Raw genomic sequence first — 53,711 nt, forward strand, 5'->3', positions numbered from 1 at the left:
TAAGCACAATTTTCTTCCACTTACTGACAGTATGAGAAGAACCATGCATAACCCAGTTCATAATGTGTATCAAACATTTAGTCAAGAAAGACAATTGAAAAATTGTAGGTTTCATCCATGTGAATCTCTTTTTTTTAATATTACTTGTTTTATTTTAATATGGACTGATACTGAACTAATTATGCAAAATGTATCTGTTTTAGTCATAAAAAATAACCTTCTCTTCTTCACATACAAGCTCTAGACCTTGCTTGTGATGGGAACAAAACTTGATACTGTGGTTTCATTATTTTCTTGGGTACTAGTTTTCGTAGATTGAGGAAAATATGTATTTTTGAGGTTATTTGATTTCATGGATTTGCCGAAGTCTGTGCAGGTGACATCCTGTTTGTCCGACAACCATTATTCCGACATTCCATTATTCCGACAGTCCATTACTCCGACATCCCATTACTCCGACATCCCATTATTCCGACAGCTCATTATTTCGACACTGCATCTGTCATAAGTGTACGGGTAAATTTTCTCCAAAAGACCAAATCCGTTCTCGATAATATTTGTGGTTGTCCGTTTAGATTCCAATTATTCTTCTCATGCGGGATATTTGTCTCCGTGCCTTGGAGTTGATAATCATGCTTATTGCAACTGCTGAGTCATTATCCTCGTTTCCCCCTTTCCGTTTTACGGGTCCGGGTATTTTATTTGTCTTTATATTTCGACGTTTGTGTGTCCATTGTCCTCTTGACTCTCGGTTTCCCCCTTTCGTATCAAGGGAGTGAAGTTTCACCACTATTAACTACATAAATAAATATATTAGAGTTGGATAACTCTACCATCCCTCTTCGGTCGTAACACTTGCAACTCCGTGTATCACTCAACTAAGTTTTATTTAAATTTGTTGCAGAAAATTGCGACAAATGAAGCGTCAGTTAAAAATAAGGAAAATCACGAGACAAATACAAACCCAGGACCCAGAAGAAGTAGATGACAAATAGGACGAACTAAGTGTTCCTAAAAGATGAGCTACAACTGCTCCTACCAGACACCCACTGTGCGTTTGATGAATGTCATGCTCAGGAACATGAATCCACGAAATACATAGACAGTACACGGCATTTCCCATAACGGTCGTTCAGACATAGAGATGACACTCAATATATATGTAGGGGTATATCCCGAGCTTATCTTAAAATCAAAAGCTAGAAAAAAAACATTCCACTTTAATAATGCAGTTGGGGTGGGGAGGAAGCTGGGGAGTTGTCGAATGACAAAAAAGATACAAGCGAACAATTGCATGTACAACAGGGATAGCAATAGTCCCTTGATGGCGAGGGTCCTGATGAAGTGAGTTTAAAATAAGATATTTAAGCCAAAAATGTGCATGGAAAATAACAATACAAACACAAGAAAAACATACGAGTTCGATATGTTCTGTATAATTTTTTATAGGCCCTTCACCATCTTTGTGAACGTTTCAAACAATATTCATGACTCGAATGTAGTTTCTACTTCCTCTGGAAATTTCAGGGCTGTAGATCTATTATAAAGATCCCGCAGAGCCCCTTTGTTTTTCCTAAAATAGATTGTATGCAGTGATCGACTGATTATGCAAATTTTATGGCAATGACCAATTGATGGAAATCTTAGAAATGTTCTTTAATTGGTGGACTACGTGTGATTTCTAAAAAAAAGCAGTCAATGGTACGTTGTACATGCAGCATCTTAACCGAGATCACCCAATCAGCTGAAATCATGATAATCGTGCGAAATTCGTAAATATTGAAGTCACCGACCATTTATCTTTTGTGAGGGGAGGGGGGGGGGGCATTTTTTTTTTTAATTGTTTGATTTGATATTTTATTCATAAATAAAGCCCCATAAAGTTTTAATTTGAACAAATATATTCTAAACAAATATTACTTTCTTGAAATAATTTGCTTCTGCTAACTACTAGTATTTAAAACCTTTTTTTGGAAAAAAATATAGACTCTAGAAAAAAAAACTATGCAACCCCAACCCCCCCCCCCCCCCCACCCCCCCCCTCCCCCAAACAATAGATGAATGGTCGATACCTTGGTATTCCCGTTTTCTGCTGCAGAAGGAACCAATCATGCCCCCAAACAGTTATATCCAAAGATTTCCGACAAAATCAATATAGATGTATGCAGAAATTGTCCTGGGATCCGTAACAAAATGTTATATTTTTCATGAACGACAAGAAAATAGAGACAGGGTAATTTGTCGTAACCCCATCGTATATTCTTTTATTAAAAACATGTAAACGGAGCCTCCACCACCACTTTGGTCAATATTCTTAATGCATGGCTGTATGTATCACAATGGATTCTTTTTCAGTTTTATATTTTGGTGAAAAACAATCATAACAAAACAAAATCCAATGGAGGTCAACAGACTACCATTCATTGGTTCAGTCAAGAAAATTGTTGAGGCAATCTGACTGTGCATAACACTAATGTATAGATTTTTGTTGTAATTTTGGAGTAAACTGGTTTCAATGTCTCTCAAAAAAGCGTGTGATGCCGAAGGTCAATTTCAAAATGCGAATATTGAAGAAAACAGATACTACTATTTTTGACAATATCTTGTAAAATTTACACTGACGTTAATGCATCACAATACGGGGCCCAGTAGAATGAATCCCTTAGGTCGCGTTAAAAAAATGCATCCATCAGTTTGCCTCACTTTTCAGCAAATTTAAGATTTTTTCTCGCCGCGATATAGTCTTTTTGTGCTGATGCTGCGTAAAGCAATCATGCACCAATCAACCAATCAATCAATTTTTTTAAAAAAGTCATAGGTTTTTTTTAAATGAGACGCGGAGACGCCCACCTAATGCCTAAGGCGGCGGGTCAGATTTAGCCATATTGAAGCCACACAATATCCAATATACAGAATAGATTCTATATTTTATAATGCAAATCATATTCTGACCCCGCCTAATTTGTTGAAAATAGTTTGATGAGAATTTGTATAAAAAATTCCCTGTATAACGTAATTTGAATTATGCACATATAAACGTAATTAAAATTCTGTATAGTCTGTATTTGCGTATGAAAAGAATTGTTACATCACAATTCCGTAAATACGGAATTCGAAGTCTATCCATGCAGAAATAGTTCTGTAAATCCGTTTTTTTTAATTCTGTAAATACATAAACGATTTCTGTATATACGAAAAGGCGCGAAAATACATAATTGAATAATATACCTCTATACACAAATTCTAATAACGTATATACAGATTTCGAATTAAGTAAATAAAAAAGTATTCGAACTATACCTAACATATACTACATATACGGAATTATTTCTGTACATATGTAATAACATATACGTTATAATACAGACAGACATTTTTTGTTTTACCCTGATACCGCGCAATAATTATTTCTAAGAGTCGGACTAATGGGTTGTCGGATTATTGGACTGTCGGAGCAATGGGTTGTCGGATTATTGGGTTGTCGGACTAATGGGTTGTCGGACTAATGGGCTGTCGGAAAATGGGCCGTCGGACTAATGGGCTGTCGGACTAATGGGCTGTCGGAATGATGGCGTGTAACACTCTGCATACTAGCCAATAGAAAATTGTTTACTTTGTTGGTGTTTCTATACCCAGGAAATCCACGAAAAGTGATATCCCACCAAAAGAAATCAATCCACAGTATGCCAGTGTGCAGAAAATCGTTAAAAATGCAGAAAAGAGGTTTCCTAATGAAAGCTCTAGGACATTGCATGGGATTAGAGCCAAACTTCAATATATGAGGAGGGAGATCCTTATTGATTTTTAGCTCTAAACGTTCAAGTGAAGATTTCATTCTTGTAACCAGGGTAGGGCTTTCATTTTTTGGTAGGACAAAATAATTGTATTAAATTAAAACAGGAAAGAATCATACCTTAAAGTAAACAGAAAAAAAAGACTATGCCAGTAGGTCACTGTAAGCTCTTTTCCTTATACCGGGGTATTATTTCTTCCAATTAAGATAGGATACCAGATTTTATTTTTGATAAGGAGAAAGAGAAAGGCATGGTGTATGCAAGCTTGCTCACTTAAGGTTCTTTAATTCTATTGTTGTTATAACCTTTGATCATTGTTTTGTTTTAGTGTGTTTAATATTGACACTAAAATCTTTGGCACCAAATATATGATTACAGCCAAAATATATCAATTGATAGAATACTTAAATGAGTGTATAACCATGTAAGAATAGGACACATTTAGTAAATGTTTAAAGTCTGTAATCTGCTGAGTCTGACTTTAAATATCAGTAAGGTCATCTTTATGTTCCATAGAAACATTATGACAAATGTCATCTTTATCTTCCATAGAAACATGACGACAAAGGTATTTATCTTCCATAGAAACATGACGACAAAGGTATTTATCTTCCATAGAAACATGATGACAAAGGTCATCTTTATCTTCCATAGAAACTTCCATAGAAACATGATGACAAAGGTCATCTTTATCTTCCATAGAAACATCACGACAAAGGTATTTATCTTCCATAGAAACATGATGACAAAGGTCATCTTTATCTTCCATAGAAACATGATGACAAAGGTCATCTTTATCTTCCATAGAAACATGACGACAAAGGTATTTATCTTCCATAGAAACATGATGACAAAGGTCATCTTTATCTTCCGTAGAAACATGATGACAAAGGTCATCTTTATCTTCCATAGAAACATGATGACAAAGGTCATCTTTATCTTCCATAGAAACATGACAAAGGTCATCTTTATCTTCCATAGAAACATGATGACAAAGGTCATCCTTATCTTCCATAGAAACATGACGACAAAGGTCATCTTTATCTTCCATAGAAACATGACGACAAAGGTCACCTTTATCTTCCATAGAAACATGACGACAAAGGTCACCTTTATCTTCCATAGAAACATGACGACACATGACGACAAAGGTCACCTTTATCTTCCATAGAAACATGACGACAAAGGTCACATTTATCTTCCATAGAAACATGACGACAAAGGTCACCTTTATCTTCCATAGAAACATGACGACAAAGGTCATCTTTATCTTCCATAGAAACATGACGACAAGGTCACCTTTATCTTCCATAGAAACATGACGACAAAGGTCATCTTTATCTTCCATAGAAACATGATGACAAAGGTCACCTTTATCTTCCATAGAAACATGGACAGATACTTTATTTTCCATTAGTACACCCAATGACATATTGTATCATGTTAATTCCAACTGACTATTTTGTTTAACCCATGTTGTGTTTATAAGTTGTTCATTATTGATGAAGAGGTTTCCAACTAAGACCTTGGGGCTCTTTTCACAAAAAATCTTATGACTAAAATTCTAAAATTGATCATAAGTCATAGGCGGATCCAGGGGGGGGCCCGGGCCCCCCTTTTCGTGGGAAAAATTTGGTTGATAATATAGGGAATCACTGAAGCATGACTGGAGCGGGGCCCCCCCTTAGGTCAGTCAGCGGGCCCCACCTTATGAAAAGTTCTGGATCCGCCACTGTAAGTTATATTGAAATGTTCATGATTTTTTGTTAAGTCGCTGTATTATAAATATACCAATGAATAAGGTAAAGTAATATCTGCAGCATACTATTTTTACTCTCATTTTTTGTGTTAAATTCAAATTAAATTTGTGAAAATTAATTTTCACAGTTTTATGAGTTTATGCTTTATCTTATTGATTTTTCTTTTGTGTGTTGGTGTACTAATTCATGATTTATTTTCATGTTATTTATTTAACCCCAAAAGTTATAGGCATCACAAAACAATTTTAAGATTCTAAATAATTTCTTTCAAAAGCTTTTATTTATGAACATTTTTGTTCTTGCCATAGCATTAACTTCTAAGTAAAATTTTCAGTGACCAATTTTTTTCCATCTTTGAAAATAGAATTTTAAACTCCCTTCATTATAAAAGATTTGTTTGAAATCCATCTTCACTAGTGAGTAATTAAAAAGGCTGTTAGTTTTCCTGTTTGAATTGTTTCACAATTTGTCATTCCAGAGCCTTTTATGGCTTACAACACAATTGCTTATTGTTAAATGCTGTACATTGACTCACCTTCATATGATGAAGACATAATCTTTCAATCAGTTTAATTGAGGTCTGGAGCTGGCATGTCAGTAACTGCTAGTAGTCCTTTGTTCATTTATGTATCATTGTCATTTTGCTTAGTTTCTTTTGTTACCTTTTCTGACATCGGACTCGGACTTCTTTTAAACTGATTTTTACTGTGCGTATTGCTATGTGTTTCTTTATTCTACATTGGCTAGAGGTATAGGGGGAGGGTTGAGATCTCACAAAACATGTTCAACCCGGCCACATTTTTGCACCTGTCCCAAGTCAGGAGCCTCTGGCTTTGTTAGTCTTGTATAATTTTTAATTTTAGTTCATTTATATGTTTTGGAGTTTAGTATGACGTTCATTTTCACTGAACTAGTAAACAATTTTATTTAGGGGCCAGCTGAGGACCACCCCTGGGTGCGGGATTTTCTAGCTGCGTTAAAGACCCATTGGTGGCCTTCTGCTGTTGTCTACTCTTTGGTCGGGTTGTTGTCTCTTTGACATATTCCCCATTTCCATTCTCAATTTTATCACCTATAACTGCTTACATCCATGTCCTTATGTCTGTGATGTATAGTTGTCTCATTGCCAATATTACCACATCTTCTTTATTTTCATATTGCAGCTATCATTTAATAAAACTTAAAACAAAAAAAGTTGCTTTTATTTCAACTGTAGTAAACTAATTTCTGATTAAAAATATAAGATATAATAAAAAGGCAAAGATTGTTCACTTGCTTACAAAATCTAGTACAATCCAATATCAAATGTAGAATAAATCACTATCACAGCTTGCACATTTTCCCAAAACATTTCTGAATTTATGACAGATTATTTCTTTTTCTCTTAATACTAACACAAATAAATCCTGAATATACCTGAAAACTCGTCATCTAATATAAATCTTTGTCAAACATAAAAAAATAATATTTAATTTTATTTATTCCTTCAATCAAAATGTAAAATAAAACACCAAATAAGTTGGAATATTCTAATTATAGAAAAAATAAGATAGAAAATTAATTAATGAATAGTACAAAAATTATTGGCCTTTGGTATGTCTATGCTATTCCAAAAAAAAACTATTGCAGAAAAAAAACATCTATTCTCCACTTCTACACACATCAAAAAATGGAAAACATGTATCAAATATAACAATTAACTCTTGTATATTAAACTTCTATTTCTAATTTTCTCCATATCTTATTTACAAGGTCATGTTCATCTCCTTTAACCATCTAAGTCCTTCAACAGTGTCCCCTAAAACATATCAAATTCAGAAATATAAAATAATGTCTATTATATAAATAACACATAGATGAGAGGGTGATAGAGCAGATTGTTACACCAAGAAAACATTGTCAACAGAGGCAAAGTTCTATCATCCTCTCAGATATGTATTATTTAATTTATTGTACTAAATGTTCTGTTGTTATTGTATATTAAATTTCAAATTCAAAGTAATATACTATGACGTCTTGTACATACTATCCTTATTTAATAAAGCACACACTTGATTAAACGTCTCTGTGAAGGGTAATAAGAGTATTTGCCATGGGATAGAGTAAATTATTTCCCTCTTATCAACAAATCAGAATCTGGCATTTTGACATGAAGTATAATAAAATATAATAACTCATAAAAGGATAACAGGAATTACAAACTATATTGGGCAGTACAACAGAGCAGGAAATGCTGCTAAACACATACCATATACCATTTTTTTCTTTTTCTTATTTAGATAATCATTACAAGAAAGGAAAAACAGTGGTAAGCAATAATGCAATAAAGATGAGACACATAGAATAAACAATGTTGAGATAGAGGTCAACATGACAACAATCCAACAGCAAAAGCTACCAGTAAATGACTAGATGTAAACATACAGTTTTAAACAATTGACAGGTGTTTAATACAACATGTCAAGTTATAAATCAATCCAATCTGAAGAAATTTAACTATCTAAGATTTGCAAAAAAATAAAAAATAAATTTTATGATGAGATTTCTTGCCTGTCGTAGGAGTGTATTTTCCTTTTTTTTTCTTAGACAATAGTGTTCAACCAAAAGATGTAGTAACCTAAGCTAGCATCCTGTAGTGGCCAGCACATTTTGACGTTTTTCAAATTATGTGCTGTCAAATATTTCCTTGCTAAAGTTAGATGTTATCCTGTTGTTAAATACTGTGAAAATTTGTTATTGTGTATAACTTTACAACACATGGTTTAGATAGGCTGTAATAATGATATATTTGCTTACATTCGCTTCATTTGAACATTGATGGATAGTTGTCTCATTGGCACATACCACATCTTCTTATTTTTATAAAGGGGATATTTGGGTCACATAAGACTTGTTTAAACCTCCCCACATTTTTGTGCCTTTATAAATGAGTACTATACTATACTATAGGCTTCTGTTAGGCAAAATAAAATATAGTTGTATTTCCTGTCTCCCTACCTACCCTAAATTTTCATGCCTAGCCAAACACATATTACAAACATTTTTGGTTAAGAAAGTCCAGACTTTTTTGGTAAACATAGTAAAACTCTATTAGAGCCAGAACATTTCTCTATATAGTCTGTCTATGTAAAATATTGAGGAAAATAAAATAACTTTACCTACCTACCTTTTTTTTTCTACCATGAGACAGGAAACAAGTATATACTTTTGTTGGCCTAATGATGGTTGCTGATGCTATTCTTCTTGTTTTAAAAATTGAAAGTTTACCTTTTGGCATGTATTCCAAACCAACATAACCATCATATCCATGGTCTTCTAACAGTTTGAATACATAGGAATAATCCACTTCTCCTTGAAATCCTGGTTCAGTTCGATCTGGTGCTTGTGCTACTTGTATATGACCTAAAAATAGTGTTACAAAATTACAATAATGTATAAGGTACAATATAAATTCTCTTTGCTAAGACCATTGATTCAGCATCAAATTACAAGTCAGCATATATTGTAAAAGATTGTGATTTAAATACCCGGTGGTTTAAGTTTGTTCTGGAAAAAAGACAGCACCAGTCTGATGTCATATATTTAGCCCAGAATTCCAAGACTATTGTCCAGCTTAATACCTGATTATACCCCAAAAAATTGTTTTCTGACTTCTGGCCTACAATTTAGGGAAGGTAGATAGGTAAAATGCTTATGCTTAAAAAATTTTAGAGAGAAATGTTCTGGATTTTGGTGCTTAACCAAAAATGTCCATAAAATGTGTTAAGTTAGGTATAGAGGCAGGAAACAATTATATTTTTTGAGCCTCACTATAAGAGCTGCCAGACTAAAGTAATATGAAAAACATTGGGTAGTGATCTGTATTTTCAGAGATGATTACGATAATTTCTATTTGTCATTTATTTGGATTTCATAGATTTATTTATTTTCATTTATATTATTGCATTTAGAGGGGATGAATATTTTTCATTCAAACACATGTTTTATTGATGAAAAACCATTTTGCTTACTTTTCAAAAGTTATTACAGTATATTATTTTCAAAATCTTGATAAGTAATTTATGGAAAATCAATTTTAGCTGGTCTTATAAGACTCTCAGTTGCCTTGGTTATTAGAAACTATTGGTTTTCCGTTACAATGTGATTTATGGTTTCATTTAATTGAATCATTATTTTACTTTTTCAGCTGTAAGTAATTTTGTTTCACACAAATCTTTTTGTAGTATGACTTGACCTTAGACCAAATGACTTTAAAATAAACTAGATATCATTGAGATGGGAGCCATCTCTGTGGGCCCCGCTGTGAATAATGTGTGGTAAAAAATTTGTATCTTTATCATTGGACATGGGGTTGTCAACTGAAACCGAAGTTTATGACCTTGACCTTTGACCTAGGAAGTTGTACATAAATTATGACACACCCTCTAGTGTTGGTTTATATACATGTCAAGTATAAACTTTGTAATCATAACGGTTCTCAAGATATGGAGCGGACACGATCTTTACCATAGGACATGTGGTTGTCAACTAAAACCAAAGTTTTTGACCTTGACCTTTGACCTAGGAAGTTGTACATACATTATGACTCACCCTCTAGTGGTTAATATACATGTCAAGTATAAACTTTGAAATCATAACGGTTCTCTAGATATAGAGCGGACACAATTTGTTACGGACGGACTGATCACTATAGGGCATCCGCCATTCGGCGGGGCCCTAATAAGGATCTTCTTCATCTTATAAAAATATGATCACATATCCAAGTAAGGTTGCAACCCCTTTTAATACATCCTGAAACCACTTTTCTGCACAAATTTCTGTCCCTCCTCCCCCACTTCTTCATAGCAGGGTATAAATACTCATCAAAGTTACGAAGCATAAACCATTGAATGCCAGACACGCAATTCGTCTATATAAGGGACTGACATCAAAAGTCTAGGGAAAAATCAAATCAATTCTTTAAATTGAATAGTAATGAAACAATAAAAATAAGATAGTTGTTCCAAATCTGGCTAAGGACTTAAGACAGAAATTAATTTAAATATACAATAAACCTTCATTTTAGTTATTCGTGTTTAATAATAATTTAATTTTGGATGTAACACCTCTTCTGATTGGCTGAAAGTTTTTTGTCTATCAGCTCATAGACATAATTTTGTCATGTGACCATGATGTCAACTTTTCTTCATGATTTACTCCTTAAAAATGGAATTAAGAATTAAATTCTAAGGACTGACTGTAATAATTTTCTGTCTATTCCAAGTAACCTCAAAAATGTGCTGCACATTTTAAATAACCCGCTCAGTGGGTTATTCAATATTACAGTCATTCATTAAGTAACTTCTCATTGTATAAATTGGTAAAAACTGTGATAGCATTTTTTCCTTGCCTGCTGAAGAATTAAAATGTAATTACTGGTATATCAATAATAATAAATTTGTATGACCTACAGTAATTGTCACACTATCATAACATACCTATATATGGATAATATTTCTTAAAATTCTCTGTAAAATTTCCATGTAACAACTGCATATGAAAGAAATCCTGCAACATACATGTATAATAGTATGGTAAGAATTATTCAAAGATAAATTATTTAGACAGATCTTAAAGATAAACTTTTATAGTTTTATTCAACGTTGAACACATTTGAAAATAAGAAATTCTGAATTTATAACTCAATAAATAGTTGTCGATTATCTTGCCTTTATTTAACATACTAGTATGCATTTAGAAACTGACATTTACAAATGCCAATATTGTAAAATTTAAAAGTTGTCAAAATTCCATTGCAACATTGCAATGTACAATACCAGTTATCTAATGTTAGTTCATGAGAAGTCTCTCATGGATTACTACATGACCTTCTTTCATTTAAGGGGTCCCTGTACTTTAGGTTTAGGGTTCAGTGTACATTAAGGATTAAGTTAGGGTTTTTTTTTAGGTTTGGGTTAACTCATAGGGTAAGGTTTTAGGGTTAGGGCTAATGTTAATGTATTGAGAAGGTTATTCTAGTATATCCCTATGTAAGTTTGGAGCCCTAAAGTAAATGAAGGCTCATTCTAGACATAAAAATTGTTGTTGTTCACAAAATATGTATATAGTCATACCATTTTCAAGGCTGCTTTCAACCTTGCTTTTCTTTTGTCAAATTTTCTATGGAGATCTTGCTTATGTCATGTGATTGTCTGTTTGTTTGTAAATATCAAAATGAAAAAGTCCTTTCTTTGGCAGTTAAAGATAGCCTTTGTAGGAAGACTTCATTACTTTTATATACATTTCATGATAACTCCCACACATGTTCCTTCAAAAAGAAATTTGTCATTGAAAATAAATGAGTACATGTACTGCTTAACTTAAAGTACATGTACATGTGCCACTAAAGACAACTCTAGATGTGCTCTTGACTTTGCTGTAAGGTGTAAATTCAGAAACTGTCAAGTTAAAGAACAACAATAAACTTGCTTTTCATTTGTCTTTCAACTAGAACTGTGAATGATCTTTCAAAAGGATACACCCTGCCCAACAATATAATTAGTGATCTGTAGTAAGTAAATTCAATTATCTCCCCTTTTCATATTGGACCAGGATTATATTCCTTTAAGCACATCCTCAGGTATTATTCTACAACTGTATTAAATTTCATCAGTATCTATCTGTCTGTTTTGGAGGAGTTGTACTTACAAGGCATAAGGAAAAATGGATGGACTTGGGCAGTTCCTCCACTCCAACCCCCCCCCCCCCCCCCCCCCCAAAAAAAAAAAAAAGGCAACCAACAAACAGATGAAAGGAAAACCTGTGATTATTGACACTCATAAACTTACAAACTGTAACTTCACATTTGGTCTGTTAAGTTTCTTTATTATTTCTACAGCTGAAAGGAAATAATATATTTCATTTATCAAACTTGCTGAACTTACTACATACAACTTTCAAGTAATTTGATTTGATAATTTTTATATTCCAGTGTTTACCTAGACCATTATCTAGTTGGATCATGTTTAACTTATCATACAAAAAATCTGGGAATTTTAACAACAAATAAAACTACTGATGACGGTATTCCAGTTCTAAAATTGAATGAGCAAGGTTTTTAAATTTTGATGGGATTTGTGTTGCTCAATCTTTAGTTTTCTGTGGTATGATTTGTTATTGTTATTTGTCTTTTCGTTGTTTTGCTTATGACCATGATGTTATCAGTTTTTATTGGAATTATGTTTATTTGATTGCTCCCCTCTGTCATCTCCCTTTTTTACATGATTTAAAATAAAAAGAAAAAAAAAAGGTTCCAAATTTCAAGAAACCTCTTCATAAACTGTCAATGGGATATATACAACAAGGTCAGCAATAGCTCAAAGTGTGTCTATTCTTGTATTATGGTGTTGTTGGGTTGCTGAATCATTAGCATATACTTAAACATATCTACACATTAGCAACATATCATTATATACAACACAGTTCAGTTTGCCACTGAAGAACATAAAAAAAATTATATTTAATAACTGTCCATCCTCTAAAGGACTGAGTTGTAAGTTGGGTTCCAATTGGGCTGTGGTATCAGATAAGATTTGTAAAAAGGTAACAGAGGCCAAGTTATATAAATGGCTCAGTTGATTGATTGATTGTTGGTTGCCTAACGTCTGGCTCAGTTGAAGTATCTAATAACAAATGAATAATCTATTCAAGTTTGTGGTTTATTCTTAGCATTAAAATACATTGAAAGAGATATTAAAACAACAATAAGTTTTAAAAAATATTAGTTCAACTGTTTCATATGAACTTGGTATGAATTGATTCCATTTACCTTTATGAACATCGGTTAAATAATATCCTGGAATAGTCACACTGTCATTAATTGGCTCAAGCATACATGTCAGTCCTTCCTGTGAAAGTAAAGAAAGAAAATTTTTGTTGTAAGTTGAGAACATTTATTTCTTTATCATACCCTATTTATGCAAATACATGCAGAGACTTGCATTTTGTTTTACAACCAAAACCAAACATGTATTTACCAATTTTGGGCGAGATTCTGCTGAAAATTAAGTATCTGAATTAAAAGTACTGGGTGATTCTAGAGCAGGCAGACAGTTAGTTGCTGAGAGTACCATTTACCCAGTAATAGGTGCATTCAGATGAGAGTATCATTTACCAAGTAATAGGTGCATTCAGATGAGAGTATCATTTACCCAGTAAAAGGTGCATTCAGATGAGAGTATCATTTACCCAGTAATAGGTGCATTCAGATAAGAGTATCATTTACCCAGTAATAGGTGCATTCAGATGAGAGTATCATTTACCCAGTAGTAGGTGCATTCAGATGAGAGTATCATTTACCCAGTAATAGGTGCATTCAGATGAGAGTATCATTTACCAAGTAATAGGTGCATTCAGATGAGAGTATCATTTACCCAGTAGTAGGTGCATTCAGATGAGAGTATCATTTACATGGTAAAAGGTGCATTCAGATGAGAGTATCATTTACCCGGTAATATGTGCATTCAGATGAGAGTATCATTTACCCAGTAATAGGTGCATTCAGATGAGAGTATCATTTACCCAGTAATAGGTGCATTCAGATGAGAGTATCATTTACCCAGTAGTAGGTGCATTCAGATGAGAGTATCATTTACCCAGTAGTAGGTGCATTCAGATGAGAGTATCATTTACCCAGTAATAGGTGCATTCAGATTGATAAAGGTTTATAACATACATTTTGTCAGAATAATTTTCTGTTTTCATATGTTGTAATTTTTATAAAAAAAAAAATGTTTTCAACTCTTCAGGTTATAATGAATTTAAAAAGTGTCATGTGAATAAAAAATTTGGCCAAATTCTTTCCCATTTAGGAAAACTTAATGTTAAATATAAAATTGAGAATGGAAACAAGAATGTGTCAATTAATGTGCATGTATTTTATATAAATTGCTTATTTTCGAGCTTCCCATCCCATATCTCCCATGAACATGTAATCGATTCTATTTCTATAAATCAAAGTTTTCTACTCTTACTTTTGCAAATTTATCAGCAATCAAGGCAATATTCTCTAAATAAGTCTCATCACATAGCTTCTGGTCCAAACCTTTTGTCACACCTGCCATTACATGGATTCTGAAATAAAAGTTCAAATGTTAATAATCCTTTACCAAACAATCAAGGTCATATTCCTTAATGAAAAAGGTTTAAATCAGTTATTGTTCTTCGCACTGTTTCTCAATTTCGTTTAAAGCTTACCAGTACTACATGCTATACTATTTTGCTCATTGTTAAAGTCAGTACTTTATGATATAGTTCTGACATATCTTTGGATAAAAGTAATTGAATTAATTACATTGGCAATGTAATTAATTACATTTGAAAATCAATGTAAAAAGTCTTTACTATTCATTACTTAATGAAAAAGGTTTAAATCAGTTATTTTTTCTTTGCACTATTTCTCAATTTCATTTCAAACTTACCAGTACTACTATTTTGCTCATTGTTAAAGTCAGTACTGTTTACATCCTTGTCTTTTGGTCTTTGCTGGATAGTTGTCTCGTACCACATCTCCATATTTTGTTATTTCGAATAAACTCTGTTTGTACTGATTTCAGGTAACTCTCATTTTAAAATTTAGGTCACAAGAAAAACTGTACACATTATATCTTGCTTTCAGTAACAAAATAAAAATTAAAACAACAGTTATTACATATCTTTACAATCTTTTTCATGTAAATACATTATTACCTTAACTACTTTAATTTATTATATTACATGCATAATAAGTCTTACAAGAATGTATCACTTTACCTTTTGCAATCCAAAGCTTTGGCATACTGTATATTAATGTCAACATTATCTTGGAATTCTTTTTTTCTGTCAGGTAATGCTGCAATGCCTCTATCACCATTTCTAACGTCACCTTTAATTAGCAAAACACAAAATTATTGTAAGTAAAAAAAAAACACAATATTAATGAACAAAAATAATAGAAAACTCATGAAATATAGTTCTGTGACCATGTCTAAGTGCTATGCTGTTGAAGTTAGATCCTCTTCAGGTAGATTATGTACTATAAACATGCAGTCAGGGGTATGACTTGTGCAAATCAGTTTTACTAGCTAGTTCAGCACTTAAACTAATTTTTGAGGTCGAGCTATCTCCCTTAGTCAACCAGATTTATTTTTTTTGAGAACTTTTAAAGTTAGCACTTAGAAATTAATATTTTCTATTCTTCTTCAATTTCTCTTCATTACATCATGTACATTGTTCTAATAGAGTGTTTTAATGACCATCGTTAAAAGTTGTCTTTACTATTCATAAAAGTACAATTCCATGGGCAATGAAAATATCATATGTCAATAATTGTCAAAAAAATGCATATTTGAAAGTCTCAGTAGAAGGAAATATTGGTTTTAATCACATTGAATATACATCATAATTTTTTATATATCGATCAACAGCAAGAATAATTCTTGAACTTCTTAATGATATCCCATCAAATACACTATTTGAAAAGGTTTCTTGTCTCAGATTAACAGATTGTTTAATCTACCATAAGGCCTTATTTATATATACATAGATGTTCATAATTATGGATCTCTAGAAGAATATCTGTGAAACAAAATCTTCTATATAACAAATAGTAAAGGAATGCAACTTATTATAAGATCATGCAATTACAACTTTACTGAATATATCAAAGGCAAGAACAAACACATTTAAAAGGTCTTTAGCATTCCCCGAGTGGTCCAACTATATGGAATAAAATAAGCTTCCAGAAGCACTGTTACACATGTCAAATAAAAATACTTTTAAATCAAATTGGTTTAGATTTTTACTGCATAATCCAGGATTTATTAAATGATGTATTTTAAATATCAATAATTTCTTCTGTATAACTTATAAGGACTGTTTTAGCATGTTTAGATTTAAACGGATGGGGGAAGGGACGCACGTTTTTAGACCCCCAACCATGTTAAATTTTATCTTGTCTTGTTATTTTTTAAAAAGTGGAAAGAAAATGCAGTCACCCACAATTTATTAATTTGCGTGCCCTTGAGGTTAAATTCAACAATAACTATTAAAGATATGCAGTAATAATATATGTCATGTTCAATATAGAATTTTACAAAATTTCAGAGTTGTACTCTTTGTCTTTTTGTAGTTTTAAAAATATAGACAGAAGTAAGTGGTATATCACATCATAGATATAATAGCCATAGATAAAGTACTGGACCCACATCAAAAGCAGATGATATTTGCCGAAATTTTATCACCCTCTTATTATATACATGTCACGCTTGGTGTCAATTGCCGTCGATCCATATCTAATAAATTGTGAATCGGGAGACTTTTAAACACACGAATGTGCTACGTAATGAATTTTAACCATAATAAAAAAAACGACTTTTTTTTTAACTCTGCCAGGTCCAAAGCTCGGATAAAATAGGAGGGAAGTCATGAGAAGTAAATACATGTATTGTAAAAGCGCAAATGTCCTATATGAAAAATGCAAATGTCCATTTAAAAAAGCACAAACGTCCCGTCGCAGCGGCTGGAAGGGATATATAGCTGAATTTATAGTACGAATCACACCTCTAACACAATTGTAAGAAGGAAGACGAAAAAACCATGAATGACAAAGGACAAAACTCCTATATTTTCATTTTATCATAGCCATTATAACGCTTAATCTATATATTGTTTACTTCAAAAATGAAATAGACAATCAGATTATACCACCATCTATTTAATAGCAAAACAAGCACAAAAATGTTAAGCGGAAAGGTATATAGAAGAAACAAATTCAGAGACATGATTGTGCTATTTCCCAATTATTTAATGTATTCAGTGTGTCCACTACATACGTTTTCTTCACCAAACGGCGTTTAATAAGTTTATAATGTACTCCTTTTTTTCTCTTTATTTTCTAAAACTTCGTGTTACGACAGAAAGTTTCAACACTTGTAAAAATCTTTTTTCTTTTCTAAAAAATAATCATTTCTTCTTTCTGGCATAAAATATGATTACACTATTTTGAATCTCGATAAAAAAGAAATTTCTTTAACTTGCCATAGAAAAATTCGACCAGGTTCGACCTCTTAACCATGTATACCATCAGTAAACGATATGTCTCCTCTTGTCAATGATACAGGTCTTATTTTCCGAGTGCAACCGATGCAAGTGCTATGACAATTTAATTTTACATGCCTATTAAGTCCATTTTCCATGATTTCTCTATTTTATTATTTCAACAACAGCATCACCTTTTCATTTGTTGGCCGATTTTCTCCAAATAAATTACAATCCGAACAACTTTTACAACCAGATGCTTTATATTGCTTCTGTGTCACAGTATATTATTACTTGAGACAGGTAACGCATATTAATTAACGGTTGATAAGACGAGTGCCCGATAATTTAAATATAATTATGATAAGTAATTAGTCTATTGAGAGGATGTCGGCAAATATCATCTACATCATAGGCCACTACACGCAGTATACGCATTGCCCTGCTTTTGATATTTCAAAGGAAACAACATGGGGCTCAGTGTGACAAATTCTGAGTACTTTATCTATGGCTATTATATCTATGATCACATGTACTAGATTTTGACCTTAGAGGAACCTTAACAGTTACAGAGGATAAAAAGAAAATTTAGTGACTGAAATATGACATGCCTGGATAGCCATTAAATAAAACATGCTCTAGTCCTAATTTCTTATTGACATTTTGTAGCTGTTCCTTTGGTTCTGCAAATGGAAAAGCGCATTCAACATAATGGAAACCCGCTTTCTTCGCTTTTTCGTAGCGCTCTGATATGGATTTGGCTTCAGGAAAGAGCGTAGTTAAATTAGCTGCTAGTTTAAGAGGCATTACATCTGTTTGTATGTTTCTAACAAACGTAACACCTAATTTATGCAGAACTGTCAAAGTTGCAGACGATTTCACAGGTAACATGTGCTGTTAAGTTGGACCGGATGTTTACATTATAAAAGCTGGATCTTTTGGAAGTTTTCTTACACGTAATTTATCCTTTCAAAATAAAGCCTAAAGCTTACATTGAATGACTTTTGTGAAGTAATTTCTCATTCGACAATATTTTTGATTTTATCCAATTACAATGCGGGTATTGCCAGGGTTTAGGTAAAACTACAAAAATGGATGAATCATAGATATTTTGCTCCCTGAATCTTGAAATCGAAAAGTGCCTGAGTAAACATAACCAGAAATTTATGTAAAAAAGGTGAGAGCTGTTTTTGTAAGTGGCTAGACATCAACATTGTCAAATTTATAAAAACTTTATGACATTTCCATAGATGGACTAAGTCTAAATATCCTTCTTACTTTTATACTTATAATTTACATGGAAAGGTTTTTCTGGTTTGACTGCACAATGAATCCATAACAAAAAGCCTGTAAAATTCTTTTGGGAAAATTTTTAATCAACCACCACACCTACAATTCTGGCCGTTAATTTTGTTTGTCTGAATAATCGTTCATTTATCATAATTTATGTTTACAAACTCATCACATCAAAACTATTATAGGTTAATATTAAGCTACACATGTAATACAAGGAAAACTGGTATCTTCATCTACAGAATACCTCTTTGACTTTAATATGTTGAAGATTACAAGAAGTCACATTCATGGTATATCAATTCAGCTTTCAAGACGTTTTGGCCACACTACCAGTTCAAAATGTTGAAGATTACAAGAAGTCACATTCATTGTGTATCAATTCAGCTTTCAAGACATTTTGGCCACACTACCAGTTCGACAACAGGTCGTTTCGGCCACACTATAAGATTGGCTACAGTTGTTTCAGCCTGAGTTGATTCAGTAATACTTTTTCATATTGTTCTTAACATGCATATATAACTTATGCATTAATTGTTTTGACAGAAATTTGTTTTGAAAAGAAATATTACTTAAACAAAAGTGATTCTGCCATAAAGTGCATCTGCTCTGAAACAAGAGGACACACGACTTTCTTATGTCACACATGATTAAGACATTAATAATGTTTCCATTTGACTTTGGTTTGATTAATTTATTTTTTATAGCAAACTGAGACATTTGTTCCATTACAAAAACTTGTATGAGAAACATGGTCACCAATGGTATTCATACTTCTGGTGTGCTGATTCCATTTTTAACAGAAATATGTTTGATAATGTGCCATCCTCTTATTGAGTTGTTTCATCTGCATTCAAAATCTCCTTATTTCTATATGGTTTGTTGATGTGTCAACATGGAGTAAAAACCTCAATTCTAATTACTGTAAACATATTTTATTTAAGAAATCGATATAATATATAGCTACAAGGGTAAAGACAAATACGAAATATACAAGAGATTCAATAATTGGGATTAGGAAACAAGAGCAATTGAAGATGACAAATAGTACCAGTCACTTTTCCTCTGCTGAAGGGAAAGCTCAAACGAGAGCAGCAGTTAAAATATACATACAAAGGTTCCAATTTTCTTTACATGATGTCACAATTTCTCTGGTGAAGGGAAGGTTTAAACAAGAGCAGAGGTGAAAATATACATGCATGCAAAGATAAAAATAAGAAGATGTGGTATGATTGCCAATGAGACGACTCTCCACCAGAGACCAAATGACATAGAAGTAATCAACTATACATGTAGGTCACTGTCAGTGTTCCCGCCTGCCCTAAATAGAAGGGCGGCCCGCCCTTGGTGCCCTTACCCCCGCCCTTCTGCCCTCCAAAGCAAAAGAATGCACCCCTCTGCCTTTTCAAAAAATTAAAATTTCCAAATTTCATGCCTATCGGCGTTTCCGGTAAAATTGTTACCTGATTGTGTAACACTAATTAACTGACAATGGGATTAAGTTAAATACCTAATGCCTTTAACAGTTTTATCACCTTTGTTAATGATTGTTTACTGCTAATTAGTGGATTTAAGATAATTGAAGAAATACTAGATATTTAATACAGAATGAAATGTCCACATGTTATCCATTTGTAATGTTTATGTACAGCATGTACACCTGAAAAAATGTATTTCAGTAGGCATAATATCAAAAATAAAATCTAAAACAATTTTAAAGGCACACATAGTATTGACTTAGTTAGTAAAAAAATGTTTTGTTTCATAACCATGAGTATGAAATTTAAAGAAGAATCAAAGAAATTTGTACTTTGAACATAACAAGTTTGCACCACTTCCTGTTTTACTTCTTGTATTTTATAATCCTCCTTTCATAGGAGCACTCAACAAATGCTTTTATTTTTAACAATGATGGAGAAAAAAGTAACTGTTTATACCTTCTGCAATATATGCAATATATTATTGTATCAATATAATATGATCATCTCCTGTCTCACCTGTTATATTTATAAAACTCCTTACTTAGGAGCACTTTGGTGTGCACTTAAAAATATTTTTTTGTAACAATTGAAATGATAATAAATCACTTTAATAACAATATACTATATGTTTGTTCAAGCAATTTAAATGTAGATAATTTAATTAGATTAAACATTCAATTTTGCATATATAACTCCATCTTTCAAAACATACTTGTTTATTTTTGTAGACTGGTATAAGTTATAAAACATTGAAATTTCTGATAATTATTTTCCTTATCAAATGTACAAGTTTGTCTAGATTAACATCAAAATGATATGCTTTGCTTCATGGTATGATAATTTGATAAAAAAAATTCTTACTGGAACCAACATCAAGAACAGATTAATTTCTGAATATGGTTTAAATACAACTAATGTTCTCCAGTTGAGCCTAGCAGTATTCAAGGTAATTATTTATACACTGTCCAACAGTGCCCTTACAATCTAGGTTATTACGCTAAAGTGCCCTTTCAGACAACTAGCACCCTTCTGCCCTGAGATTCAAGCTGGAACACTGACTGTACAGCCTTCAACAATGAGCAAAACCCATACCACATGTAAAGGTTCCAATTCTATTTGTATGATGTCATAATTCAGCTGATGAAGGGAAGGTTCAAACGAGAGTAGCAGTAATGATATACATGTAAAGGTCCGGTTCTTTTTGTATGATGTCGTAATTCCTCAGTTAAAGGAAGGGTTCAAACATGAGAGATTATAGATTTTCAATAAATTTAATCTTCAGCTCACATTCATTTTTACTTTCAGAACAATAGTTAACATGGAACAGAAAGAGACTGATATCTGTAACAAGCAAAAAGATCCAGATAACATCACAGACAGTGTAGAAGGAAAGACACTTTACTCAGACTTTGACAGAAATCTCAACCACCAATTTCCTGCATCAGACTATGACGACCAAGGAGGAAATTATGACCCAATTTCTGAATTATCACAACTTTCAATCGACTCCTTAACTTTAGACAAATTACCTCTTGAACTATTGATACATATATGCAATTTCCTGGAAGCAGGTTTTGTTATTCACACTTTCAGCAAAGTGTGTCAGTTGTTCAAAGACTTATTTGAAGGTGATTCATATTGGATAACCAGAATAAGGAAAAGGTGGCCCAAACCATATCCACCTGTTTCAGGTACATTGTATGATAATTATATATAAATAATACTTTTATATCATGATTGTATGTATCAAAGAGTATCAGTTTGAATAAAGGGTGATCAGGGTAAACATGGTAAATATTATTGAGATATATATATAAATATATAAATAAGCAATAATAAATCCCATATATACATCTTATTTCTTGCAAGATGGAGTTTGTCCTTTTTAATTTGCAATTCTTGCAACTGAAAATTATTAAGGAAAAGTCAATTTAAGATGATTATTGGCTATATATAGGCATTTTTAGTTTAATTCAATATATTTATTCAACCACAGGCCATACCTTTCCTACCTTTAAACATTTATATTCTATCATTTCTTTCAGATGAAGATTTTAATTGGCAAGAAGCTTGTATAGAAAGAGAGAAGTGTTGTCGAGTATGGTCAGATACAAAGAATCAGACAGAATCAATCGTGTATAAAGATACTATATTTGCTCCAGTGGATTCTGTTCATTTGATGGAAGTAAGAGGAAACATTTAAAACTTTGGTATAAATGAAAGAGGGTCTAGATGGGTTTACAGAATAGATAATGAAAAGCCAAAAAATAAAGGATTTAGGAAAGTGGACCCAAAAAATAAAGACTTGAGTAAAATGGTGTGCTCACAGTTATGGTTAGAAAAAAATGAAAAATAGAGAAAAATGACCTATAAAATTATAGAATGCAGAAATTAAGAACTCCCAATCCAGACCCTCATGAGAGGAGATGTTAGGTAAATTTAAATGAGATAGCAACAATAAATGAAAAACAATTATTGCAGACAACAACCAAAGACAACCACTGGACTTCAGATTATAAAATGAGTTCCCCAGTAAGTCCAGAGATCTGACGTCAATTTGCAATCATACAGTACCATTCAAAAGGATCAGCTCTCCCACACCCTACACCAAGGAAAATTTCGGAGTCACTCCGAGAATCTCCAATATTCCTCCCAAAATGTTGGGAGGAATTTAGGAGTAATCTCTCCCAAAATCGCGTAAATGTTAATTGTGATAGCGAGCTCACTCCAAACACCGAGGAATTAATTGCCCTAATCCTACTTTAATCTATGCCGGCACACGACTGATAGGGTAATTGGATAACCTGATGTCATAAACAATTATATTTCCGGTCTACTGTACCAGTTTACATGTAAGTGTCAAACAAGTGTATAATTTTAAATGTCTTTTTATAGTGGTTAAGTTTAATTTTTGTGTTAAAAATAAGTTAAAATATTTTCGTATTTCTTGCTTGCTAATCTAAAAATATCTTTACCTAAATGGACTTGCTTGTATAAAAAAAAACAAACATTTCCGAAAAAGGTTTATAAAATTTTGTGGAAAATGTGGAAAAAAACGCGAAATTCTATTTCAAAGCTGAATAAATGTGAGCAGTTTAAAGAAAATAACGTGTCTCAAAGTTTTGTATACAAGTAAAAAAGAAAATATTATTCACCATTCGTTATGCTTAATAAGTCTACAGCATTTTCTTTTTACGATTATCTAATTGCTTGAAACAAATAAAAGATTTAAAAGCAAAATGTTGTTGTTAGTTCTTTCAATTGCATTAAAGTTTTATAAAAAAACACTTACGAAAAGGGACATACTTGTGTAAAAATAAACGGAAACTACCGCTGATTAAATGTGAACAGTTTAAAGAAAATTACGTGTCTCAAAGTTTTGTATATACAAGTAAAAAAGAAAATATTATTCAACATTCGTTATGCTTAATAAGTCTACGGCATTATCTTTTTACGATTTGTTGGCATTGCTTTAGGATAATAATACATTTCGGCTACAACAGGAATACTTCCACAGCTGCACAATGACTCGTCTTTGCATAATATTTATTTACGCACAATGAATGTAAACTTGTGTGTTGTATTTTGGACAGCACTTGATCTTAAAAGAAATTAATTTGCTGTGGGAAGACAATTCCACGATACACATCTCAGTGTGACTTCGCTCACAATAGTAAATGCTTAAAATAGCTGACATTAATTTTATCCACAGCACGAGATCTTTATATGGCGGGAAATAATATCACGTACCAGTAAACTCAGGTGACCTCTCTGAACATCCGTGGGAAAATTCATTCAGGTTTTTAAAGTAGCTTTGTATTAATGATTGACATTTTTGTACGTTAGTATTGAGGCTCTAGAAGGTCCTTTTACAATTGATTAACCGGAATCTAAAATATAATCCTTTTCCGAATAAACGAACACACGTCTTCTTTAACTATTTTATTTTTTATGTTTTATCAGTCAAAACCTACCTGAACATTAGTTATACGTCCATAGTCAACAATATAAATTTATTGTAGATGAAAACACGATGCATGTCGTTAAGTTGGGCGTTGGTAGAGATCCTCTGTGAAAATATGTAGATCGTTAAAATCCTGTCCACTTATATTTTCTTGTAGCATCTGGGTACGCGATATAATTTCATTTTAATATTTTTTGTATATATATTTGATTTTTTTCTATAGTAATTGTTGCAATAGTTCATTTTATTTCATTTCGCCAAGGACTTTTAACGAGCAGTAAAATACGGATTGCGCTCATCCAATTTTTTTTTTAAATAATCAAAGATCAATAACAGAGATAAACGATGATTTTTTTCCATATAATTAATTAAGTTGTGAATGTTGTGTTGTGTCTGGGCGGGAAATTTCTCTCAGTGTTTTGTTTTCATGAATAAAGGGCATGCATACAAAACTTATTCCCTTTGTTTTCAACCATAGATGTGTCTTTTCGGAATTCAAATAATTCAAGTCGGTCATGTACTGAGGTAGTGAAACATAATATTTTACATTGCAAAATAAATATGCACCTGAAATTTCTTACTGAGTAAGTCATAAAAGATTCTAATTGTGGTAAAATCGTCTTTGTTGAAAGAACTGACCAGACTATAATAGAAATACAAAATAAGTTTTTTCTTCGTATTTTTATTTGTTTGTACGTTTTATTTCAAATGACAATGACATAAGGCAAAAACATATAAGAATAATTATCTTATGCTGAATGATAATGTCACATCTTTATCTGTCAAAGAAAGAAAAACATTTGTTAAAATTTTAATACCGTGTTTTAAAGCACATAGGTGCAATCAAGATCGATTAAATGTACATAGGTAAATAATCTGGCTAATCCGATTATGTTGTCACGCGTCGTTAATTTTTAGGACATCCGATGGGCAATAAACCAATTAACAGCCACAGTGTTGGGAGAGAATCTTTGGAGGAAATTGGGAGTATAATCCGCGGTACGCGGTGTGACTCCGAAAAACACGGAAATCGGAAAAAAACGATCTCGAATCGATTCGTTTAAATGGTACTGTACTAGAAGACTTTGATACACTGACAACCATTAACAAGGTTCTGAACTTGAGTCGAAACTAAAATAAATGACAAAAAGTATAGCAACATGAAAAGTAGTGCTAAAATTATTTTGAATAGCATTACCCTGTTATAAATTGCCTTTATAATTGAAAAGCATACATTTTCGCTAAACTAGTACACATTTTTGTTTAAGGGCCAGCTGAAGCCCACCTCCGGGTGCGGGATTTTCTCGCTGTGTTGAAGACCCATTGGTGGCCTTTGGCTGTTTTTTTTCACTTTGTTCGGGTTTGTGTCTCTTTGACATATTCCCTGTTTCCATTCTCAATTTTATTGCAAGTATTGAAGTACCTGTGTCATACTGATTTCTTTTATTAAGTACAGAAAATATTGAAATGTAGCATAGTAAACATGTTTTGAATACACCAGTATTAACAACTTTTATTCCTGCTGAAACACACATTTTAGATTCTTTTTCTATAGTTGCTGAAAAATTCAATACATGACCAATCTTCAATTACTACATAGTTATGAAAGTGAATTAGAAAATCCTGAAAAGCATCTTAAGATTTTAGTCTCAATAAATACCTTTTATAAAAGGTTTTGTTGACACAATTGCACCTAGTTAATTCAGTTTCACTTAAAGTTCCTTTTTTTTTTGCAACAATATAGAATTAATATAGTAGATTTACATTTTGTTGATAGTTGTTTTTTTCTATTTCAAAATGGCCGTTTTTTAGTTGTTTTATTCTATTTCAGAATGGCAGATTTCTAGCATCAGGATCCCGAGATAGATATTTAACCTTATTAGATCTGTCTAAGTATGACCCTACCACTTCCAAACAGAATGATATGAAAGTGTACGCCAGCGACAAAGCACATAAGGTAAATGGAGACATAATTGATATGGGTTTGTAATGAGTGTAAAGTCATATCAAAAATAAATTTATACAGTAAAATTTGATGCCAATATTTCTTTTGTCATACTTGTTTTATAGAAAGTCTTCTCTCACCATAAACATTAATATCCCATATTTTAGAACTAACCTGCAATAATATCTAACAATGCAGCTTATTCATAGCTTGCAATGGCATTCTTTATCTCTTTCCTAAACTAATTCCAAGCAATTAAGAGCAAGTTATTTTTCCTTTGTGTTGTACTAGTATTTAAAAGTGTCTGAAATTTCTCACCTTTACCCTTAAAACAGTTAAAATTTGAGGATCTTTTCTGTTTAACTAGAGATATTCATAGTTTGTGCATTTAATTTCAATTTGACTTACATTGTGTCTTTTTATTTAGGGTTGGATTTGGTCCCTGACTTCTAATGACAAAACACTCTGCACAGGATCATGGGATAGATACATTAAGACTTGGGATCTGGAAGCAGGTGTTGTAGAAACACAATCATTTAAGTATGAAAATTATTGTAGGAAAATAAATATAAAAGGAGTCTATTTTCGTAACAAAATATTGTCATTTATGGATCAAGTTATAAAAACTATCCCTTTGAAAAAAAACATTAAAATATTTCTCAATAGAAGTTCTTGCATTTACTTATTGTAAAAACACACCTTGTAAACTCATATTTTTTTGCAACTTGACAAATCTGTTTAATTTAAAACAGTTTGAAAAACACACATAAAAACATAGCTGGAAATTTTTTAGCAGAAGAGGTAAAATATTATATAATTATTAGTTTATTACTTATATGTATCTAGAAAAAGCATCTTTTTTTTTATTTGAATTTATCATAGAATTTGTAAAGTAAACGATTTCATTCAAGGTGTCTTTCAGCTATCCTAGGATTACACATAGAAGTTACATGATTTTTGGTTTCGTTTCAGGTGTCGATCAGCTATTCTAGGATTGCATATAGAAGATAACATGATTTTTGGTTTCGTTTCAGGTGTCGATCAGCTATCCTAGGATTACATATAGAAGATAACATGATTTTTGGTTTCGTTTCAGGTGTCGATCAGCTATCCTAGGATTACATATAGAGACTAACATATTATTTATTTCATTCCAGGTGTCGATCAGCTATCCTAGGATTGCATATAGAAGATAACATGATTTTTGGTAGTGGTTTTGATCGGCTAGTATATTCTATAGATCCAAGAGAAAATGTTATTAAAAAGAGAAAGTATCATCGAGGGCCAGTATTATGTTTGGCTGCTGACGAGGATTATGTTGTAACAGGAAGTGAAGATAAAACCATAGCAATCTATGACAGAAGAGCAGGAACAGTTTATAAAACTATACAGGTAAAAATCACTGGTACTAGCGATTTGGGTAGGATTTTGAGATGGTGATTTTGGTACCTAAACCAGTTTAAAGTTCATTATTATTCCAAAAATAGATTGATTGATTGGTTTTTGTTTTTATGCTACCTTAGCACAAAAATAAACAAATGGGGCATGAAGATGTTACTATAAAAATACTGCTGCAATTTCGGACACATTATGTAGTGGTATTCTCAGAGAATATGAAGAAAAAGTTGTTAATCATTTAAGGAAATACTGAAATAGGATAAATTTAGATTTGGAAATTTAAAGTTTAACCAGAAAAAAACTGTCTTTGAACCAATGAAGGGATAATTTGATAATAATTGTAAGATATATTGGTAGTATGATGAATAATCAATGGGAGATAACTACATGGGAAAAATCTTTAAGAAATGGTGTCCTTATCAAGGATTTTCTAACATTTTAATTTCTTGTCACCTCATATGCAAGGTTTATATCATATACAAAAGATAGATAAGTTGTCTGTAGCATCAACTCAATATAGGGAATCAGCGATATGACAAAGATTTTAGCATTTTAATTAACTATTGCATATAACAGGTGAATGAAACAGGGCTTCCAAAAAATATTTGAACCAGCCGGACATTTCTTGTCTTATCCCGATTTCAATCCCTTAAGACTTAGTAACAAAAGGCAAGCATTTTAATCAGTTGGGCATCATATAAACAATGATTGACACAAAAAAAGATTTTAAACTTGACTTTTGATAAAAATTCGTTGTTCTGACGTAAACTGTTCAATTGACGGTGCATCATTCAAAGTGTGCAACATCAGTGTTCTAATATCTGCCTTTAGACTCTTAATTTGTGGAAATTACGCTGTCAACAACTTCGCTTTCCATTTAAAAGAACACATTTGTCTAAAACCGGATGTTGACTTGACAATGGTAAAACATGAACCAGAGACGGATACATAAAATATGTGTACGTTTACAAAGCCTGATTGAGTTTTACATGTTTTAGTAGCTTTTTCCACGTTATTTCAGGAAAATACTCGAAATGAACATTAGATAAAGGTATCAATGATAATTTTTGAATTTTTGAAAAATTCAGATGCATAATTAAACCTAACACTTGTGTACATGCCCACACGTGTACTAGTTCAAACAACGTGGTTCTGGCGATTTTTCAATTACAACCTTTTTTAATTTTTTCATTAAATAATGTTCATATACGTATCTGATAATCTAAATCTTTTTGACTAAATTGATTAGATGCAAACTGCTGAAATTTAAAAAAAATAACTTTTAAGTAAATAGACTGATCATTGACAAGTAAAAGCCATAATAAGCTTGTCAGACGGGACAAGTAAGAAAATAAATTAAATCCAACTTTGATGATCAAAGTAATAAACAAAAAACAAGAAAAGGAGATAAAAACAAATATTAATCTGACATGTTTACTTGCAATCGATGATTTAAAACTGGTTCCTTTGTCAGATACTTATACCAGTCTTACCTGTAACAAGACATTTCAGCACCGGGAAAGAATCAGCTCCATGTTTTATAGACAGTTCAGCACCGCTGGAGACATTTCGGGACCAAGACAAACCAGTACCTCGTTTTCCTACATTGTTATGTTGCTTTATGATAAATATATGATAAATTTTATTTAGCAAAAATATTTTTAAAAGAAAAATGAAGAAATTATTGACCATAAAATCCAAAAAATCATATTTGATCATATTTAGACAAAACAATTTTTGATTGTGTTTGAATAAACATTTTAATATATTAAAAACAAAGCTGATAGTAGTAAGGCACTAATCATAATAATCAACATTTTATCAACATAAAACCAGGATACAAACCAAATGAGTGACAAGCCTACCAGACTTTGCCTGATGTGAAGAGTCTGATGAGACTTTGGCATTGATGAAAACTAGAACCTAAGTCCTGTGACTAGAAATGACTAGATTCAGTTGTTCCCGACTCTCTATTTTTGAAAAGGATATCAAGAGATATAAATCAAATTCTGCTCTAATGTTTTAATTCATTTTGTTCATTGAATCAACCTAAAATGCAAAAAAGTTTAATATAAAGTTTGTTTTTTTGGACAAATCATAATTCCATTCGGACAAGTAAGTTTTGGTATGTTACTTGTCCTATTGGACAAGTTGAAAAAAAAAGTTATTGTAGAGGCCTGCACAGGTGATAACAGGTAAATTTCACCTGTTAGATACTTACATGTAATTAACTTTGATTGTAATGAGAGGGGATTATAGTAGGGCTTGTTTATAGAGAACTGTCACTTTTATGACCAGAAAAGTGTGGCTGTTTAAGGCACAAGGTCAAGTCAAAATGGTTGATTTTTCTGAATCACATGAACGATGAAATGGCAAACCAACATAAAATGTTCGTTTCATTCTTGGCCCAGTCAGACATTGTCCGATAAATTTAAATTTGTCCGGCAAATATGACTATTTTGGAAGCCTTGGTATGAAACCCGATCATTTTCTATACTAATTAAAATAAGTGGATGAAAGATATTATCCCATACCTGTTGTATAACTTCTAATGTGAAGGTTTTATTCGTAACTTTTTTTAATTTCAGTTAGAGAACTATCCTATGAGTTTAAATTTAGGACACCGACAGTTATGGGTAGGAGATAAGACTGGTGGTATACATGTGTATAATACAACTTGTGGACAGTTTAAACACATAGAGGTATGTAACCTATTTCTTGATATTTCAAATAATATTTTTTTAAGAATTAAAGATTTTGTTACATATAGATTTTTTTTTGGTGAAATTTTCATCAGGTGTTTTATTTTTAAGAAAATTTTACCCTATGGTAAAATTGCAACCAATTTTATATATCAACCAGACAGTAAGCAGCCTCATTTGTACAGTAACTTATACATGGGGAAAATATGTGATGATTCATAGTTAACTAAAAGATATGTATGAGTATTACAGCATTTTTTGCCCCCTCTGCTATCCATAGCGGAGGGGGTATTTAGCTTTACCCTTGTCCGTCGGTCTGTCATCCATCTGTACGTTCCGAGATTGGTTTCCGTTCTTTAACTTTAGTTTGCCATAGCCAAATGTTATGTAACTTATACAAAATGCTTATTACCACAAAACTCAGATCATTCGAATTTGTGTGGTTTCACTTTTACCGTTCTGGAGTTATGCCCCTTTATAATGTAATATGCAAACAGGGGCATCATCTGTGACCCATGAACACATTCTCCATTTATTTTTTTATTTCATTGGAACATTGCAAAAAAAGTGATTATGTGATAACCAAGTAACCTCATTATTGGTCCATCAATGCGCCTCCGGGTGCTGGAGTTTCTCGCTGCATTGAAGACCCATTGGTGGCCTTCGGCTGTTGTCTGCTCTATGGTCGGGTTGTTGTCTCTTTGACACATTCCCCATTTCCATTCTCAATTTTATATTAAATTAATATGTTGTTGTTGTTAGTTTGTCATTGATACACTAACAATAATAGAAAGCATGTCACAAGAAAAGGAAATAAACAAGTAGAAGTGGTTTGAAGGTTTACAACCTTTAGCAACTAGAACAAAATGTACACTCTAAGTCAAGCACTAAACGACTAAAAAATTAAACTTTAAGCAAAGCCATTTTAAGAAACAGCTAATATTTATCTCTTTTGTACTCTTTTTTTTCAGAGTTGTGATGTTGGTCATACAGGAAAAGTTACTGGCATCATATACACACCTGGTGCCCTGTTTACATGTTGTACTGATACAACCATAAAGGTTTTGGAACCCAGTTTAAATCCAGGCACCATCAACACTCTGACCTCACATGAAGGAGAAGTTGCAAGGGTAGGTTTTTTGTAAGATTGTTATCTTATTGTTTAAAATCAAACTAAAAGCTAACATGATCAACCTTTCTTTCAAAATAAGAATCTCTGAAATTGCGGGTTTTTTGTGTACGAAAAAATATGATAAGGATGCTTGAGGCTAGCTTTTAAGAATGGTGCTGTGATTTTTTTTTGAGATTGGTAAAAGCATGGTTTTAATCCAAATATAACCAGACAGTGATAGATGAAAACAATGCCACAGTGATTTTTAGTGTGTCACTGGACAGCAAAGCTTAAGCAACACATAGGGGTATCTTCTGATGTCTTGCATCACAGTTTATTAATCTGCAACTTCTTGGTAGCAGCTTAACAGAATACAGCCAAACTTGCTCAGATTTTTTATAGGAAGTTGACCTTTTGCTACAATGTATTATAAAACAAGAACTTAGCCATTTCTACTGAAATTACTCTGAGATTGCGGGCAACACACATCTTCCTTGGAAGACTTATACATTTGTTCTTGGCATTTTTAACTTTTTACTTGGATTAAATTATTATGGAGTTGAATTTTTGCATTCAAATTAAAGTTACAGTCAAAAGTATTTATCATTCAACAATACTGATGATGGGAGTTTTTAACGACCTTGACTGGCTATACAGCTCTCGCATGGTCGGTGAAATTCAACAATAGACAAGTGTCAATGCAATATGTAAAGCTCTAAACAATAGACAAGTGTCAATGCAACAGAGTTCTCGATAAGTGGTGGTCCTAGGGATGTGACCACCACATTTTTGGGAAGGACCAACACAATTTTGGTAATTTGCAATAGAAATGATAGTGAGGACCTGCATATTTTCTTCAAAGACCACCAGGCAAAAAAAGATTTCGAGAACTCTGATGCAATATCTAAAGCTCTAAACAATAGACAAGTGTCAATGCAATATGTAAAGCTCTAAACAATAGACAAGTGTCAATGCCATATGTAAAGCTCTAAACAATAGACAAGTGTCAATGCAATATGTAAAGCTCTAAACAATAGACAAGTGTCAATGCAATATGTTAAGCTCTAAATTGTCTAACACAGTTGTGAATAAATCTAATAGAGACATTAGGCACTAACAATGATTTACCATTAATACCAAATTCTCTAAATGACAAAAACATAAAGTTATAAAAAAAGAAATCCACTGTTGAGGTTCCAGACTTGGAACAGGCAAATGACTATTAGCATTATAAACTTCAAGGTCTTTTTTTCAATCAAATTTGTACGACTATTTTGCTGATTCAGAGTCAGTTAGCTACCTTAGTAAGTTAAACCTGACTTTACAATATATATATTTATATAATTTTGTTTCAGATATCATATCAGAATGGAATATTAGCAAGTGCAGGAAGTGATGTCTCAGTACGGATTTGGAGACCAAAAGATACTTGGTACTAAACTTCTTAAAGACTAGAAAAAACAGATGAAATTGGGAGTAGTGCAAAATTCTGCAATATTAAATACACTGGTGCTTGCTTATGGCTGCTGACAGGGTTGACAATGCAATCTGAATATTTTTAGTCCCAGAACTTGCATCTGTGAAATAGGATTTATGAATAAATTTATAAAATACTTATTGTGATTGCAGAGATAAGCACATAACAAGTTAGATATGTAGTAGTAAAAATTAAAAAGTAAAGGAAAGATTATATTTAGGAAGTGTGATCTGTTATGATGAGGACAGGTTGTTAATGGACCAAGTTTCATCTTTATTGTTTTCATTTTTCTTAGTTTCACATTCAATTGGATCTTACCTATTTCACAGCTAAAGTCTTAATAAATTTACTTAAGTATTAGGTTATCAACAATTCAATCAGTGTCATTGTATGTATAATTATTCAGCCTTTACCGTTATCGTTTGATGGCAAAAGGGAATAATCATATTTTAGACTTTTTTTATTATTGATGATGGACAAGTGCAGGATTGTTATGCTTTCTTGAGTTGATATACCACTGTCTTTTAGTACGGAAAATACAGTTGTGACAAGGATTAATAATGAAGTGAAAAGAATAATGTTTAAAGCGAATGATGATGTAGAAATATATATCAATAAGTTAAGCTTTGCTGTTGAAATTCATCTTTCAAGATGGCAAGCGTTTACCGGACACATTAAAAAAAAATCTACACTCAAGGTAAGTTGCTAAAACATAGCTCAAAATGCTATAAAAACATTGGAATTTTCTTCTTTTTTTTCCTTTGGTGCTTTCCCTTGCAACAATTGTATTTTTTTAAACCAAGGTTTTCTTATGAGATGAAAATCAAGAGTTACCTATGTTTAAAAGGTGACATTTCTTGAGATTTTGAAATATTGTCAATAAACTTAATATTCCAAAATTGCATTTAACATGGTCAAGCATGAAATAATTGTTTTATTAAGAACAACATAACATTATGATGATAATTTACACATTTGTTTGTTTTTTTTGTTAATAATGTATTATGTTTAGGCCTTCAATTCAAGTATCTGTCATGTCTGTGATAATTTTTAGTATGTAACATATATATTGCATAAATATTTTAAACATTTTTGTTTTATTATATGTATTCCACATCCGAATCTCAAACTTATTGCTTTGTCATGTTTAAAATTAATATATGAGATGTTATCATCAATTTTAGATGATTAGCAAACTATATTGTTCATTGCCCCCTTCTATAGTTTGGGCAGGGCTCGACAATAACGCTTGTCCGATTGTGCGGTACCAGAGGAAAAAAAGGTCGGACAAGTAAAAGCTATAATAAATTTTATTTAACAAAAATATTTTTAAAATAAAAAATGAAGAAATTATTGACCATAAAATTCATAGAATCATATTTGATCATATGTAGACAAAACAATACTTGATTGCTTTTGAATAAACATTTTAATATATTAAAAACAAAGCTGATTGTAGTAAAGCATTAATCATAATAATCAGTATTTTACCAACATAAAACCAGGATACAAACCAAATGAGTGTAGACTGACAGGCCTACCAGACTGTGCCTCATGTGAAGAGTCTGATGAGACTTTGGCATTGATGAAAACTAGAACCTGTGACATGACTAGATTCAGTTGTTCTTGACTCATATTTTTGAAAAGGATATCAAGAGATATAAATCAAATTCTGTTCTTATGTTTTAATTCATTTTGTTCATTGAATCAACTTAAAATGCAAAAAAGGTTAATATTAAGACAAGTTACAATTCCATTCCCACAAGTAAGTTTTGATGTGTACTTGTCCTATTGGGCAAGTTGAAAAAAAAGTTATTGTTGAGGCCTGTTGGGTCATGAAATTTATCTTGGAAATGGTTGCTTGATGTTTTTGTTTTTCCAATGTTATTTATTATTCACATTGTTTTAAAATTCTTCACAGAATAAAAACTAGAACATTTCAAAATTGGCTTGAATAATCTCTAGTGAATTTCCTGTTGAAAAAATAATCAAAAATCTGAGCTTCAAGGAGTATACAAACAGAGACTGGTAAATAAAGCCTGGACCACTTGGCACACACATATCTGCGACATAGAATACAGCACCATTTCAGATATGTTCTATGGTTTTTAAGTGCCAGGAAAGAAATCGAAAATCTTGTACCAATGAATTTCAATTGAAAAAAATGTCCTTCAATCTCTTGATAAAGCCCATTTCATTTGAAAGACATTAAATAAAATATAAAAATTTTGAATAGAAGTAAAGAACAAATTCTTAAAATTCATCTGAGTAAAGTTTACGCATATTTATGACAAAGAAACTCAAAAGGCAAGATTCACACACACAATTAAGACTTGAACCCACTAAAACAAAACAGCCAATACAGAAATGTATGCTTTTGAAGTATGTATTTCATATAAATATAGTTAGTCAACAGCTCGACAGCTATCAATTGTGACATGTGAATGCTTTTTGGATCTGTCAGACACTTGCTTCCAGTTTTCTGATACTTTGAATTGTAAGTGTGGGTATGCTTAGCATGTCAACTCAAGCATACTTATTCTGAAACACTGGGCCAATTTTAACCACATGGGCTTAACAGTCTTTGGAGTTTCTTGTAGAAAATATGTGTTTGTGCCTCCTCATCAAGCAATATGGCCACCACAGCTACAAATGGAACATAAGGGGTAAATTGCATATAATTTTTCTTCAAATCAGAAAACGAAAATTTGCCCATGCAAAAATTTACCGAATGCCAACATCTTACTTTACTCATCTTACTTATCTTACATCCAACATCTCACGACACTTACAAAAGAAGAAATCCTGGATAATCATAGGTCTGTTCTATGTTCCTTTGGAATTTCAACCAAAGATGAAGAACTGGATCTTCCATCACTGTATTGGATACCTAAACTACATAAGTGTCCTTACAAACAACGGTATATTGCTGGGTCTTCCAAGTGCTCCACGAAATCTCTTTCTAAATTATTAACATCTATTTTATCAGCAATCAAAGCGGGGCTCCAAAGTTATTGTGAAACTGCCTATTCTAGAGGTGGCGTGAATCAGATGTGGATACTAAAAAATTCCAAAGATCTTTTAGAGTACATACAATCTAAGACTCTCTCATCTTGCAATAGTATTAAAACATTTGACTTTTCTACACTTTACACAAGTATTCCCCATTCCAAACTAAAAGACAAATTGAAAGAGTTGGTTTTACTTTGTTTCATTAAAAAGAATGGCGAACGTAGATACAAGTATCTTGTCTTGGGGAGGGATAAATCCTACTTTGTAAAGAATCACTCTGATTCAAACAAAAAATTCTCTGAAACTGACATTATCAAGATGCTTGATTTCTTGATTGACAACATATTTGTTACGTTTGGAGGACGTGTTTTTCAACAGACTGTCGGAATTCCAATGGGAACCAATTGTGCCCCTCTTCTTGCCGACTTGTTTCTTTATTATTACGTTTGGAGGACGTGTTTTTCAACAGACTGTCGGAATTCCAATGGGAACCAATTGTGCCCCTCTTCTTGCCGACTTGTTTCTTTATTATTATGAGGCTGACTTCATACAGGAACTTCTTAGGAAGAAAGATAAGAAGTTAGCAATATCCTTTAACTCTACGTTCCGCTATATAGATGATGTTCTTTCACTAAATAATACAAAATTTGGTGACTATGTTGAACGAATCTATCCCATCAAACTAGAGATAAAGGATACTACAGATACAGTTAAGTCTGCCTCATATCTTGACTTACATCTAGAAATTGACAATGAGGGTCGGTTGAAAACAAAACTTTACGACAAAAGAGATAATTTCAGCTTCCCAATTGTGAACTTTCCATTTCTATGTAGCAACATTCCAGCAGCGCCTGCATACGGAGTATAAATCTCCCAATTGATACGATATTCCCGGGCTTGTGTTTCCTATCATGATTTCCTTGATAGAGGATTGCTGCTCACAAGGAAGCTATTAAGCCAAGAGTTCCAAATGGTGAAGTTGAGATCATCCATTCGTAAATTTTACGGACGCCATCACGAGTTGGTTGACCGTTATGGAATAACCGTTTCACAGATGATATCGGATATGTTCCTTATGTCGTAACTACAATATCCTTCCCTTTTCACGAATGTGACTTACCGAATAAGACTATTTACCGGATTTGTAATAACATAAGCAACACGACGGGTGCCACATGTGGAGCAGGATCTGCTTACCCTTCCGGAGCACCCGAGATCACCCCCAGTTTTTGGTGGGGTTCGTGTTGCTTAGTCTTTAGTTTTCTATGTTGTGTCATCTGTACTATCATTTGTCTGTTTGTCTTTTTATTTTTGGCCATGGCGTTGTCAGTTTGTTTTCGATCTATGAGTTTGACTGTCCCTCTGGTATCTTTCGTCCCTCTTCTTTCCTCTTCAAGAAAATTATCAGAGGACACTATTTAGGAGTGAATGCCCTTTAATGACAGTTTTGAACCAATTTTCATGTTTTTGCCCATCATCTGTAGGAGTATAATGATCAACAATACAAGATCTACAAAATGCCAATTCATATTTGTTTACTGGTATTACTTAAACAATCAATTGACTCGCTACAGAATGGCCCTTAAATCATGATTTTTGAACAATTTTATAACTTTAGTAGATAAAAGAATTATTGTAAACAGCAAAAATTATCAGCAATACAAAATACAGAAATATTCATACTGAAATCTTCAGCTAACTCCTTATAGGAGTAATTGCTCTTAACGGACAATGAAAGAATACAATATATATACAAAAGTAATAAGCAATACCAGATTTTTAAAAAAGCCACTATGACTTCAACCAACCGTTGAATTAAAATAGGAGTAAATGATCTTAAATAATAATTTTTGACAAATTTTAATTTGCAGCTTGTGAATGACAGTTATGAATTTAGGAAAGTATTTTTTCGAATCTTTCGGACACCTACTTCCTGTTCAAAAGTTTTTTTCTCCTATTATTGAGTTTATGCTTATTATTTTGAAAAGTAGAAACATAAACTATAAAACATGACAATAATCAACAATATGATATCTACAGAAATGTTGGCATGACAGATACATTAATTCACTCAACAAAGAAGTAAAGTTTCATCATAATTGGACAAATATGGTTGTGTTTACACCACAAAATCAAATAAAGTATGCACAAATCTGGACATCTGGGGTCTTTTAAAGCCTAGCAACACATAGATAGATAAAGCAATACAAGATCTACAAAAATGTTGATATGACTGATACCTTCAACTGACTCAAAATAAAAACTATTTCCATTAAATGGGTATTTTTGACAGCCAAAAACAAGATATTTTAAAAGATTCTAATAAAACCTATTTGTCAGTGTGCCCCCTATGCCCCAAGTCTTTGTCGACAAAATATTTTCTAACACAAAGTTATTGCTACTGAATCTGCTTATCTAGATCGGAAATTAAGCTTGATTTGACTTCTTAAACTGGACGTTAATTGAAAAAAAGAGGTTTCAATGGCCAAAGTTCCTGTGAGCTAAGTAATTGACTTCTTGTTTAACAGTTCATTAAGTTATTTCTTGAAGTTATTTTCATAAGTCGACATATTACGTTTCGTACAAATGTAAGAAAAAAAAATCAATAATGACCATTTAAGAATGATTTTACTTTATTCTAACTTGTAAGTAAAATTCATTTTAATTTATTAATGAATGAGTAAAATATTCATTTTTAGAAACTCTTAATTTATCAACGTTCACCATGTTGATTAACCGGACCATACACGTATAGGCTTATTGCTATTATTAATCTATCTATCTCACAGTGATACTATTGCTATATTTACAGAGGCGATTCCATTTTCTTCAGTATTCTTTCATACATTTACATTCCCGTTTTTCAACTAAATTTTGGAAAGTACATACAATATCAGAACCTTTTACCATTAATTCATTCATTGATATATCACTCATATGTATCCTTTAATTCCATTGGTTCTTACTCTAAATATTACCCATACATTTGTATAACCTTTTTCATTTGTCCTTTGGCAAGATATCATTACGTCTAACATTTTGAGCACTTGATTTCATATCTCATGAGACTTAAGCCTGGAAGCATGGTTTGCTTTAAGTCTGGTTGCATTTGACATGGTACTGGAACTTTCAAACTCATTAAAGTTGTCCATGGCCAACATAATTTAAAGGCAGATTTACTGTATACCAAATCTTAGATTGTAACATAGCTGTACACAACCGGTCTAGTTCTTTGCTTAAATCTGCAAATGTTGAGACAGATTGACAATTAATGTCGAAGATTTGAATTTAAAAAAACCAAGTTCTTGACTGTATTATTCAGACTGTTTTAACAAATACATGTATCAAATATTTCTTTCTTGTTCGAATCAATTTTTCAAATTAGCCACTTAAGAGGAAATAATTTAACTCTAATGGTAAATTTTTAAAAAAGAATGCTAATGAAATTTCATTTTTTTACTTGTAACAAGAAAACAAGTCCACTAACACCTTTTTTTCTTTTTATTTTCCTTCAGCATTTAATAAAACCTATCCTCATATTTTATTTAAAATTCTATCTCATGGATTTCTTTTTATTCGCAAATAATGTTTTCTTTTCATGAATAATTTATGCAAAATTGGGCAATTTTGCCGACATGTAGCTTGAAAAATAGCACGGTGACCCATACTCTTCATTATATTTTTGTAAACAGCATGGTAAAATCGACATTTTGGCAAAGTATAAGGAACATTCCATCTGATGAAATATATACCGATGATCCATCTTAAAACATTGTATATACATGTATATATGCCTGTAAAAAAGTAAGATGTAATTATAAATATTTAAGCCTTTCGTGTGTTTTCTACGAAAATGAGAAACTTGGAATAAGGTCATGAACAATCTTACTTGTGAAAAACAACGCTGATTGTAAAAACAAATTCACCGAAGATGATATCATTAAAATGCTGGACTTTTTGATCGACAGCATATTTGTTGAGTTTGGTGGATTGATATTTCAGTAGACAGTCGGTATTCCGTTTTGTACTAATTACACACCACTACTGTACGACTGTTTTTGTACTAATATAAACCAGCATTTATACAGAAACTTCCAATAGACAGAAAAAAAGCATTTTGCAAAGTTCTTTTATTCACTTTCAAATATATTGATAATGTTCTATTACTCAATAACCCACATTTCACAGAATGCTTACATTTCATAAATATCCTAGTGAACTTGAGATTAAGAATACATGTTTTCACTTGTTCCGTTGATTGATAGCGTTTGATTTTGACAGTTTTTATGGACTTCCCCTTTTTGAACTTGCCTTGGAGTTCGATATTTTTGTTTATACTTTTATACTACCGAAAGTAGAAGGTCGGCTTCATATATTTATCTTTTCCTCGATATAGACACAGATAAACGACTTCAAACAAGAATCAATGACAAACGTGATGATTTCAACTTTCCAATTGTGATCTTCGAATCCGATTACTCAGCCGTAGAATAACCTCATTCCATCGTATGGCGTTTACATTTCTCAGTTAATATGTTACGCTCATGCATGTTCATACTATACGGACTTCATTGACAAGGGTTTGCTTCTTACACATAAACTGTTCAAACAAAGTTATAAACAAAACTACTGAAATCGACACTGAGTTTTAAGGCCACCATCACGATTGGTTGACTAATACGATGTGTCGACTCACTAGCGACATGTTCTAGCGGTCATAGTTATTTAGATACCAGTATAATCGTCTGATATGTAATTTTACCGATTATGTCTTATTCCCGATTTGAACATTCTGACCGAGTGTGATCGAATTCGCATGGCGGGTGATGCATGCATAACAGGAGACGCATCCCCTGTCGACACAACCGGTCTCGCTCTTTTCGAGTTCACCTTCATGCGATATTTTTATTTGTTACCTTCTCAATCGATTTACGAGATTTGAACAATATTAAACTAATGTCGCATTACTTCATAACATGTATATTATTACTATAACAAACTCCGGGTTCACTGTATTATAAAAGTTATGGAAATTCCTGTAATATAGATAAGGTATGATAGGGCCCCTTTTGGGCCCATTTAAAAGATCTTAAAACAAAACTCAAAATGTATTTTAAATATTAACCGATTAATCAAATGGTATTTTGTGTTCACAAGACACGTCTGTCAGATATCAGTACTTATATTTTTGAAATTTGCCTTATAAAGCATACCTTCCAACTCCAAGCATTTTAGGAAAACTGCAAAAATAGTTTCATTTTGAGATCTTGTCGGAAAGATGAGGACATGAGCTCCTGCCTTACCCCAAAATCCTTTTCTACAAGAGGTCTTATACAAAGCTTTTGATGGGATAAAAATATCTTTTGAGTAAAGCCGTTATTCATACATATTTTTACCAAAGTCTAGTCAAATATACTAGTATGTATTTTTGACAAGTTAATGACATCACATATGACATATCTGTTGTACGGCGGCAAGATTATATGAGCTACTCATTTTTCAATACAAATTAACATTAATTTAAAAGGATCGGAGAAAATTGATGTGTCCGAATTGTAAAATCCTTTTAACTTTAATCAGATGTTGGAAGAGATGTTACATTCAATCAATATTATTAAGTATCAGATCAGCATGGATGTTCCTTGTTATGCTTTAATATAAAGTAGCCTTAATCTAACACAGAAAATAATGGATGTGCATAATTATCCACTTCATTGCTATGTGTAACGATAATCCAATATGGATAGCTGACTCTAAAATGGTATATTGCATAAGGTTATTCTGGGCGAGGAAGATTTTTTGATATTATTGAACATTCAACTTGTTGTAATCAGTATGGTAGTAGTTCCATCAGGTGATCTTCTTTTGGCAACTGGGGATTCAGTATTGAAAAATATAAACCCTAAAACAGCCAAACAGACCAACTCCATCGATTCAGTTTATGATCAAATGCTTTTGACATGTAGCTTAAATACATGACTATATAAACAATATTGTCTGGAGGCAGGCATGCTTTTTTTTTATTACTTTTAACGCTTATATATATATTTTTTTTATCATAGCAGAATATTGCAGATACAGGCCTTCTATTTTTGGTGTAAACCAATATTTTAACCGATAAAACTGGTGAACTCCAACTATTGGAGAATGAACTAGAATGAGGAAGAAGAACGCGGACGACATTGGATATTAATTTCTTTACTTGAGGTGAGTGTCAATCGAATCAATCTTATTACTCTCAACTTGGGCATTTATGTTGCATATACACATTTATTGGAACTTAAAACACATCATTTTGAATTTTCTGTTTTGCATATATTTTCAAAGTAAAATTGTGTTTTAGCCAAAGTTTGTATTTTACGTGTCATTGCTCATACCGTAGGTAATTAAACATAAAAGTTTTACTGTATTTGGTGCTGTGTGTGTTACTAGGAACATAATTATCATTGGTAAGCTCGACACTGCCTCCTAACCAGACTTTGGTCTCGTGTAGAGTGCTTATTGTTTGGAGTCAATCCGCAGCCGGGTCAAACCATTTTTTTTATGTGTGTGTCTCAAAGACTGTTTTGCTTAAAATCAGAACAATGTGTTATTGTGTTGACAGGCGACAATTAAATCTCGCTGCAGACTGCTAAGTATGTCGGTCTAGAAAAGGGATTGTTCATGCTCATGTATCACATTATTGTTTTCTCAATGATATGATGTATATTGTTGTAGTATGCCACTGGATGCGGATAAACTTAATTTCTTTATATTTTATATACAATAAGCAGCATACATGTACATGATTTACTCCCAATTGATACGATATTCCCGGGCTTGTATTTCCTATCATGATTTCCTTGATAGAGGATTGCTGCTCACAAGGAAGCTATTAAACCAAGAGTTCCAAATGGTGAAGTTGAAATCGTCCCTTCGTAAATTTTACGGACGCCATCACGAGTTGGCTGACCGTTATGAAATAACCGTTTCACAGATGATATCGGATATGTTCCTTATGTCGTAATTACAATACCCCTCCCTTTTCACGAATGTGACTTACCGAATTAGACTATTTACCGGATTTGTAATAACATAAGCAACACGACGGGTGCCACATGTGGAGCAGGATCTGCTTACCCTTCCGGAGCACCTGAGATCACCCCCAGTTTTTGGTGGGGTTCGTGTTGCTTAGTCTTTAGTTTCTATGTTGTGTCATCTGTACTATTATTTGTCTGTTTGTCTTTTTATTTTTGGCAATGACGTTGTCAGTTTGTTTTCGATCTGTGTGTTTGACTGTCCCTCTGGTATCTTTCATCCCTCTTTTACTGGCATATAATTATTATCTTTTAATATTAATTATTTTGGCTGCATGTGAAAAAAATGTAAACCTTCATTTTACAGGCGCCCCTTTAGGATACTACCTTATTACAATAGCTTTAGAATTGTAACCATTTCTGAAATATTGACTCAAGCTTATAACGACACTATCCATATTGTAGCTATGTGATTTAAATTGATTGTTTTATCGTGTTAATTGGTTAACAATAAGATCAACCTCGACACTTTTGCCAGAGTAACCTCTGCTATTTCAGAAAGTTGAGCTGTTGTGGGTATATTATGAGAGTCAACACATTACTCCTGTTTTATTTTACCATGCAGCCTTTAACAATGACCAATACCATTAAGTAAGATATTAAAGGTACTGCCATAACAAAATGTGAAATAATAAGCCACGGCCTGATTTATGTAAAATGAATATATAATATGCAAATTTTACACGTCATACAGTATCCTTTCCTCGGTTAGAAGCTCTTACGTACGTACTAATAATAATTGAATAATGATAAATATTTAATGAGGGTTATCAATATTACATAATACATTGCACAATTAAACATTTGAAAGTAAATATACGCCCAAGAAGATATCATATGATATTAAACATGATCACATAACAATTAAAGCATGGCACTGTCCAAGTCATTAAGTAATGAACAAATTCAAATAACATGTCAGTTATGCGAAATTCCAAATAAGAAAATAATTTGGAAATGCAAAGACTGTGATCTTTTGATGTGTGCAAATTGTCGAGAAAATATACATTCGAAAGTGAAAACTTCTGAAGATCACCAAATTGTAAATATCACGGACATTGGTACAAAGGAAAATGAAGCAAATGAACATATTGTATTAAGTCAGATAAAATGCATAACACATCAACATCAAACATGCTGTCTTTTCTGTAAAGAATGCAGCAAAGTTGTATGTCCTATATGCATAACCGATTCACACAACGGACATAAACTTCAGAATTTGATAGAAGCGTATGATGAGAAAATCAAACATTTGAACGATAGACAAGAAAAAATAATTTTGATGTTGGAAGAGCTAGGAATAAGAGAAAAGGAACTGACCGAATTAGAATCTGATAGACAATCAAGACACAGAGAAATCAAACAAGCAATAAAGGTAGAAAAAGAAATGTTAATTGAAACTTTGAATCGAGTTGGAGAGGAGCTTTTCGAACAACTAGATAAAGAATTGGAAACCATTGATTCATACGTCGACAGAGAAAAACGTCAGCTTGAAAAAGCGAAAGTATCATTAAACGAGAAGAGGGAAAACGCATTAAAGTCGAACAGTTTCGTTCAGATACTTGAAAACGAACTCGGGTCAGATAACGAGTTACTTCCAAAGCGTACCGAGAATAGCTACAATATCTCTCATTTCGTGCCAGCTACAACAAAAGTGAATCTAGGGACTCTCCAGACAGACACCATTGCACTTCCAAAAACTTCCATGGCCAATGTCATAATGACAGTAGAAAAAAAGGTAAAGACTGAGTTACGTTCTATCCACTCTATTGCTATGTGTAACGATAATCCACTATGGATAGCCGACTCTAAAAATGGTATATTACAGAAAGTTATTCTGGGCGAGGAAGATATTTTGGTATTATTGAATATTCAACTTGTTGTATTCAGTATGGTAGTAGTTCCATCAGGTGATCTTCTTTTGGCAACTGGGGATTCAGTTTTGAAAAACATAAACCCTAAAACAGGCAAACAGACCAATTCCATCTATTCAGTTTATGATCAAATTATTACTGCAGTCCATTTAACTGAGAAAAACGAACTTATAATAGGATCGAGATCCAAAGGAATACGATACGCGCCTGACGGAAGCAAAGTACTGATTGTGATGAATCTCGAGGGTGAAATACACATGTTATGGGAATTCGATAAGGGAAATAACCCATTGTTCACATACACAAGATATATCACTAGCAACAGCAAAGGAAACGTGGGTGTTGTCTATTGGTTTTCCGACGAAGGCAATGGCCGAGTTGTCATCCTATCACCGATTGGAAGTATCCTCAATACCTATGATGGTCAGCCCGATAACGAGATAACTCTTTTTGGTGGAATTGTTGCAACAAAAGAAGACAATTTCATTGTTAACGATGCCGTCAGTCACATATTACACATTCTAAATAGCGATGGAGAATGTGTTTGCCGTTTCGATACTACGTCAATAGGAATTAAAATACCGTGTTGTCTGGCATTCTCAGAGTCGGGAAAACTTTACATCGGAAGTGTCAACATGGAAGAACAACCAAATCTGTTTGGACTGACGTATTCCGGCTGTTGACATTGTTTTCTTATGTCATTTCTGTGTGGTAAAAACAACATCGCACTAAATATTAATTTAAGATTAGCAATGTTATGTAGCTAATTATTTAGTTTTTGATTTTTGCTTTTAATTTCATATGAAAGAAATTAGTATTTAATTTGACTGCGTGCTTATCTCATTTGATAATTATATGTAAAAATATGTTTTTGTTTATATATGTCAATTTTTCTTAGCTGATTCTTTACTTCTTGTGATATTTTGTATAAATAGTCGGTTGTAAGATCTTTCTTTACCTTATTTTTATTGTGAACTTTACACAATAATGTGCATAATCAATACAGAACTGGTATATTTAATACAACCCATTAAGGATATTTGCTTGTTATCTATAATTTATATGAATATGTGCTTATTAATGTTTTTTTCCCATACATTTATGGCTCTAGTCTAGCTGTGACGTAAGCTTATAAAATAAGGTGATTGTATATTCATATATTAATGTCAAAACTATTTGTATTTTTCAATTAAATAAATCACTATAATTATTACTCATCATTTAATTGGAATAAAAATATCTTATCTTATCTATACATATGATAGCGTGTATTTAGTTAACTACACATTGATTAGAAATGGTACAGTTTTAATCTTTCTGAAAAAGTACTTTCTGCTTCGCAGTATCATAAATTACGTAAGGTTTTTTTTTTTGCGTTCGCTTGATTATTTTTGGGGAAAATGGGGGAGCTTTTATTTTTTTTTTATTTCATAAATATTTATCAGTTTTATTTTTTTTTCTCATTTTCGAATACCATTTTTTGTGTTTAAGATGCATTATATGAATAGTCATTTGACATAAAGTGATACCTTACAGGGAAGAGACTGCGCGCTATGAGTTATTGAGGTCACAAATTAGGCTAGACCGTGAAAGGAAAATAAAACATAGAATAGTAAAAACAAAAACAAAAACATTCATCAGACTAGACTGACACCTGATTTTTCATTTAAACATATTTTATTTGTTATTATTTATAACAAAAAGGATCAGACACCAGTTATCACAACTTAGATAGTCCTCTCCTAAATATAATAAGTTATAATATATAAATATAAAGACATGCAACAACAACATTAGATAATTATAGATTTGTACAATAGTTATAGAAAAAAGAAAGTTCACAATTTCCCAAATAGATAAACAACAGTCCAACGTCAAAATGTTTATTCATCGACATACTAAACTGTATCAGTTAAAAAAGAGAGAAAAACAAATCTTTCTAAAGGTCAAAAACTGACACCTGATACCATTAATTCTGATATATTTTTACTCTCACTAATGAATTACATTGCTTCATGTTAAAATTAAACTCTCGACTTCATCGTGAGCCATTTTAAAACACAGCAAGAGTAACACCTAAATTGATGCTTTAAATGAAATAAGTTTTATGGGTTACACAAATACATGGTTGAAGTTATATACTTGTGAACTGCTTTGTTGTACTTAATCTTTAAGAGCACATTATAGACTCATACTTTCTAAATGGTATACTATGACAGACTGACAAATTACTTATATTTAAAATATATAATAACTATCTATCAGTGAGCACTGAGTAAGTGCATTATTGAACAGAGCTATGTATATCTCGTTTCAAATAGTATATGATATGTTAATAAACACCATAAAAAGGACTTTGTGTGAATAAAACGAATCGTGTGTACAAAACATATAAAGCAAGACAAAAGGGAATGTGTAAAAATAAAATTTAGACTATCAGCGATTTTCTAGCAATGTGTTTCCGATGCCATCATTTATCATATAATTCAACGATCGGGTCTAGAATACACATACTGTTCATTTATTCAAATAGTGATTATGAACTTCCGTGTATAATTTCTTCTCCTTTTTGTAATGCGTTCCTAATTTTATTGATCATTGAACCCAACAGAAGGTGGCACGGTAGTATTTCCTGGCCCATAGGGATAATGATAGAGTTTTTAGAATTTTTCACCACTTTCTAACACAGCCCAAAATTCTACATACATAGTAAACTGAAGTACTTTCATTATAATATTCAGAAATTAATTTGAATATATATCTTTATAAACCTAAGGCCACTAGTGCTTTTAGGTCTTTTATCATGCAGTGAATACAAAATTTAAAAAAATCTCAAAAATTCATTTTCACCTGTATGTATAATTATTTCATATTTTTCTACACCTGATTCATCCCTCAGTTTGGGAAAGTATGTTCAGTAGATACTGTATTTTTCTCCAATCATACTGTTCAGATGAGCAACCAAAATTCCGGAATGTAAATACTACCGTGCCACCAGAATCTATTACCTAAAAAAACGTCATGAGAAAATCAATCGAAACTAACTTTTGGAAAAAAGACAAAATATACAATTGTTAAAAAATTGTATTCAGTAACCGAGTCCCCATTGCTTACTGTAAGCAATAAATTAATGATTTTTTTTATCGTCACAACTGAATTGAGGAACACTAAATAAATTTGAATAAAAGGTGATCACAGTGGGGTAACATGTCGATGAGACAGCGAAACAATGATTCAGAATAACATTTAGATATCAACATGTGGTCTTAACAAGACAGCTGCCTGTAAAAAAAAAAGAGTAGAAAGATACCAAGGGAATATCAAAACTCATAAATCGAAGAAAAGTGACAACACCATGGCAGTAAATAGAGAAACCCTTTGAACAGCAAAATAAGGTATACTAGATAATCAAATTTTGGGAATGGAAAAAAACCCTTCTTATATAGATTACTGGCCTTAAATGACTTTGCCATTTTCTAAAAAAAAAATCTTTGAGTGGATCTAGCTCAAACTTTGACTACATATATTTGCCCGGTGATCAATTCAGGCTTCTAGGATCCTCTGGAAGCTTTGATTAGCAGCTTTGTTTTCATAACAACTGAATTTTGCCTACATGAACTTTGTCTACACGAATGATCTTGAGTTGATGAAAACAGAATCAGGTAAAAACTCAATTTGAAATTTTAATATAACCTTATCATATCAGCTGGTACAGCTATGTAGTTTATAGAGTTCTCAATTAAAATATATCCATGTAAACTTATTGAACCATTGAACAAACTTATTCCTATCGAAGGTTATCAATTAAATACAGTTGTAAAACTTTGAATATTATTTTCATCGGGTCTTACATTGATTTTGTTATCAATAAAATAAAACATAACTGAATATATATTGCTATCCAGTTATGAACACTTATGGTCCAAATTCCAAAATTCTGACAATATTTATATTTTGACATTGCTCTAGGTCATGCTCTTCTCAGACTGTTTCTGACGTCTTTACACTACATCTGTTGAATGGGTACTGATTGATATTTTGTTCTGAGATATATTTTTTAGTTGTAATTGGCTTTGCACTATAGCTTTCAGTAACTGATGGTACTTTATAAACAATTCGCATACACATGGGAATGTGAGCTAGCTATAAAACTAGTTTTAACACATCATTTTCGTATGAATATGTCTGTACAAAGTCAGGAATATGACAGTTGTTTTCCATTCATTCCATTGGTTGATAAAGTCTGACGTTTGATTTTGTCGTTTTTTTTAATTTACCTTGAAGTTCGGAATTTTTGTTATACTTTTTTAGATAAGTACTTTTTGTAAGTCGATTTTAATGCTTCATGATGATCTGATGAGACAAGCTCTTCCCAACTGTTTTTTACAGTTTGTTCTTATAGTGTGCTGATATACCATTTGGCCAGGTTAGAGGAGGTTGAGCACTCTCAAAACATTTCAACTCCACCACATTCTATATGTGCATGTCCCAAACAGGAGCATGTAATTCAAATGTAGTTGTTGGTTGCTGTTAATCAGATTTGTTTTTCGTTTATAGTTTTATTGTAAATAAGGTATTTGGCTATCATAGTTACGTTTTATAGCTTACTACACGATTTAAGATTTTGTTCATTGTTGAAGGCTGTACAGTGACCTACAGCTACCAATTTCCACTTCATTTGGTATATGGTGGATAGTTGTCTCATTAGCTATCATACCTTATTTTATAAGCCTTGATTGAAAAACAAGATCATTTCCAACGCAAAGTCAGTCATGAAGTCGGAATTTTGTAACTGACATCATTATTATAACATCTAAAAAACCCAGCCGCTAGGCTCTTAAAGGAGATCACATAACGAAAACAATGAAAAAAATTTAGTGTGCTAGTTTTTAGAGTCGTTACCTTTAGAGTTTCAGTCATTTTTCTTTACTTTTTAAAAAGATTGGAACTATTGTTTCAGTTCTTTCCTAAAGCAACGGCCTCTTCCACCCATATGCAGCCAGGTTAGCCAATAAATATTTACACAATGAAATATGATTTTGAATACTTTCCATATCTATGTAATTTTACTTTGTTAATATGCACAGATGAACATTTAAATAATTGGGTTATATCTTTAGAGCATTTAATTCAAGTGTGAATGTCATTAGTTTAGTCTATTTGCTGTCTAATTTGATCTTTTTTTAAGAAAGAGTACTGATACAGTTGCAGCATGACTAACAACTGTTATGATCAAGAAACAAATAGAACCCCCTCCTCATCAATGTTTATCATAATTGTCCAAATAACCCAACTTTTGACTAACATAATTTAGCAGACACTGAATGATGACCAGTCTACATTTACTCACTATTGTGTGTGTGATTTTATACAATAAGTAATTACATTATCTCTATCCGCTTACGGTGCCTATGGCTAGATCCCTTCTGTTTTGTTTAGCAAAATACTGTAGTCCACATCCCTTTGCTCACAATGATAATATATTAGGCCTTCATTTGTACCAGCAATGCAAAAAATGACAAAAACTATTTGGAAGACTTTAATTCAAGGTATAACAGAGGCATAATGAACATGATGAAGTGCATGTCAAAGTTTAGTATTTGGATGAAAACAACATAAATATTCTTTACACAGTGTAGCATCTGAAAGTATTTTATTCCCAAAAAATAGTATTGGCATTTGTATTTCACAGCATAAGTGGGTCTTTTGTTCAACAACTTATTACTTTGAACATACATTTGCATCTTTCTGAAATTATCCATAATTAAATGTATATTACATGTATAATTTGAAAGTAACTAAGATTCAAACTCCAAATATAGTTGTCTAACTCAATAAGTTGAAAAATTCATTTGAATGAAAAATCTTTTACAGAGTCTTATGACGTCACTGAACCATGTATTGAACATTCTGTGAAATTCATCACAGATTATAATTACATAAAAAGGACAATTATCATAATCAAAGATAATTATTATTTATCATTTACTGGGGAAAACTGTCATTGTGTACACTCTAAATTCAGGACTCCAGCAACCTGAAATAGTCTAAATGTACACAAAAACATTAAATAACACAACCAAAAATAATCAAATATGATCAATATAAAATGATTTGAAAATTCTGGCATAACAAGACTGCTATCTAATTTTGTTGTTTGGCCTGGCAGGTGAATTTAATGAAAACTGATTTGCCTGTAAATTTTTAAAATACTTAAAACAAATATGAAACTAATAATAACAGATAGCACCATTATAAATGTATATATATATATGTAAAACAATTAATAAGCCACATTAAATAAATTTTTAGATTCTGTTTCTGCCTCCTTCATGACTTTTTATCCTTGGATTCAACTTTAAATTTTACATTTTTAATAACAATAAGGGTATCAATTTTACTGCAGCAGATGCACATTTCGACAATTAATGTCTCTTCAGTGATGCTCAAGGCAAAAACATTTTAAAATCCAAAACCTAATACAAACATTGAATAGTGGATAAAACCATAAAGGACCAAAATTATTTCTTTGAAATTCTTAACCAATTTTAGGGAGAAAAAAAATAAATATAAACCTCTTTGTACATAATATTCCTTCATCTCCAAACTTTTTTTACACAGAGGATCAGAATGAAAAAATTAAGTTTATGTAGTGTAACATTTCATTCATTATTTTGATGGGCATATTAGAAAGAATATTTTTTAAAGCCTTATACACAAATCTAAAATGATTGTTTCTTAAATTTTATCAAAAACATTACAACCAATCACAAATTAAAAAAAAAACACACTTTCTGACAACCCATCTACAATCATCTAATATTACAAATATATTTCTACTCATTCAAGTACACATATGTTTTTATGTATATGTATAAAACCTATCTTTGAAACCAAACAAAATACAAAAAATTATGGCTACATATGATAACATCAATGCTAAATATATAGTTTCAATTCTTAGAGCGTACATACAAGTATAGACCGTGCAATCACTATTTGGACCAGGATGCAAGTCTAACATTAGCACCATGATTCCCTAATATTTTGGTTTCTTTGCAACATTAAATAACACAAACTTATCCTATAATTAGTAGGTAAATTCATTTCATTAAATGTAATATTCCTCGATAGGAAAAAACATATCTAAAGCCTTCCAAAATAATTTACTAGATGAATAGTGATTGGAAGTTTTAAGGTTTTCCAAAGTCATAACACCAGGTATTTGTAAATAAGCGTGTTGACAATTATGATTTGTATTCATTCATTTTTCACAAATATTTATAAAAAAATAATTTTTCATAAAGCTGAACATGCAAATGACATATCTATCAGAATTTATAATTCAATAATCACAAGAACACATTTTGGAATGTTTTTTCTAACATTTTACATATACACAAGATGTATCTATACAAAATCAAGGCTACAACTGTCTGATATTTATTTTAGTCCTTTGGTTCTTATGGTAAATCTGGATAAGGATGAGTGACTTGTAAAAAAAATCAATTTCGAAGAAGGAAATATGAAAATAAGAATAATGATTATGTCCTATAAAATTGTTTTTCTTGTATCAACAATTGATTTTTTTTAACAGCAAGCATTTTATTTTTTTTTAAATTCTAAGGTGAAGCCATTTATATTTTCTCTGTTTTAATCAGTTTAAATATTTTGATACACATTTAAAGATTAAATTCCAAAGAAGGAAACATCAAGTTGATGTGGCCTATAACAATTATGGCTTTCTTTATTAAAACATCAGAAGAATATATGCAGTATGAATGATACAGTTGAAATGGAATGTTTTACATATATCTTTTTATTCTAGCCTTTCAATAAATTCCTAATATTTAAGAATTTGTATAACATAGAATTTTTATCTTCTTTGGCAAAATAGTTAAAAATATTATGCTACATGAAAAAATAAACAATGCCCAATTCTAAACAATAGAAAATTCTAAGGTACATGTATAATCAATCCTGTAAATAATTTTGTAAACATAGATTTACTGACCAAGCTCCAAGCTTTATTAAAAGCAAATGGTGGTCTTTGTCTTATTTTACCTAACCTCCAACTCAAGAAAACAGCACTTACAGAAAAACAGTCGATCAAAACATTTCTTTTAAACTTTCACGGTACAAAAAATAATAATACAGTAACACAGCTATTCTCTATCATATAGACTCCAGGCTATCTCGTGTTAAATTGGGAATTTTTTTCAACAAAGTAGCCACGTGCCTTTCTATTCAAAGAACTAATTTATAGGGGTAAATTCAGTAAATAAATATACGTCATCAGGGACCACCCATTTGGGGGAGAGCTTTCTGTACAAAACTGAAGTCCTGTGCTCTTCTGATTGGTAGATAATGTTTGTAATAAATATTTTTTGATAGATGGATCAAAACTAGAGTTAAAAAAAATTAAAAAATGAATGCTGAATGTACTAAATTTTTTTACTACAGGGTTGAAAAGTAATGGGGGTCAGTAAAGGAATTAAGTGCGAATCTACAGTGTTTGTAAACAAGGCCATGTGAATGCCCAAAAATGCCGCATGACCCTATGTTTTTATTGTTGCAAAATATAGGGCTACATTTGTACTTTCATGAATGATATATGAAAGCTCCCAATTTCTAAAGGTAAATCAGGTATAAATTTAATTCAAGACATAGATTAGCATTAAAGTCAATGGGAGATTTTTTACTGAATTTACCCCTATAGGAAAATATGCACTCTGTCACTGTACTTGTTCAAGGCCACACAATAATCACA

At 32.0% G+C, this 53,711-nt stretch overlaps 2 protein-coding genes across 2 annotated transcripts; one reads left to right on the plus strand and one right to left on the minus strand.

Moving 5' to 3' along the window:
• Positions 1 to 6,734: 6,734 nt before the first annotated feature.
• LOC127701327 (putative hydroxypyruvate isomerase) lies at positions 6,735 to 18,552 on the minus strand. Its single transcript, XM_052205221.1, has 8 exons — positions 18,220 to 18,552; positions 15,344 to 15,455; positions 14,566 to 14,665; positions 13,362 to 13,440; positions 12,382 to 12,431; positions 11,032 to 11,101; positions 8,822 to 8,956; positions 6,735 to 7,352 (listed from the first exon to the last, which is right to left on the minus strand). Exons 1-8 carry the CDS (start codon positions 18,497 to 18,499, stop codon positions 7,300 to 7,302), a joined length of 879 nt encoding a protein of 292 aa, XP_052061181.1. The 5' UTR covers positions 18,500 to 18,552; the 3' UTR covers positions 6,735 to 7,299.
• Positions 18,553 to 18,667: 115 nt separating this feature from the next.
• LOC127701250 (F-box/WD repeat-containing protein 9-like) lies at positions 18,668 to 34,069 on the plus strand. Its single transcript, XM_052205071.1, has 9 exons — positions 18,668 to 18,785; positions 21,688 to 22,073; positions 22,428 to 22,567; positions 26,178 to 26,303; positions 26,719 to 26,831; positions 27,449 to 27,683; positions 30,278 to 30,391; positions 31,363 to 31,521; positions 32,858 to 34,069. Exons 2-9 carry the CDS (start codon positions 21,701 to 21,703, stop codon positions 32,939 to 32,941), a joined length of 1,344 nt encoding a protein of 447 aa, XP_052061031.1. The 5' UTR covers positions 18,668 to 18,785; positions 21,688 to 21,700; the 3' UTR covers positions 32,942 to 34,069.
• Positions 34,070 to 53,711: the final 19,642 nt, after the last annotated feature.

The sequence above is a fragment of the Mytilus californianus genome, unplaced genomic scaffold (genome assembly GCF_021869535.1).
Source record: "Mytilus californianus isolate M0D057914Y unplaced genomic scaffold, xbMytCali1.0.p SCAF_1, whole genome shotgun sequence".
Lineage (NCBI taxonomy): Eukaryota > Metazoa > Mollusca > Bivalvia > Mytilida > Mytilidae > Mytilus > Mytilus californianus.

What these genes read in the sequence shown, in the direction of transcription:
- LOC127701327 (XM_052205221.1), bottom strand. Translation starts at nt 18,499, where the DNA reads ATGTTACCTGTGAAATCGTCTGCAACTTTGACAGTTCTGCATAAATTA. An exon ending in AAAGCTTTGGATTGCAAAAG is followed by an intron (nt 14,666 to 15,343) that starts GTAAAGTGATAC and finishes CTTTTATTTCAG; the next exon opens with AATCCATGTAATGGCAGGTG. An exon ending in TTTGGAATACATGCCAAAAG is followed by an intron (nt 7,353 to 8,821) that starts GTAAACTTTCAA and finishes GATATGTTTTAG; the next exon opens with GGGACACTGTTGAAGGACTT.
- LOC127701250 (XM_052205071.1), top strand. Translation starts at nt 21,701, where the DNA reads ATGGAACAGAAAGAGACTGATATCTGTAACAAGCAAAAAGATCCAGAT. An exon ending in ACCATATCCACCTGTTTCAG is followed by an intron (nt 22,074 to 22,427) that starts GTACATTGTATG and finishes CATTTCTTTCAG; the next exon opens with ATGAAGATTTTAATTGGCAA. An exon ending in GTAGAAACACAATCATTTAA is followed by an intron (nt 26,832 to 27,448) that starts GTATGAAAATTA and finishes ATTTCATTCCAG; the next exon opens with GTGTCGATCAGCTATCCTAG.